Source organism: Girardinichthys multiradiatus, chromosome 1 (genome assembly GCF_021462225.1).
Source record: "Girardinichthys multiradiatus isolate DD_20200921_A chromosome 1, DD_fGirMul_XY1, whole genome shotgun sequence".
Classification (NCBI taxonomy): Eukaryota; Metazoa; Chordata; class Actinopteri; order Cyprinodontiformes; family Goodeidae; genus Girardinichthys; species Girardinichthys multiradiatus.
Genome location: NC_061794.1, coordinates 32,128,484 through 32,198,050, shown reverse-complemented (window position 1 = coordinate 32,198,050; position 69,567 = coordinate 32,128,484). Strand labels below are relative to the sequence as shown.

At 41.0% G+C, this 69,567-nt stretch overlaps 2 protein-coding genes and 1 long non-coding RNA gene across 4 annotated transcripts; 2 read left to right on the top strand and 1 right to left on the bottom strand.

Moving 5' to 3' along the window:
- Positions 1-11,560: 11,560 nt before the first annotated feature.
- Positions 11,561-31,187, bottom strand: eif2d (eukaryotic translation initiation factor 2D). Of its 2 annotated transcripts, none has more exons than XM_047381887.1 (15): positions 30,936-31,187; positions 30,394-30,584; positions 30,215-30,298; positions 30,046-30,136; positions 29,851-29,958; positions 17,066-17,343; positions 16,806-16,923; positions 16,681-16,726; positions 16,498-16,604; positions 16,240-16,395; positions 14,682-14,771; positions 14,095-14,190; positions 12,591-12,711; positions 11,825-11,999; positions 11,561-11,739 (listed from the first exon to the last, which is right to left on the bottom strand). In XM_047381887.1, exons 1-15 carry the CDS (start codon positions 30,989-30,991, stop codon positions 11,669-11,671), a joined length of 1,788 nt encoding a protein of 595 aa, XP_047237843.1. In that variant the 5' UTR covers positions 30,992-31,187; the 3' UTR covers positions 11,561-11,668. The 2 variants fall into 2 exon arrangements, with proteins under 2 accessions (XP_047237843.1, XP_047238581.1); XM_047382625.1 differs by having other exon boundaries at positions 16,863-16,923.
- Positions 31,188-40,478: 9,291 nt separating this feature from the next.
- On the top strand, positions 40,479-60,948 carry LOC124866019 (fibromodulin-like). Its single transcript, XM_047361614.1, is given in 6 exon segments — positions 40,479-40,581; positions 46,159-46,386; positions 46,982-47,079; positions 47,137-47,359; positions 47,362-47,919; positions 60,690-60,948. Coding segments are annotated over 6 exon segments (1,362 nt in total). The 3' UTR covers positions 60,842-60,948.
- Positions 54,597-55,145, top strand: LOC124875543. Its single transcript, XR_007040054.1, has 2 exons — positions 54,597-55,002; positions 55,087-55,145. It is a non-coding gene; the product is annotated as an uncharacterized LOC124875543 (long non-coding RNA).
- Positions 60,949-69,567: the final 8,619 nt, after the last annotated feature.

Sequence of the window (69,567 nt, the reverse complement as noted above, 5' to 3'; positions counted from 1 at the left end):
GTGAAAAATCCGTACCAAAATATAACACATATTTAATCTGTATGTTGCTGTCCCATATAACGGGTTGTGGTCAGGGCTGGGAATGATTGACAGACAAATAAAGTGGACACAATATTTACACAAGAATAAATACAAAAAAGTAATAATAACATTTTAAAATGTTGTTCCTTAATTTTAAAAAAACACACTCTCCTATGTTAGTAAGAGGTGACTGTGGCTCAGTAGGAAGAGTAATTGTCTTGCAATCAGAAGGTTGTGGGTTTGATTCCAGCTTCCTCCTGCCATATGTTGATGTGCCCTTTGGCAAGTAGCCTACTGATCTGCATATCAATGTGTGAGTGATTGGGTGAATGTGGCTCTAGTGTAAAGCGCTTTGAGTGGTGTGTATTCCTGGGAAAGTGCTATATAAGTTCAGTCCATTTACCATTACAAAATATCAAGAATATAATATTTGGCTACAACGGCCAGTAGGATGGCCACCAAATGAATAAGGGTGGCTGTTGCCCCCTGCTGCCCCTCTTAGAGGCATCACATCAGACAGGCAGACAGATGACAAGTAACAACTAAGATCAACACAGAGAGGCCTTGACCATCAAGATCTAAACAAAAAACTAAAGGACTAATAGGCAACATGCCAGTTGAGTTGTTAATACTGTGATAGCAACATTCTCTGTTGATGTTAATCATGTTATGTCTCTCTATTCAAATAAATCTCATCAATCCAATTTCAAGTCTTCCAAAATATTACAGATTGATCTGCTTTTGTCAAAAAGTTATTTTTTTCCCAATCAAAATTGGCCAAGCAGTTTAGCAGGGAAAAACGTCAAATAGTATAATCCTTTTTAGCAGTGAAATCCTCTCAAAATGATGACATGTTGTAGCTTTTGTGAGGGATCAGTGACTGGCGGAAGCTGAAACACTGCTGGCAAAGCTGGATAAATGAACATGAAGAGATTTATCTACAGCCATTTCAAGATCCTCTACACATTGCTGGTTTTTGATGAAAGGAAGTAAACTAATTTAACCATGTTTATCAATCAATTTACTCCTTTTTGATTAAATAAGTGGTTTCCAGTCAGGTTTGAAACCACAATGCAGCACTGACACTGCTCTGGTAAAGGTTTTAAATGACATATTCAGTTAAGCCCAAAAATGTTCATACACCCCAAGGAGATTGAGGTTTTAAGTAATTTTTATTCATCCAAAAACTTTATTTCTGATAGGAAATGTAACAGGCATCTCAGAAAGGATAATAAATACGTAAAAGAGGTAGCTTTTTTTCTTTTTTTAAACAGCATGTGTATACCCTTCTCAATAATAAATAAAAAATTCTTTATTAGCATTACAGCCATCAAGCCATTCTTATAATTGCTGATCAGCTCTTTGAATATGGAGGACCAGTCCTGCCATAATCAAGAGTAAATTCTGAAAAACAAAATAGCTTAATAAATGAATCACTGAGCCATTATTCTCGTTTTGCTTTATAAAATATTGCCATTTTTCCTTTAATTGTTAACATATATGAATTTATTAATATATTATTTTCCCCAGCCCTTTTATTAGTTTTTATATTTGTTCCAATACACGTATATTTATAAAATAAAATTCTTAGATAAATCTTTTGTCTTTTATCCTTTTAATTCTTAAACATAAATATGTTATCTCTCCTAATATATCCCTGTTGTACGTATATTTTTGTGGAAAAAATCCAACAGGGAAATGAGCCTCATCATTCCTGCCTGGTTTTGAAAAAGAGCTGCTAGCAATGGCAACTTCTGTCATGTTGTTGTTAAAGAAATTGGGCCCATTGTGGATTTGGTGGTAGATAGCGTTGTTAATCGGGATAGTTTACTGTATCCTGTAGAGAGAATACTTTAATTTGCCAGAGTACTTAGTATTAAGACATTCATGAGACAATTTCATAAGTCAATTACTGTTTTCCCAATCTAACCAGAGAAAACATATTTTAAGAATTTTAACGTTAAATTAGCATATTTGAACATTTCTAATGATACTTCCTGAAGATATACAGATATATTCAAAATAAAGCCTGATAAATATGAACAATATTAGTAATATTTATAAATTAAACTGTCATTTAAGGCGGATTTCTGTCCTGATTAAAAGTTCAGTTTTTATAAATGTCACTAAATATGTAAAATGGATGAGATTATCTGAGGCATGATCTGACTGAACAAAGATCACATGGGATATTTTTGGGCCACTATTATTCAACTTCTTCAGCTGAAACAACATATTTACTTACTCTTGACAGTCAAAATGGAAGAATAACAAGAAATATATTATAGGGATATTTTTCATCTTTTAGTTTATATTTTCAGAGCTAGTTATGAGCTGTTTTGCTAATTTATTGTTGAGATATGTCTTAGGTGTGTTTGTCTACTCAATTCGGTCATATGAAAGTTCCTTACAAAAACTAAAGAAGTCAGTGACAGAGAAACTGTGAATGAGGCAAGAACTGCATGAACTGAGAATGATGAGGAGGGAGAGACAATCACGTAGTCAAATGTACATTTCTTCTGTTGTATGAGCTTGTAGCATTAATAAAATTAGGCTTTTTTTTTTTTTGCTAAATATGGCATTTTGGTGTTTCATAAGATGAGAAAACTAGTTCCAAAATTAATAAAAATGTAAATGTTTCTAGGATTATACTATGATGACTCCAGGTTCTCATGTAAAACCTTTTCTGCTCTTATTATATCCAGACCTCCGTGGCTATCATGCCTGATAGAGGAGGCCTTGCACAAAACAGAGATGAGCTCATGTTAGCGGACTCCTTGACCATAGTTTACTCTCTCTCTCTCTCTCTCTCACACACACACACACACACACACACACACACACACACACACACACACACACACTTTGACTTTGAAGAAAGTGAGAAAGAAAAAATCTCTAAACAAAATTCAGAATTCAGCATTTAACAAATAGAGGGATCAAGTTATACATGACGTGCCAACAAATTGAGCCTGGCTGTGTGTGTGTGTGTGTGTGTGTGTGTGTGTTTGGTGTGTGTGTGTGTGCATGGTTGCATGTTACTGCAAGGATATGTGCACAGAAGTTAAGGCAGAACAAATGTTAGTCCAACAACAAAGTTTTGGGGTGGTCACAAATAGTAGGTGGGGTGGGGAAAAGAGGTTGGTGGGGATGAAGATTTAGTGGTGCTGCATGAGTCGCCCCACCGTTCCCTTCACTGCAGCCAAAGAGAAGATCCTTTCCCCCAGTCAACAACCAACAGTCCACAATGGCTACAATGGCAAGGACGTAGAAGACAGAAAACAGAAGCATGTGTTGCACCACACCAGTAAATTGTAGGCCCCCGCACCACCCATGACCTGCAGAGGAACAAAAGTAGCCCAAGTAGCCTTCCCCCGAGCACCAGACAACCCACATACACCAATGCCCCATCTGTGAGCACCGACTGGCCACTATCCATTCAAGTAACAAAGTGTGTCCATAATATCAATGAGTGGAACTTACTCCAACTTAAAACATACTAAAAGTAAAATTTCTAAATTCAATAAATGTCTTGGATAAAGTTAAAGAGTAAATTCAGATGCAATGCAAAGCATTCAGAAAACATACTCCTCCCTGTCCTAAATCATGCTTTTTGGTTACAGCAATTTCTCTGACACGAACCCAGGCCTTTATGATTTGAAGAGGTATTTTTACTGCCCGTTTCCTGGTTGGGATTCAGTTACACAATGAAAAACTCCCGCTGATATTACGAATAGCCAACAGATGGCGACACAGACTGGTTTGGTTATACTTTCTGTTCAAACTTTTTTTTATTTGCACCCTTTAATTTCAGAGTTAAGTATTTGCAATAGTAAAAAATCTTTGTTTGTTATACTGGTATATAGCATTCCATACCTCCATGACAATTATATATTAAAAAATTAAATATTCTAAGATTTTACTGAATTCTTCCAAATTTTTTTCCCTTTGGTGTCTCTTTTGAGATTTTCACTGTAATCAAGACAGCCTGCTGGAATTTAAATTTGGGTGGGGCAGTTGTAATATGAGTTACCACTGAAACTGTGAGAAACCGAGAGAGAAACCTTCTCATCTCTGTGTCCTGCTGTGCCATGACAAGTCTCAAAGATATAGCCACTTTCTGTGTGCCAGCAGGGAACCGTTTTATTACATTGTGGGAAAAATAATGTGTCACGAATAGAGATGTTACAATGTACAATGGGGCTAAAATACCTTCTTTCTGTTCTTCATCCTCCAAATTAGATTTACTTTCCTATTCTTTGGTTGGAAAGTTGACTAGTGTAGACATCTGCGAAACTTATGAATGCACACACTGACAAAGAAAGACACCCCTCTCATTGCTTACACAATATTGTATTATCTTAAGAGAAAAGAAAAACATAAATACAGTTGAATACATGAAAAAGTATCCATATTCCTAGAGTTGCTTTCACATCCTGCTAGATTACAACCATAAACTTTAATTTCCTCCATTTGGATTTTATGTGACAGACCAACACAAAGTAGTGCATACTTGAAGAAGAGGGATTAAAATGATGTTTGCACATTTTTACAAATAACAATCTGACATGGGTGATTTGCATTTATGTTTCAAAAAGTCTGACAAGGGGAATATTTATAGAGAAGCCAAGAGATCCATGGTAATTGCAGAGATCAACAGCGCAGGTGGGATAATTTGTTGTTAAAAATCTGGCCTTGATGGAACAGCAGCAAGAAGAAGACCAGAAGTAGTCCTGTATAGAGTTTGCCACAAGCCAAGAAAGCATCACAGGAAATGTGTAAAAGAAGGCTTTCTGATCAGGTAAGACACAAATTCCACTCATTGTTTTTAGATGCCAATATATGTAGTGAAAAGCTAACGTCACATGTCACTGCACGTTATTGTCAGTAGGGACGGGAAGCTGGTTACAGTGTATGGGAAGATGGATAGAGCTAAATACAGGATAGTCATGTACGAAAACATGTTAGAGGCAGCAAATGACTTGAGGCAGAGGTGAAGTTTTACCTTTCAGCAGGACAATAGAGAGGAAAACCCTAAACCCCATCTATCTGTCCATCCATCTATACCCGTTTGACTACCCACTGAGGGGCTGCTGGCTTTTGGGAGGAAGCCAGAGTTGAATCAGCCAGTCCAAATCTAAATTGGTCTAAAAATCTCTGGCAAGACTTGACAATTGCTGTTCATAAAAGCTCTCCCGCTAACATCATCAAAGGATAATCAACAGCTACATGCCTAATAATAAAAATCATGTTCATGCCTAATGGCCTTCTTGATAGCATATGTAATCTTTGGACCACCCATTAATCCCAGTCCTATTTGTGCATGGTGCTGCTGGCAAAGCATCAGTAATCTGGGATGTCTCCAGCAGGCTGCCACAGAGAAGAGCAGGAACTCTTGCTGCACTAAGTCAAACCAGCCTGCTGTGAGCAGCCGTGGAAGATGACACAAGCCGTGACTTATTAGATGACCGTAATGATTCAGCCAGACATGAAATCTGCTCCAGATGAGTCCTTCTTCTCAGCAGAGAGCAGATAATCTAGCCAAGAATGAAAAGCAACAAAGCATCTTCTCTCAAATGAAGACCGGTATGTGTTTGAAGAAGTTTTTCCACTCCCTGCATTCCACCATTTTTCTGTTTTACCAACTCAGCCAGACAGATACCTCTGCTGGGAAGTGTTCAATATTAGTTACTGGATTGCTTAAAAGTATATAAATAAATAACTTCCTTATGGACTGATGGAACATAATGTGGTTTGTATGATTTTAAACATCTGGCAGATATGCTCCTGGGCTGTTGTGTTAACAGATATACACAATTAATGGTACAGAGAGACCTCTGGATATTGAAAGTTTTCACACAACCTTTGGGCTCTTCTTTCATTGTGTTCCCAATCAACAGTAAATGCACCGCTTATACATGAGTAAAGTATACCGTAAACACTAGTAAATACAGCAAAAACAAAATTTGGGGCTAATGGTAAAAAAAGCCTTTAGTAGTAATAGCTCATACGGTTGTCTTCTAAATATTTATTCTGTATGGAGACTGTATTTGAGAAAGGAATAACAGTAACACTGTAAGTGGTTTATTAAATGTTTGGCCCAGCCATGGGAGGAACAAAAAGGATTGAACTACACAGAAAACAAAATAAATTGGTAAAAACTCCGAATCCCAGAATGCATGAATGTTTGAACCCATTTTCATGACAGGAAGGTGAAGTTTCACAGGTGGAATACCCTAGACATCATAGAGCTACATTCTCACGCAGCAGCATTTCTCTCTCTTTGACCAAAGATCTCTACAGGCTACACTGAAGAGGACACGCTTGTGGACGTCTTGATCTTGCTGGTAGAGTAGAAGACTACATCTTTGAAGAAACATTGTAAGTAAAGTACGGCCTGCTGTTTGTGTATGCAGGTGACTGTACTAAAAAATAAGACTAGCTGCCTAAACCTGGCTGTCTGAGACCCTGCTGAAAAGAATCTGAGAGAATCATAGTTTCCCCAAGAAGAGACAACTCTATTTACATTGAGAAATGCGTGCGCCAGTCCGAGCAGACGCTTACTCCAGCTGCTAGAAGGAGAGTGGCTGCCACATAACTCAATGGCCCTATTAGATGTCTTCCTGTTCATCAGAACAATTCACATATAAGGTTGTGTCTGGCTAGAGAAAATTGGTTTAGGATAAAATAATTACATATTATGTCATTGTGTTTTGCTTTGTTTGTGGTGCTTAACTGCTCGAGTGTTAACAGGCCACTCAGCCTAATGCTACAAGGTTTATATATAATACTTTAGAAATTACCCTGAACTTTCAGGGTGGAGTTTTGTGAAGGGATGGTGATAAGCATTTCAGACTGGAAAAACATCTTAGCATCATACAATATGTCAGTCATTCCAATGTAAACTTTGCTACAGTTCATATAGTTATTTTTAGTTTTTAACTGTAATAGATTTTACATCAGGGACTCATTTGTGGAAAGCAGGAAAATCCTCTTCTAAAATTAACATCTTTTTTTAAACCATTCAAACCATAATTTGAATGTTTGATAGCATTCATGCTCCAATGTTTTTCTTTTACTGTAATCAGTAAGTCATGCTCTATAATCATGTGTTAATATTTAACATTCCCACACAGTTTACAGAGTCGTTTCAGAGCAACCACTGGCAAAAAACCCCCTGAAGTTTCCTTTTTATGGCCGCAGAAGAGAGGGTTGTAGGTATTATCACAGCAGTCCTTCATTTCTCTGCTGCAACTGTGAAATACATTTAAAACTCATCTTTACATTGTGTTTGGAGTAATTGTGCATAGAGTGAAGATGTTGTGAGTAACTGGTTATAGTTTAGTGCTGAATAACAAAGGTTTTTAATATTGCAAGGGAAAACTACATAGGAGGGTAAAGGAAGAGTCAGTTGTCTCTTATCTTCAGTGAACCTAAGTGACCGTAACAGCACCTTTGGTTGCAGATGACAAACAGCCCTGGGATAATTAAGAGTTATTAAGTCCTGGGAGATAAATCTTCAGTGTAGTATAACACAAACTCGCCAATACTGTCTTTACATATGATAGATTTAAATCAACCCCTTTCCCCATTTGCAATGAACACTAAAGAAAAACAAAAATCTTTAAAGATCTGAATAATATTCATGGTAAAGAAACAATATTTCATTGCTTTTTACATATTTTGTGTTGTTATCAGTTAATTTAAAAATAAAGAGTAAACTACTATAGTACAAATTATAAATTGTTTGTTGCTGTCAAACACAACCTAGAGTTTATTGTTGGAATTTCCTCTGGAAGAAGAGACTACAGAGTGCTGCTAAAATAATGCAATGTAACGAAACGAATCCTCATGTTTTAGATTGGGCGAGTCAGAGTCCACACCTAAATCAAGTTGATGGCTTTAAAAAACAACCTAAAGATTTAATTTTCCTTCTTTTCTTATTGCTATTAAAGCAAAAGTTTCGTCCTCAAAGCGTCACAAAAGTACAGCTTATTCAGACATTGTTATGAATTTTATATGGAGGTGAGGGGGAGTGACTGTATGGTGCCTGAGCCGTATATGAATACTGATCCTTCAGATTCCACAGTACTGCAGCTTCTGGAGTGTGAGAGAACAGGAACTCAAACACTGGACGGTGACACTGCAAAAACTTTCATCCTGCTCTGGCAACTGTCAGGTAAGTTAATATTAGAGCTGTTCAGTGATTTCACTTGACGTATAGCTTCTCTTTGCGATTTAGGATCTGGACAGGGCAATGTCAGACATGTTTTTAATGATCTAATTCTTTTCCTCAGCCAACACTATCACCTTTCTGGTCATCTGGAGGAGGAACTGTATGCTCTCTTTGTCCAGCCGTTCTATCTGATGGCAGACGCTGTAGCTGACGACCTTGTACTAACCAGAGGGGGCTGTATTGGAGTTTTAAGCCGTGCTGCAGCCTGAGGGACGTTTTATCCTTATGGAGTCTACAACGCCTCCAAGTGGCTGGCGGTTCTGTTCACAGCCGATCATTTCATCAGCATCCAAGATGCCAGCATGCAGAGATGCGCTGTGTGAACAATGCTGTTCCTTACGTCTGGTCCAATGCTTCAATGCAGGAGAACAACCGCACCGCATCGACAAACAAGAGGCCCCAACACAGTTTATTCATACCCTGGTTTGGTTACAAACGCTACAGGCCTACATTTCCCCCTTTGTCATAATCTTCAGTCTTAATGGATTGATCCTGCATCTCCTTACTCTCAGCAACAGAGTTCACATCTCTGCAGATGCAGCCTTCAGGAAAGACAGACCCCTTCTTTGCTCTCAGAGAAAATCTGTGGTTCTTTTGGTGACTGGTTGGTTGAAACACAATTCTTGAAAGAGTTTTTAACTGTTGCACTTTATAGACGTCACTGAACAGAGGCCTTTTCCCATTGTGGTCATACTTGTTTTTCTCAAGACACACAAAACTTTATACCAATCCATAAACATTTTTTTTTTTTACCATTTCTGTCATTCTGCCCATTTATTTAAAAAAAGGTAATGGCTTAACCTCTATGTTACCCATGCTGGCATTGGCTTGCAGTTTTTGATCTTGGACTCTGAACATGTTGATTTAATTTCCTGCAGTTGGTTCCCAGACCCAGAGCAAACAAACAAGATCTTATGTCCAAACTGAAATTATGTCTGCAAACAGTTTTTTTTAAAGAAAGGCAACATAAAAAGACAATTTCTCTGAAAAACACAACACAGTAGGCACTAAGCTTCAAAAAGTATCTTCCTCATTGCATGCAGTAAGACAGTAAGTAAACCAGTCTTAAGAAGGGAATTTGCACTATTAATGTACAGTATTGCACAATGGTGAAGTGAAATGAAAAGATTCTTTTACAAATAAAAACTGGATTTCTACTGAGCCCTCCTGATGCAATATTTTGGAGAAACACCTTTACAATTAGTTAAAAGTCTTGACACAGTTTCACATCTAGAAATAGGTGTTTTTTTCCAGAATTGACCCATTTTAACTTGATTGACCTTCCCAGTCCCTGCTGAGAAACATGATGCGCAGAATTATGTTTTTTGTCACAGCATTTTGCATGTAGCCCAAAAAGTTACATTAGAACACCTTCATTGTTGCTGTGTCCCTTACATGCCTTGTGTTAAGCTGCAAACAGGGCTTCTTGAGACCTTCTTTCAACAATGGGTTTCTTCTTGCCACTCTTCCACAAAGGCCCAATTTGTAGAATGCATGACAAGTGTCTTGCTTACAGGTTCTCATAACTGAGCTCTGGCTCTCTGCAGCTCCACCAGAGTTACCACAGACCTCTAGACAGCTTTTCTCAAAATAATCTTCTTGTCAGGCCTGTGAGCTTAGGTAGAGGTCCATGTCTTGGCAAGTATGTAATAGTATTCTTTCCATTTTCAGATGATGGATTACAGCACTCTACTTATCTAATATGTGGTGTAACCCAAGGCTCTGTTTTGTGGCCACTTTTTTTTGCTAAATATTCACCCATTTGGACAGATAATCTATACATTTCCTAATATCTCCTATCATATATAAACATATTACATTTAGTTGTTCTTCAAAGTGTCTGAATTAAAAAAATTACAATCTAGAAAACAATGACTGAATTCTGGGAAGACCGAGTGTTTGAACATTCCTGTATTCAGGCAACAGTTTGGACTGTTGAACTTGGCCGTCAAGCCAAACTTCAGAAATATGTGTGTTGTTACGGACCAATCAATGTTTCTAAAGGTCTCACAAAACAAAAAAAATATTTATCATTTGAAAAATATTTCCAAGCTGGGTGTCAAAACAGGAAATAGAGATGGTTATTATTTGCTTGCATTATTATCATGCTTTTTATCTTCTCTCCAGACTATTGTAACATACTTTTTACATGTATCAACAACAAAGACCTTTATCGCCTTCATCGTCCAAAAGTCTGCAGCAAGACTCTTCTTTGGAATAAACATTCTTTCATTCATCTTCTATACCGCTTATTCCATAGTGTGTCGCAGGGAAGCTGGTGCCATCTCCAGCAGTATAGGGCGAGAGGCAGGGTACACCCTGGACAGGTTGCCAGTCCATCGCAGGGCAAAACAGAGACATACAGGACAAACAACCATGCACACACTCATCCATACCTAAGAGGAATTTAGAGAGAACAATTAACCTAACAGTCATGTTTTTGGACTGTGGGAGGAAGCCAGAGTACTCAGTGAGAACCCACGCATGCACGGAGAGAACATGTAAACTCCGTGCAGAAAGACCTGCAGCCGGGAGTCAAACCCAGGACCTTCTTTCAGCAAGGCAACAGTGCTACCTACCAACTGCGCCACTGTGCAGCCCTTTGCCCTGCCCTTGGAATAAACAGAAAAGCTCATATCCCTTCTGTTTTAATGTCTTTGGCCTGGTTTACTGATCATTTTAGGATTAATTTTAAAATCCTGACTTTAACTTTAAGGCCCTGCGTGGTTAAGCTCCTATATTACCGAACTGTTTAAACCACACGCTCCAATGATAATCCCCAAGTCTGTGTCCAAACCAAATTCTACTTTTAGTCCCAAGGCTGAAGTATAAGACTCGAGGGGATTGCCCTTTCCAGACTTTGGAATCTGGAGTCATTTAAAAAGTTGCTGAGGACATTCTTATTTAATTGTGCTTTTCCTTAAGATGTTTTTAAATATTGTATTTGTTTTAATAACTTATATAATTTTATTAGATTTTTGTCATTTAATTGTGTTTAAATGTTTATACTCTTTTTAAGCACTTTGTGATTTTATCATTGAATGGTGCTACATAACTATACTTACTAAATGCTTTTACATTTACAAATCTAACAGCTGAATTTAGGGCAACAAATGTTCCAAAGTAGGTTAAAAAACAAACAAGAGTTTTAGAAAGATTTCCACCAATGTTCCTTTATTTGCCATCAGTAACTAATAATCTTGCAATGATAACAAAATCTGGGCCGGAACCTATCAATAACTTAAAACTTGGATATTAAACTCTGAGCTGCAGGAAGATAATATAAACACATTTAACCTCATGTCAGGAAGTGATAGTGTATGCAATTTATTAAAAGAATGGACAACAATGCACTTAAAATGATAATGCAGCTTTGAATACAATAAAAAGCTGGCACAGCAGAGCTTAATGTTACTTCTTTTTCCCACTTTTGGGAGCTTTGTCCAGTCCCTGGATGTACTTGCGAGGAATCTGAAATTGATCTGAAATTTGATTACAGAGGAGAAATCATAATTCTGTTTGCGCAAATAAATAATGTTATATCCCTAATGTTAGAATGTTTCTTACCAAGCAACAAACTTCCAACCTGATGAACCTGGTTACCTTGGATTTGGACCAGGACTCTGTCTTTAGCTCCAGGGAGGAGCTGTAATACTGTGCTGGCCTGAACCCTGTGCTGCAGAGCAGTGGCAACTGCTGCAGGATCCAAGCCGTATACTTCCAAATTCTTTATTAGAGTCACCTACAGACATAAACAAGAAATTTACATTCATAAAACAACTCAGATCGTTCTGAATTATTTGAAACGTTTATTTTATTTAATAAAGACTCTGAAAAGTTTGACTTTTTAAACCTAAATGATCCACAAAGCAAAAATATCTTCCAGTTTCAGATGTTTTATGTCAGACATGCAAGTGATGTAGGTCCAGGACACCAAAGTGACATGAAGTGACATTACATGATAAACATATTATTATATATGTGTAATTCCTAGAATTCAGATGACTACAGTTGTCCTTTAAGTTGAGACAACCTTTATTAAAAAAATAAATAATCTTAGAGAAAAAAAAATCTTAACTATCTATGTCATTTCCTTTCCACTTTCATCACCAATCCAAATTTTTGAGCGTTTTGCTTGTTTATGTTTCTATTCCTAAAAAACTCACCCTAGGCCTACTTTGATTAGGAGAGGTGGTCATTTTTTCCCTTACGTTACAATTTAAAACTCTCAAAATCTGTACTGAAACACACACAAAAAAAAAGAAATGTAATCTGGAAATATCTACTTGGACTGACAGCTATCAGTTTATGAAAATGTTTTAAAACTTGTCACCTTCTTGTTGGAACCCCGAGAAGCTACAGAGATGTCTATTGGCTCAATGTGACCCTTCTTTACAATTGGTGCCTGTCCAGGGAACACAACCTGATAGCACTCTTGCATTCTTCCCAATGTCCTGTGAAGAAGATGATGATGGTACTGAATAAAAACTTCAGACACAAATATAATTTTTTTTTAAATCCATCCATCCATCCGCCCATGAGTCTATCTGTCATCCTCCAGCTCATTATGGGAGATCCCAAGGCATTCCCAGGCCAGGCGGAACCTCCAGTGAATTTTGGGTCTTCTTCCAGTGGGTCATGCCTGGAAAACCTCCTGATCAGATGCCCGAACCACCTTAACTGACTCTTTTTTCAATGCGGAGAAGCAACGGCTCTACTTTGAGCGCTACCCAGGTTGATGGAGCTTGTCACCCTACCTCTAAGGCCGAGTACAGCCACCCTACGAAAAAAAGCTTATTTCGGCCACTTGTATCCAGTATCATGTTGTTCCGGTAATAACTCAAATGTCTGATACAGTTAACAAAAAATTCTAAATAAAATTGTTTTTTAAAATTAGACTATTAAAAGGAACTATAAAAGGGGAATTTTAAGATGCCCTTCATGATCAAGGGGAAGACTGCTAACGTGACATTCACTAACACCATTTACAAGGAGAATGAGTCACAAAATGGCATTGTAAACAGCCTACCTTTTTTAGCAGAGATCTCTATCTAAGCATATTAATCGAAAGTTCAGTGGAAGGAGAAATTATGGAAAGAAAACGCACAAGTAACAGGGATAAATGTTAGTATGAAGTTTCCACAGTCCGTGACTGGGGAGCCATGTGATCTGCTGGTGTTGGTCCACTGTGTTGCATCAAGTCCAAAGTCAGTGCAGTTGTCAACCAGGAGATTTGAGACCACTTCATCCATCGTTCTGTTGACAAACTTTATGGAGATGCTGATTCCACTTTCCAGAAGAACTTGGCACCTGCTCACACTGCTAAAATGTACCACTACCTGGTTTAATGACCATGGTATCACTGTGCCCAATTGGTCACAGTGATACCCAATTGTGTGTATCACTGACTTAAATGGTATTGTGAAGAGGAAGATGAGAGACACCAGAACCAACAATGCGTATTAAAGGATGCTATTAAAGCAACCTGGGCTTCCTTTCCATCTCAGCAAAGCCACAGGCTGATTACCTCCATGCCACGCTGCAGTACATCAAGCAAAAGGAGCCTCAACCTAGTACTGAGTGCATATACTTTACAGAACATTGACATATTTCTATTTATGAACTGAATTATAGAAGAAAACGTTTTTTTAAATATTTCAATTTATTGAGATGTAACCTGGAAGTCAAATTCCCTTTAGTATTTCATCTGCACAATTCACCACATTAACAACCACTGGTGCATGTGGTTACAAGTTACTAACAGCTAGAAAATGTACAAAACAAGTAAATATTAACAGTACCCCCTATATTCTATAATAATAACAATATTTATTTACCTGCTAAAAAGGTCATCCCACTTGAGAGACTCTACCTCCTGGTATTCTGATTTTTCCAGTAAGCAGTCACACAGAGTTGGGTTTATAGTCACGTAACTGGTGAAAAAGAAAGAGGAGCTTTGGTTAGATGGTTGGACCTTAACAAGGAGCATGTGGCCTTGTTACACTCCATCGGATGCCTAACAGGTTTGATCCAATTTCTTTCATTTCCAATTATAGACTCCTTTCAAGAAATCTTGAGAATAACTTACTTTTACACATGAAAAGAAGTATTTCAGATGTCTTAAATGTGACATTTTAACCTTTTAAATGATTGTAATGACATTACATGGTCAAGGGTTGAGAACTATATTTACTTAGCAGTGAAGATAGAATTGCTAACTATACATGTCTGAGAAACCCAGAATGACATTTTATTTTAAAGCTACTTATTCTCTTGAATCCACAGACAGGCAAAGAGAAACAAGATGTAAACTGGTATTAATACAAATTACAATACAGATACTGAAGCTAAAACGTGACCTTAACTAAAGTTTACTGCAATAATTGATGTAGTTTGCAAATCAAAACCTTAGTCATCCACTTACTTCTTATTATTTTCATCCACCAGCTCATTCTTCTTCACATAGTCAGTGACTATACTTCTGATTTCAGCAGGATGCATTGTTGTTCCTTTCCTAAACAGGGGCCAAATCACGTCAGTCCCTCAATCGGTGTGAGAATGTCACAAATCTTCCAGCACATCAATAATCCTAACCCTAACCCTCTTTTTAGATTTTAAGCTTCCAAACGTCAGGAAGGTAATGGTTTTCAAATTATTTTTTAAATTTTGATAGCCATATGTTTATTTAGAGTCAAAGGATAACACAACATACATATTTGGTTATTTTAAAAATAATAATTTTTACTTATTTATTCAAGTTGGAGTTTATTGTGAATTTTCTCAAGCCCAGCTCAAACATGCCTAAAAAATAGCAAAAAATCACACATTTTTTGTAGCCATCAACAACCTACCAGTATTGTGGCAGATTTTTGAAATAGTACAGATCAATGACATTGTCTAATCCTCTGGCAAAGGCCCAGCTTTTAAGCACAGTTTAAACATTTTTAATAGAGTTGAAGTCAAGGCAGGTCCACGACCAATTCAATGTGTATTTAGGATCATTGTCCTGCTGAAACACACCATTGTGTCCAAATGTCAGCCATTTAGGAACTGATTTGGGTGGAAGTGAAAGATTTTAGAGGTTGTCTTCCATCTGGTTATTCTATCCATCTTGTGCAAATCACCAGCACCACTGACAGTGACACAGCCCCAGAGAATGATGCTGCTACCACCATGCTTAGAAGTTGGTGCAGTGTTCAATAGGTTTAAAAACCTAATATTGATTCCTTCTTTTTTGTCTTCATGGCCAAATAGATGATAAAGCAGGCTAACATTAAGCTTCTAAAATGGTCCTGAGATCAACCCTACTGAAAATATGCATCCAAATCTTTATTTGTATATGTGTTGTACAAAAGGAACAGTTCAAATGTATCTTTAAAAGCCAAAATTATTTGGCTTTTAGGTTCAAGTTCATAATTACATCATGCAAACATCTGTCCAAAACTATTATATATTTTTTTCCTAAACCATAAAGACGTTTGAGAAAGTTAATATAAACAGACCAAACCATTAACACAAACTATTCCAATGGTCCTCATAAACTCAAGAGTGTTTCATCTGCTTTACTATGCACTACCCCTATATAACAGTTCATGTTCCAAGAATAAGAAAAAAGTCAATTTGTCAGGTTTCTTAGAGGATTTACAGCTTTATATTTCCTTAAAAATGGAAGTAAAGAGGTATATGGTACCACACTAAGAAAAGCAAAACAGAAAGGGTGATCCTGAACACTACAGAACACTAATATTTATTTGACTTTTACCTAGGGAATATTAACTTATCAATTCACAAGAGAGATGAGAGTTTAAGGTTAGGTTAAGCAAACCCCAGACCCCATTCCTCCTGAGGTGCTGGAGTATCTCCTCAAAGTAAACACCAGCTCTCGCTCTCGCTGTGATGGCCACCTGCTGCCTGAACCATTAAAACATGAGCCTGCATGAGGAGCCGGGGGTGAGAAAACATCAAAGTGGACAGACACACACCTCTTGTTTGTGTCCAAAAACAGTGGCTCCAACCGAGCAGAGACAGAGTATAGAGTAGTGATCTCTGGAGGGTGGTACGGGGCTTCTCCTTCTCCTCCACCCTGCAGCACCTTATTTTCAACACCTGCCTCCTCTGGAACGCTGAAGGACCGCAGTCTGTCAAATGTTTAGTGGCCAAGGAGAGAAAGTAAATGTGTGAAGGTTGCAGAAATAAATTAAAATTAAAAATAAGCTTAAATTGTGGCAGGGTTAACTCACTGTGGATTTTTCCAGTCCACCTCCACAATGCTCTCCACACCCTTGGTGAGTTCTTTCACTTGAACAAGACAATACTGCTGTTGCATGACTTGTAGAAACTTGGACAGCTGTTGGAAGGGTGAAAAATATGCATATTGACAAGTGTCCCATATGACTTGGTCCTACTCTGGGGATATTTGGTACCTTTTTATATCTGGATTTCTTGATATCCAGTTGCTTTCCACTTGGGCTGGAAAACAGAGGATGGTCTCAGGAGGACTGATTTCAGTTTGTTCACATCAGGTTTGAATAGACTGGGAATACGTTACCAGCAGGTGAACATGTGGTTGCGGAGAAATGTACTAGTCAGCAGAGGGAGCTCTGACCTCTTAACCTTGCTCTTTAGAGCATGCAGGAAGCACTGCAGCAGCAGGGCATCCATTTCCTCTGGAAAAACAGGGTTTAAAACCTTTTTCACTCTGTTATCTTTCAAACATCAGCAATAAAAAAAAACAACTTTATAATCATTGACAATTGACAGCATTTAATTGTAATCCAAAATAATTATAACTAGGACCATGTTTGCTACCTTGTGGAGTTTTCTGCTCGTCCTGGGTCTCCTCGGATTTTTCGTTGCTGCTTTCCACTTTGTCTTCCTCCTTCTCTGTGAGACTCAGTTCCTCAAAACCACAACAGGCTTGATCTTCGACAGTGTCACCAGAGCTTTGCTGCTCCTCCACACACTTCCCAACATCATCATCTTTATATTCTTCTTTCTGACTGACTTCACATGGCTCTCCGTTTGCATCTTCTACGTCATCATCATCATCTTGTAAAGAGGGAGGATTTGATTTATCACCAAATGCCCTGTAAAATTAAAACAATGTTGAAATTTGTCATTTGTGTTGGTACATGAGTCAAAACAAATGGGCATATTAATCAACCTGAAACAGCAACAATATCAGTGTGCCTTGAAAAGCAGTTCACCTCCTATGGTATCTCTGTGCTTTTCTTGTCTTCTTGCTTGCAGAGTTCCTCCCAGACTTTGACATACATTGCATAAATGTCATGTTAATTTTGGGTTTTTTGAAGATTTAGCCGAATCATTTTGAAAATATATACGTTTTCACAGTTGCAGCTCAATAAATTATAACATCACAGTTAATTTATTTCAGTTATTTAATTCTGAACAGAAAACTCACGTTAGAGCAATTCAGTACACGCCGAGTGTTATATTTCAGTTTCTTTTATCTCATTTAAATTTTCATGATTATGGTTTACAGCTAATCAAAACTCAAAGTTCAGTTTCTTCGGAAATTAGAATATTGCTTAAGACAAATAAAACACATTTTTAATGTAGCAATGTTAAGTTATGGCCCTATAACGGCCTACACAATCATCGGGAAAAATATTAAATTGACAGTTAGCCAAGACAACTAATGACACCCTCTACATGGATGACCAGCCACAAAATGGTATCACTAAAGAGGCTGAATTTTCACAGAGGGCTTTATCCAAGCTTATCAATGGGAAATTCAGAGGAAGGAAAAAGTGTGGTAGAAAATGGTGCATAAGCAACAGAAATAATCACAGCCTTGACAGGATTATAATCACAACCCATTCAAGTGTTTGTGGGAGATTCACAGAATGCGGACTGGATCCGGAGACAGCGCTTCAAGAGCCACTGCACACAGATGTATCCAGGACATGGGCTGCAAACATCACATTTCTTGTGTTAAACCATGTCAAGCCTTTATTTCTTTTAGTTTTGAATATTATGGCTTACATATAATCTTAAGTGTCTCAGGAAATTAGAATATTGTGAAAAGGTTATAGCATGCTCATAGAAAGTTAAGTGGAAGGAAAAATTGTGATAGAAAAAGGTCCGCCAGCAACAGAGACAACTGCAACCTTTAAGAGGATTGTCGAGAAAAATCAATTTAAAAGTTTGAGAGAGTTTCACAGGGAGTAGACTGAGGCTAGAGCTAGCACATTAAGAGCCACGATGCACAGACAAATCCTACGCATGGGCTACAAATATCGCATTCCTGGTGTTACGCCACTCTGGAACCAGAGACAACGTCAGAAGCGTCTTACCTGGGCTAAGGAGAAGAAAGAACTGGACTAATGCTCAGTGGTTTGGGCTGCCATTTGACCTGTCGGTGTTGGTTTACTTTTATTAAGTCCAAAGTTAGCACAGCAATCTAAGTCTGATTTTAGGGATTCATTCTGCTGGCAAACTTTGCCCTATTGTCCATGGTATCGATGTGCTTTGGCAGGTAAAGACCTGGCCTGAACTTAATGGAGAATCCATGTGTGTAGTTAATCAATATGAGATTCACATTTTGAATTAAATTGCTGAAATAATTTACTTTCTGAGGATATTTTGAGTTGCAAATGTACAGAGTCAAATACGTTTCCTTTCAGTGAAGGTCTGGCTCTTTTACACCTTGGCCAAGTGATGATACATCCAAATAACTTTTATGGTCTTGTACATCTCTAAAAAACTGTTATAACCTATAAATCTAGACATTTCTTTTGAAGATTTTCACTGAGCTGCTAGGCGAGTTTCTCACTGTTCTTGGTATCAGTTAGTTCCAGTGAGTGCTGTCCAACACATTTTGTACTTTGGCAAAGAGAAAATAATAAAAACAGTGAATCCGGATCCCCAAAGAGAAATTCACAGGCCTGGTCAGGACAAAACCTTCTAGAACATTCAGCAAAACTTCAGCACAACCTCAGTGAATGCATGTACACATTTGAGCCTGAATGTACAAATAAAACTTGTAACTCACATGATCATTAAGCCATATGAACAGTTTTAAAAAAATTATTTCAGCCAAATATTTATGAGATTTATGACCATGCTGGTGTATATAAACTTGAGACAGAAATTTTAAATTAATTTCTGGAGTATGCAGAGGATTTCTGCCAGTTACCTTCAAATCAAAGTCTGCGTGAGAACAAATTCTGGTTGAGTTAAAAAAACAAAAAAATGAAACTGCCTCTTTATTAGCATCAAAAAATAAATATTCAATAAATTAGATTGAAATGTTCATTTATTTCTGTAAGTCAATTTACTAAATGAAGTTCATTATATAGACTAATTACACACAGACTAATGTTTTTAAGCCTTTCTGTCTGTTAGTTATGATGATTTTCCGCTCAGACCCATAAAGGCAATCTTACAAAGAAAAATAAAAAACTCATACTGAATTTTCTCAAACTGCAGTACAAGAACATCACAATTCCTTCCATCTTATAGAACCAATTGACACCAAACTCTGTTTTTGTCCTATAACTTCAGCTACAACATACAAGATGAAAACACTTCTCAGTTGGCCGAAGAGCTGTGAAGCAGTCACCCTTGGATAATAAAATAAAAATTTTTTATTAACTGCTTACAGGTCATTTTCAAAATGTACTTTTAATACGACAAATGAGCCCGAGAGGAACACATATTTCTTTCTTTCTTCCTTCCTTCCTTTCTTCCTTCCATCCATCCTTCCTTCCTTCCATCCTTCCATCCATCCATCCATCCATCCATCTATCCAATCATCCGTCCATCCATCCATCCGTCCATCCATCCCCGCTTCTTCTGCCGTACTGGGTCACGGGGGAGGTGGTGACTATCTCCAGCAATTCCTGCGAAAGGCAGGGTACACCCTGGACAGGTCGCCAGTCCATCGCATGGCAACACAGAGACACACAGGACAGACAACCATGCACACACCTATTCATACCTAAGGGGAAATGTAAAGAAACCAATTAACCAAACAGTCTTGTTTTTGGCCTGTGGGAGGAAGCCGGAGTACCTGGAGAGAACCCACGCATGTAAGGGGAGAACATGCAAACTCCACGCAGAAAGACCTGCAGCCGGGAGTCGAACACAGGATGTTGGATGGGTGCAAAAACTTGTTATCACTCATGTAAAAACTTTGGGTTGCAAGGCACCTGCACTATGCCTTCCTCCCTGTGTGTGTGAGATCATTGTTATCTCTGTGTGAACCAGCCTCCTTTCTGTCTCACACACATACACCCTGTCTGAACTGTCTGTTGAATTGTGTATATAAATAAAGAGATAGGGTGTCAAAACTTTGTAGTTTCACTGCAAAGTGGGCTACCCCTGTCACAAGTAACTCTGACTGTATCGTTCTTACCTCTGAGTTGACTAAATAATACCCAACATTTATTGGTCCTTCGTAGCCGGATTAATTCAATAACCTTATTTCTCTTTGCTTTAACAGTGACTCTGGGATCCGTGGGGGAAGCCTGACGTCGAGCGAAGCACCGCTGCACAGCCTCCATTAGCCGGAGTGGCTGAAAGTCCCGGTGTGTGTGAATTCACACCTGTCCAGTGGGTTATCGCCTTCCTCGGCGCGGGGTGACTCTCACAGGGTCCAGAGAGTCACTAAGAAGTCAACTCCGAGGTGAGACAGTTTTAAAATACAGTTCATAGGAAAAGTACTTAACAGTCGTTGGTAGTGCGTCGCCGGTAAGGACGCTGCATTCGGATGGTTTTATTCCACCGTGAAAGGAATAGTGACAAATTTGGTACAATCCCGCCGTGAAGGGGATTAAAGAAAACGATTGAGGATTATTCTCCTGTGAGGGAATAGAGTAAGCGCTATATAAATAAAAGAAGAAAAGTACTTAACAGTCGTTGGTAGTGCGTCGCCGGTAAGGACGCTGCATTGGGATGGTTTTATTCCACCGTGAAAGGAATAGTGACAAATTAAGGTAGGGCCCCGCCAAGAAGGGGGCCAAATAAAACGACTAAGGGTTATTCCCCTGCGTGGGAATAGAATAAGCGCTATAAAAGTAAAAAGAACGGAGTAAATTGAGCTCATAAAATAACACCAAGTTAACTTAGAAAAAATTACAAGGTACCTGAAACTAACTGTGTGACTGTGTTGTGTGTGTATGGAGGACTAAGCATTTTAATAGAATCATAGCAGGATTCTGCTAGTCCTGTGTTTTCTTTTGCCCAGATTAAAACTACGTACTGGTGACTTTGGAGATTAAGGTCGGATTTCATTCCAGAAAATTAACACCGCTGCGAATTAGTCGCAGTAGAAGGCCGTGTTAATGTCCTCTCCTTAAAGTCTCATGCCAGTGACCTTTTATCTGGGACATTCATACTACAATTAAACTAACATAAAACATAATGGGGAAACAACATAGTAAACTGAAAAATACTTTGGAGGGAGATGTAAAATTTATGGAGAATTATGTGGAAGGAGCAGGCATGATCTGCCATAAGTGGAATAAAAAACATGGGTTTTTGGGCAAATTAGAAACAAAGGCTGTCTTAAAATTACAAGGGGATCTAAAATTAGAAATAATGAAAACTAAAAAGAGACAAAAGACAGGACAAAGGAAGGTTGAATATAAACTGTCAGAAAAATGGTTGGAACAGAGCAAGCTGAGAGACATACAGAGGCAGGATAAGAGGGAGAAGCGAAAAGAAAAGTTAACAGCCGCAGTTATGGTGCGGCAAGAGGAGGAGACTACAGCTGTTTTCAGACAGCAAAGGCGGCAGCCTCCAGGAGCGCAGCCGCCTGCTACACAGGCAGTGGTACAGCGTGAGGAGGAGAAAGAAGGCGCAGCAGCAGCACCTCCTCAAACCCCCGACCAAAAGCCAGATAAATCAAGCAACCCTTTTAAAACAGAAGAACAGAGCTCCTGGTCTCCTAATCTCTGGGGGAGCACAGGCGTACAAACTAGGAGTAAAAAAAAAACCACTACTGACCCCGGCTTATACCCAAATGAAGCCTTAAAGGCTCATGAACAGGAATTTCATCCATCTGAAAAAAATAAAAAAATAATAGAGGAAGACACATTTCCTCTTGTAGAAGTGGCCAATCCAAACATAGGTAACGCTGATAATCCACAGCCGCCAACCATTCTAGTATATAGGCCATGGACGCAGGAAGACAGAACTGCCGCTTTAAAAGGTACCCCAAACATACAGGAAGGTGTACCGGAATTTTTAGCAGCTATCACAGAACTCAGAGGAAGTTTCCATCTTAATGGCAGAGAAATGCACCAGTGTCTTTCTCAGCTCTTTGGCCATCGCTGGTGTAGAGTAGCCGGAGATTTCACTGGAAATAATGCCCAGGGAAATTCAATGGCGCACAATTCAGCGGATTTAAGAGATGCCTTACGCATCCTTTATGACCGAATCAGAACAGAATACACACAGACAGCAGATTACGGCAAAATCTCACAATGTAAACAGAAAGATGAGGAAGACCCACAAGATTTTTTGGATAGAATGAGACGTGTTTTCAGAGCAAACTCTGCTATACCATACAATGAGGTAGAAGGCGGGGCATATCAACAGCAGCTGAAGAGAGCGTTTTTGCAAGGATTAAAACCTGAGCTCAGACGATACATAGATAAACATTGGGTACACCAGAATACAGGCACTGTCACCCAGGCGTTGGAATATGCCGACCATGCACACAAAACGCAACAACACAGGAAAACAGACACATTCACAATGCAAGATGGTTTAATAACATTGCAACAAGTGTCAGCACACTCATCAAGGGGGAGGGGAAGATTTAGAGGCGGGGGGAGCAGAGGAGGAGGAGAATTCAGAAACACACAAAGCATTGTGTGTCGGAGGTGTGGCAAAACAGGGCATTACGCCAGAGGATGCAAAGTAAACTTACAAAGCTCCAGAGCAAGAGATGAGAACTGTTGGCTTTGCAACAAGCAAGGACATTTTGCAAGAGATTGTCAGGAGAAATCGGTATACAACCCCAACTCCAACCAAAATTGACAATTACCGCCTCAGCCCTCTGCAGGGGAAGAAGATAACTCTGATATGGAGGAAGTTGACATACAAGCAGCCTTAGAACTGATAGCGTTAAGCAAATCACAAGATTTACCCTACAAGAACTTAATAATAAATAATGAAAAAGTGTACAACTGCTTGTGTGACACGGGGGCATGTAGGACAGTATTAACTGAACCCCCACCTGGAGTAAAATATTCTAACACTGCAGTACATGTTAGATCTGCAGCCGGTACATCAGAGGTCCATTATCTAAGCACACCGGTGATCATAAAAGAGCCTGAAACAGGATCCACATGCCAGGCTCCCGTTCTAATTAGTCAGAAATGTCCAGTAAATCTGCTAGGGAGAGACATTATGCAGAAGTTACACATAAACATCGTGTCTACAGAAACAGGCATGAAAGCTATTGTTGAGGAGGGAGCCCTAGTTGTACACGGGTCCTCACAACCACACTATTACTGGTCTCTAGATCTAGGACCATCCCCAACAGCTAGAGAGCTGCTAAGAAAAACAAGAGAAAAACAAATTTTTCAACAAACTCAGAACATGCCAGACACTGAACTCCATGTGACTATGAGATACAAAAACACTCCAGGGCCAGATTATCAATATGACACTGTTTTTCATAGAGAGAATAATCAAACCATTACCATACAGCATCTGTATGTTGACCCCAAAACAGGGAAATCCTCTGCCTCAGTCCTACTGTCGGAAAAACAACTACAACTGTTTAAAGACCACACCCCTCATCTATCACTGACTAAACCTGTAGGGGGTCAATGGAAGAATTCAGAACATTTTCTACAAAGAGCTGAGAGAGGGAGATATGAGGCATCAACAAGCTCTGACTGGAAAATAGATCATAATACAGGGATCTGGAAACTCACTCTAGGGTGGGTGATCAAAGTCCATCCAAAAACGCATATGGATGAAGCTGACTGAAAGCTACAGTGTCTGGCTGAAGAAAAACAAAATCTAAAACACTCTGCCTTGAAAGCTGTCCCACCTGAACTGTGGTCCCAATCATCAACTGATGTAGGACTAATAAAGGGGTTCCCACCATACAAGGTTAAACTAATATCTGAAAAAAGGCCATTAGTCCGTCAATACCCCTTAAAGCCAGAAGCCGAGGAAGGTATTAAGCCAGTAATACAGGACATGTTAAAATCAGGAATATTAAGAGAAGCCCCTGAAGCTACGTGTAACACACCTATTTTTCCAGTGCAGAAAGCCAGCACAGGAAAGTGGAGAATGGTTCAAGATCTCCGACAAATAAATGATATTGTACAGCATGCAGCTCCAGATGTTTCAAATCCACACACATTGCTGCATTCACTGACCCCAGATAAAAAGTATTTCTCAGTAATAGATCTTAGTAATGCTTTCTTCACAGTACCACTGCATGAAGAATCACAGCATTTGTTTGGTTTTCAGTTTAAAGGAAAGAAATACACCTATACTAGGCTTCCACAAGGTTTCAGTGAAAGCCCACATGTATATACACAAGCATTAAGGTACTCAATGAGCACCTGCATAATACCAGAACACAGTCAAGTTCTGCTATATGTGGATGACATTTTAGTAGCATCAGACACAGAAAAACACTGTGAAGAGGCCACAATTACTGTGTTAAAGCACCTACACCAAACAGGCCACAAGGCGTCAAGAGATAAGCTGCAGTTTTGTAAAAATGAAGTGGTTTATTTAGGGCACACACTGTCACAGAATGGACGCTCCCTGCTGAATAGCAGAAAAACAGCCATACAGGAAGCCCCAAAACCAATAACAAAGCAGCAAATGATGTCCTTTTTAGGACTTTGTAATTTCTGCAGAGAGTGGCTGCCCGACTATGCAGCCATAGTGCAACCATTACAATCTATGATTTATGGAACAAACATGACATTAAGGGACAAAATTATTTGGATAGAAGAGGGGGAAAAAGCATTTATTAACTTAAAGAACTTACTGCAAACCACAGTTACATTAGCCTTACCAGACTACAGCCAACCATTCACGCTGTGCGTGGACTCATGTCAGGGCTATATGGGCTATAAGATGGGCTTTTAAAAGGGATTTTAAATCCCTTTTATTGGCTGATCTTACAGTAAGAAGAGGAGTACTCCAGAGTTTTTGGAGCGACAACAGAAAAAGGCTCTGTCTCCTCAGGTCACAATCCGCCTCCTATGAATACCTTAAAGCAACAGAAGTTCTGACCTCAAACTTCTTCTGAGAACAATAATGATAAAAGCTAGGCTGGACTACTGCACTGACCTGATCATCGAATTTAAAACTATTATCACCACTAGATCAATAGTACTGCTTCATCCTAAAAGCAAGTACGTTTTTACAAAAATCAACCACTAATTTTGGTCATTGGTTCATTCATAAGAAGTTTATCTACATCCAAATTTAAATGTCATTTAAACAGTTTACCAGATTCTGTATTGACTGGCTTCCATTTGCTTTCAACAGGAGATACATTTACAGATCATCTGTAAAACAACGAAAAGACATAGGATGTCTCCTAAGAATCAACCTCAAAGGAAGCATTTACAGTGAGAAAAGTATAGGTCCGAAGATGGAGCCATGAGGTACTCCACAATTCAAAGGGGCCTCAGAGAAGGAAAACTGACCCGACTGGACAGAAAACATTCTGGCAGACAGGTAGGAGTGAAATGAGTAAAGAACTGCCCATAAAACCGACAAACTCGTCCAGACGTGATAATAAAACATCATGTCCCACCGTGTCGAAAGCAGCAGTCAAATCAAGCAAGATTACAACACCAGAATGTCCCGAGCCAGCAGGTAAAAGCAGGTTGTAAAAACTCTAAGTACTGTTTCTGTGCTGTGACAATTTCAAACAAGGCTGACATTTGTCAGTAATCCCATCATGCTGTAGATGCTCCTAAGGTTGGAAATAAACCACCTTTCTAAGATTTCAGAAAGAAATGGGAACTTAGAAATAGGCCTAAAGTTTGACAGAATATTAGGATTTAAGTTGCTTCTTTTAATAAGAAGTTGGACAATAACATGTTTAAAGCAGCTGGGACACAGAAACGAGGATGAGGCAGGATCAGAGGTGGAATGAGAGGGTGAGGACCTGACAGTGCTTCATAACAAAAAAAAAAACATGTAAAAGCTTTCACAAGTAATCCAGAAAGAACCAGGTAAGATGAATCACGAAGATTCAGGAAAGATTTCAGTGAGTTAAAAAGAGCTTGAGGTTTGTCGCTATCATCAGAAAAGCTTTATTGCCAAGTACGGTTTTGGACATACAAGGAATTTGTTTTGGCGTAGTCGGTGCAATACAATACAAATTAAACAGTATAAACATATCTACAATATAATATAAATATAAACTTGAAATAAACTGAATGTTAGCACTTTTGACTGCAGCCTGATACTCAGCAAAATAGTTTCCCAGAATCTAAAAAGAAATGTACAGCTTGTCTGACTTCCAGCTCCTTTTGGTGCACTGGCAGGTGCGTCTAAGCACTTGTGTTTGATCAATAAGCCAAAAATAATAGTACGATTAGTGTTAAACTCATTTAGGATTAAATCAACATCTCCATCCTGGTGAAACTCCACAGGGGGAAGCTCAGAGTCTGTAACAGGAAGTCAAAAACTGGGGCTCCATCTGTGGATTGATCAGACGAGGGGCGCATGCAGGTGCGCACGGCCAAGGGCACAAGTAGAAAGATTGAACTCAAAACAAACTGGCAGATGATCAGAAATACCTGAGTCACACTTACCATTTACATGTTCATCCAAGCCAAAGATAAGAACTAAGTCTAAGATGTGTCCCGTTTCATGAGTGGGACCACACACTAACTGAGTCGAAATAAAAGAGCCGATCAAGTTTTAAAAGTCTTTAGTTAACGGCTTATCTCACAGACATCAATATTAAAGTCACCAGCAATTAAAATATGATCATAAGTCAACATAATGCCAGACAAAAAGTCTGGAAAGTCTGAAGAAAATTTTTGTTAAATTTTGGGGCAAAGAAAGATAACCAAGCAGCACCAGGGATTCACATTTTATCTCCATGAGCTGGACCTTGAAGCTGGAAAAGCAGTCCGCTGGGACCTGTTGACACAGGAATCTGGAGAATAGGAGAGCTGATGAAACCACAGTCCGGTGGAAGACGTTCAGAGAAGGGGGTGACCTCATTGGCCCAGAGCCATGTCTCCGTCAGATACATAAAATCCAGCTCCCGCAAAGTGAAAAATTTGTTTTCTAGAGATCTAGCATTCATAAGAGGTCTGACTCAGGTTGCAGAACTCCACGTCCCGATGGAAGTCACCTTGAGGTGACCCTGGCATACTGCCAATCCAGGAACAATGAGTAAAATCCAATGCAGAGAGGAGCGATGACAACAGGAACGGAAATTCCTTTCAGAGAATTTCAGAATGGCCTTAATCCGCACCATCACGGCACCTGTTTTTCCCTGTCTCCTTGGAAGCTTTGTCTGCTATAAAAATGACAGGTGTGCGATGCAGGAAAGCTGGTATGCTAAAAATGGATGGTAGTGGGCTTCAGGGATCATCATTGGATTTTCAGTTCAAAATAGACTTATGAGAATGTCCAATATGTAAAACAGTTTGCCCATCACAAATCCACGTGGCAGAAAATTCTGACTTTGTCCTTAGTCATTAAAATCATCAACAATGACAACTACAACCGTTTTAAACCTACTCACAGAATGCAGTTTGATGCACTTCTGAGTTTAAATAAAATCAGATCGAGGTTATAGACATACAGGTCCTTCTCAAAAAATTAGCATATTGTGATAAAGTTCATTATTTTCCATAATGTCATGATGAAAATTTAACATTCATATATTTTAGATTCATTGCACACTAACTGAAATATTTCAAGTCTTTTATTGTCTTAATACGGATGATTTTGGCATACAGCTCATGAAAACCCAAAATTCCTATCTTACAAAATTAGCATATCATTAAAAGGGTCTCTAAACGAGCTATGAACCTAATCATCTGAATCAACGAGTTAACTCTAAACACCTGCAAAAGATTCCTGAGGCCTTTAAAACTCCCAGCCTGGTTCATCACTCAAAACCCCAATCATGGGTAAGACTGCCGACCTGACTGCTGTCCAGAAGGCCACTATTGACACCCTCAAGCAAGAGGGTAAGACACAGAAAGAAATTTCTGAACGAATAGGCTGTTCCCAGAGTGCTGTATCAAGGCACCTCAGTGGGAAGTCTGTGGGAAGGAAAAAGTGTGGCAGAAAACGCTGCACAACGAGAAGAGGTGACCGGACCCTGAGGAAGATGTCTGGAGTAGAAACATCCAGAGCCACCGTGCACAGGCGTGTGCAGGAAATGGGCTACAGGTGCCGCATTCCCCAGGTCAAGCCACTTTTGAACCAGAAACAGCGGCAGAAGATCCTGACCTGGGCTACAGAGAAGCAGCACTGGACTGTTGCTCAGTGGTCCAAAGTACTTTTTTTGGATGAAAGCAAATTCTGCATGTCATTCAGAAATCAAGGTGCCAGAGTCTGGAGGAAGACTGGGGAGAAGGAAATGCCAAAATGCCAGAAGTCCAGTGTCAAGTACCCACAGTCAGTGATGGTCTGAGGTGCCGTGTCAGCTGCTGGTGTTGGTCCACTGTGTTTTATCAAGGGCAGGGTCAATGCAGCTAGCTATCAGGAGATTTTGGAGCACTTCATGCTTCCATCTGCTGAAAAGCTTTATGGAGATGAAGATTTCATTTTTCAGCACGACCTGGCACCTGCTCACAGTGCCAAAACCACTGGTAAATGGTTTACTGACCATGGTATCACTGTGCTCAATTGGCCTGCCAACTCTCCTGACCTGAACCCCATAGAGAATCTGTGGGATATTGTGAAGAGAACATTGAGAAACTCAAGACCCAACACTCTGGATGAGCTAAAGGCCACTATCGAAGCCTCCTGGGCCTCCATAAGACCTCAGCAGTGCCACAGGCTGATTGCCTCCATGCCACGCCGCATTGAAGCAGTCATTTCTGCAAAAGGATTCCCGACCAAGTATTGAGTGCATAACTGTACATGATTATTTGAAGGTTGACGTTTTTTGTATTAAAAACACTTTTCTTTTATTGGTCGGATGAAATATGCTAATTTTGTGAGATAGGAATTTTGGGTTTTCATGAGCTGTATGCCAAAATCATCCGTATTAAGACAATAAAAGACCTGAAATATTTCAGTTAATGTGCAATGAATCTAAAATATATGAATATTAAATTTTCATCATTACATTATAGAAAATAATGAACTTTATCACAATATGCTAATATTTTGAGAAGGACCTGTATGCTTAGGTGAAAAATGTGGACAATCTTGTTATCCTTTCATTTTCTGCTGGTTGAAATATATCTCTATCAAAGAACCTGCAGCACATATTCCCTCTTTAAAGTATTAAAGTACTTTGAAAAAAAATAAAAATCTTTATCGTTTAATAGCAGAATTAGTCGGTCCAGATATTCAAATAAAACCCGAAGTCGATATTCACCAGTAAAAGCCTGATTGGTGCATGTCTCATACAACAGTTAAAGGACACTCACCAGAGGTAATCCATGTATGTGTGGAGAATAGACACTCCTCTCCCTTTCATACCCGAACTGTGCATCTCTGCGCTTGACATTGCAGCTTGGCCAATAGCAACAGGTGCCCTGCCAACAGCAGGGAGAGCATGGTTATCCTCATATCTTTGAGGAAGGTGAAACAAAGCATCTGCAAATTTTTAATCTGTCCCACACCTATTATTCACAATCGCAACAGCACAGCAGGAACCTTGTTTCACATCTGGGAGTCCACATGAAGGCATCAACACACCTGGCAGCATGAGATCTTTGGAGAAGCACATCGTTTTCATCACAATTGAGACACGCACATAAACAACACGTCATGCTGAAAAGGGAAACTTACCGGCCCCTCCAATCAACTTCTGAAGCACAGGAGCCCATGTTCTGAATACTGGTAGGAGAGCAGGGTAGCACCAAAGCACATACACTGAAAGATGAGAGAGAAAACAACAATATTCTGGGCAGATTTATTACCCATTAGTCCCCATTTACATAAAGCCATTTTCCTTTTTTTTTTATTACCTGTAGGATAAAGTCGTTTCTCTAGTTCAAAGAAAAGAGGGTTTTTATGAAGAACATAAAGAGTCACAGCTTCTCCTTTGTGCGCATAAATCTTCACAACATTAATTTCTTCTTTGTTGGGGGCGAGCTCTGACAGATCATCAGCAGAGAGTGACGGAAATGCTGCTGAAAGGTCAGCTTTCAGCTTCCTCCTGCATGTAGTTAAACACATTTTACTGTTGGTTTCAAGTTTTTCATTTTCATTGAATAACTTTAACTGCTAATAACTAGGATAATTTAAAATTGTGACATAACTTATACTTTAAGCGGTTGATTTATTAAGAGAAGAAACTAGAATCTTAGAATAACCGTCAACACAATATTTTCCTAGTAAAAATGTCAATTAATCCTATCGTTTTAGGGAATATTTGAGGATTTATTTTAAAAACATAATTCAGATTAATGACCGACTGCTATGTGCCATTTATCCCAAAGCTTCAGCACAAGCAGACGGAGAATAATCTCTATGTATCGTATCTGTGGTGTCAGCAGCACTGACTCACCTGTCTGATCCTTTGAGTACAGTGTTGGATTTGACACGAAACGGTTTGGCAAACATCTTTCCACAAATCAAACCTTTACGGCGACTACTTCACCGCGTCCACCATAAAACACCAGTGGTTTAACGCGTCAACAAAGCTTCATTACCGCAGCACATTTCTCCCACAGTAACATGCTTCCATTGTTTCCAAATAGCTTTACAGCGATCAAGGGTTTCTCGGTCCGACGCTTATTTGTTTCCGTATGGAACATGTACCGCGGAATTTCCGGAGTAACATTAGTTCCGCGCATCCAGACAATCACTTCGAGGGAAGTTCATGTTTCCCTGTTCAGTTATAGGTGCTCGTCGACCTTTTGAAGAACTATCTTACTTTTAATTAAAGTCGCTTCTTTAAATTGTATATATTTACAGAGTACACTGCAATTGCTGAACTAATATTTTTAAAAACAGTACCATACATTACCCACTTTGACTTTTCACTTTATTTTGGTTGACAAGGGAAAATGTGTTTGATCAGATTTTGCACTAATTGTCTTTCCATGCGTAATGCAAAGCTGTGAATTTTTCTGTTGTACATTAGGCCATTGTAATTTTTTTTTTTTGGCACCTTATTCACGTTATTTCATTTCAGGTGACTACATCACGAAGTTCATATTGCCAAAAGAATTGGGTCACACCACCAAATCAATTGTCCAGCAGGACAAATATACAACTGAGAATCTGAGGCAGTTTTTGAAACTGCCTCTGACCAACAAACTCTATGCAGTCTGATTGAACTCAACTGATTTTGCAAAGAAGAGTGGGCACAAATTTTACTGTGTAGATGTGCAAACCTGGTAGACACATAGGCCAAAAGATTTGCATCTGTAAGTGCAGCGAAAATTGGTTATACAGTGGATTTACTGGAGCAGCTGAATCTAGCCAACATGTTTTATTTGTAAAAGATTCGGAGAACCACTTATCATTACCCTTACACTTCACCATTATGCAGTAACTTGTTTTGATAAAAATCCCCTATAAAATACTGTACATTGTTCTGCAAGGCGCTGTTCCTGTCTGAAAAAGACTTATTACAGACAGTGTAGCGTCTTTGGAGGACCAGCTACAACAGAACATCATTGTGGTTCGGTAGAGTCTGAAAACTATTTCAGGTCACAAACCAAACTCCCAGGCTCTGTAGGAGATTTAAGGTGAATGAATGATCTGAATCAGAACTTCATCAGGTTTGATCAGACACATACCTCTCACCCAGTACAGTCTTCCATGGTGCAACCCCCGTTGTCTTCAATGCCTGCTTGCTATTCTTCACAGAACCTCACAGCTCTCAGCCATCACCCACCCCCTCCGTTTCAGAGAACTCAATCCCACAGTCCCCCTACCCCACCACATCCTTCCCTTTCAACACTTCAGGTGATGAAGGAGCTGTGAAAGATCAAGGTGCAAAAGGCTGCAAGTCCAGATGGTAACTGCTCCAGGCTGTTGATGTGTTGCGCAGATCAACTGTGTGGCAACACAGGATAGATGTTCAACATGAGTCTGAGGCTGGGGAAAGTACCACAGCTGTGGAATACCTCCTGTGTGGTACCAGGGATAAGACAACACATCCAAAGAACTCAGCAGCCACAGGCCGGTAGTACTGACCAGCCCGATGCCAGCCTAGTTTCAGGGTAGATGTGGTGATTCTGTGGTGGCATCAGCCATCTTCTATGGAGTAGCATGCCTACAACTGAGAGGAAGCAGTTGGATGAGCTCATCAAGAAGGCTAGCTTAGTTCTAGGTTGCCCCCAGGACATACTGCAGGTGGTGGGAGGCAGAAAAACTAGCAAAAATAACATGACTTTTGGGCAATGTCTACCACCGCATGCATAAGGTGTTGCAGAACTGGAGAGACCCTTCAGTGAAAGACAACTGCATCTTAGGTGCACAAAGCAATGTTATCGCAGATCCTTCGTCCCAGCAGCTGTTAGACTTTATAACCATCACTGCTCCCAACAAACCCAAAGTGTCGAGATCCCTGCTGTTATTTACACAGTTTTTGCCTTTTTTGTAAATAGTCTGTTGTTGTTTTCCAAAACCAAATCCAAAACCTCTGTGTGCTGATTGTTTAGCCACCTCGTTGTCAATCATTTAATGTGTCATGTTGTTATCTCATGCTACAGATAAACATCAAACTGTTCCTGAATTGTTGGAAGAAGTTCCATTTTAAACATTTTGATGACACTTTTTATTCATCAAGCAATGTTTCCAGGTAGAATAATGAGTGAGTGCACTCCCTTGGATGAAAAACAACCCCAAACATGGATTGTAACAGGTTGCTTCAAGATGTCTCTCAGTAGTCATGATTTCATAGATATCATAATTAATCAGAAGGAGGATCAATCAGTGATAACTACTTTATACCTGTCCATCTACAAAGTTCAATAATTGTGGTAATAATTGTTTCTGAATGTAGGACAATGAATCATAATCCAATAGTAGAGTCCAGCGAAAATTGTCCAGCTGATATTTCTTTGATTAAACTGCAGATTTATGCCTTTTAAACACTGTTCTTCAGGACTTTGGAATAAATATTTATCTTGCAACCAAAGCAAATAAATAATTAATTGTATCTGATTATTATTTATCATCTATTACTTTAACAGTAGCATCAATATATTTCTTGAAAGTGGAGAAATGTCTTAAAAGGGTTTTAAGAATAAAAATATATTTAAATGAATGTGTACAATAAATAATGACTTGTTTACACAGGTGCAAGAAAGAAACTTGATGACACAAAAGCTTAAAAAGATTGCCTTGAAATGCTGAAGGCTCTGGACATTATTGGTCTGTCGTGGTTCACACGACTCTCTGACGTCACATGCAGGACTGGAACAAAGCTAAGTTAAATCTAACAACGTAGCCAGTGAGTGTATTTACAATTCCAAAAACAGTCTGAGCTTGGAAGATAAGGAGGACCAGTCTTTTCTTTTACTAAGGTGACAGTGCTCTAAAGCTAATTTCAGATTAATATGCTTGCTTCCCTGTAAAAAGAGGAACAGCAAAAAGTTATGGTAAATGCACTGACCTATGTAACATTTTTCTAGCCATAGTGACCACCCAAAAGTGTTTCGATTGGATGATGTCTACCTTTCTGACACAGCCACAGCAGCCACACTTATCCGACTTATTCCTGGGCCTGCCACTGTAGGATTGATCATGTTAACTACTTCTCATATTGTTTCTCTTATAATATCAGTAGCTGTAGTGATGCAGTTCTTTTTGGTACATTTGATTATTTGTGATGTGTAGTGAGTTTTATTTTTGAAGTAACTGCTTTGCAAATTAGCTGAATTTTGTTGTTTTTGTCTGCTATGGTAATCACACACCTATGAACTTTTCCTTTAGAAGCTCAAATATGTCCAGACATGACTACATGTGCTGCAGATAAAGCTGTCACCAAGGTGTGAGGTTGGCGAGGTGCCCAGTCCTTGGCATGTTGTGGTGGCCTTCTTCTAATGCTTCCTTCTGTGGTTCTGGTCCCTGGCCTGGAGCTGGGCTGCGATTGGTGGTTGGGTGGGTGTGACGGTGGAGAATGTCTTGTGCCTGCACTGGGGCTGCTTGCGGGTTGTGCTTGGCCTGGAGCGGTCAGATTGCATGCACCGGCCAGATTTCCTGGCTGGTGCATGTTTCTCTCTCATGGACTGGCGGGCTGGGGCTGCTAGCGCTGGCCTTATGGTTGGGTGGGCTTAGCGGTGTGCTGCTATGCTGGCTGTCATGTCCAGGGGGGGATTGGGGCAGTGGGCTAGAAGGTGGCGTGGAGGGGCTGCAGCATGTGGGGTGGGGGGGTTGTGTCCTCTTCTTGGATGAGGGGTTACCGGCATTTGGATCGGCTAAGCAATGATGGTAGAGCTGAGCTGGATAATGTTTCTGCCTGGGCTATTGTTGCAGTGATGTGGTGTGTTTGTGTGGATGCGGGGGCGTGGTAGGGGACTCCGGCACTGGGTGCTTGTGACTGGCCGGGGACCTCTTGCCGGGTGAGTTTGTCCTGTCTTGTTGAGGGGTCGGGGATTCTGTTGTGGGCGCGGTGCTAGGTGGTGTCTGCCCTGTTGCTCCTGTGGGTGGAGGCTGGAGTGATGTTATGCAGGGCCCTTGCCTTGCCGTCGGGGCGAGCTGTGTGGTGGGGGGCAGGATGCGGCAGGGGTGCCTGGAGCGGGGCTGTGTGTGGAGCTTGTGCTTTATGGGTGTGGCTTCGTCGGCTTTTTGGGGATGGAGCTCACCTGAGGGGGTGTGCCCCTGTAGGGAGGGGATTCATGGTGTTTGGGTTCAGTGGTATGTGTTCGATATCTGTGTCCTGGCACTTTTTGGTAAAAAGCTGTGATTACGTATGTTTCTGCTGCTACAGAAGCAAGCAGGGTGTTAAATCGTGATCTCTTCATTCTTTTTTCTCTCATCCATTATTTTCTCCTTCTCTCCCATTTTCCTTTTTGCCTCATCTCTCTCTCTATGGTGCTTCTTATTTTTCCCTTTACATTTCTGTCTCCGTGTCTGTAACAGTTGAAATAATCCCAAAGCAGTTTCTAATAAAGTTTATTTTAGAAATCTCACGCAGAGCATTAAAGCGTTAGCTCTAATGCACCACTTGTGAAAGTAAATCTGTTGGGCTTCTTCTTGGCACTCAGACAACAGTTCTGAGCACTACTCTGCCGGACAGGACACGGTAAAAAAAAAAAATATATACTTTTCAAATTTCTGCAGATGAGGTATGACCTGTTTTTGTTTAGGCAGAGCTTAATAGTACATGTGTGTGGTGTTACAGAACAGCCATTAATTCCTTGTTTTGACATGGAAGACAGACAGTAATGTCTTTTCTGCAGTGAGACTTTATTCCCTTCCCGCATGAGGGAACAATAAAGCTGGTATGGTTGGTGGAGTTTGAATGTGTGTAGTCCATTACCTACTGCTTCTCATCTAACAGCAAGCAGAGGCCTCTCCTTATTTTTTAAAATTCTATGTTCAAAACTAAAAGAAAAACTCTTGCATTTTAACTAATGGAAGATTTGCTGATGGAAAAAAGCTGCTTCAGTAGTTATTGGAGGGAAAATAAATGTCTGCCACATAGCAGAAATCTTCTAATACATTTTATGAAAGCCATTAAAACTTACCTTCGCATGATACAAATACCTTTTTGTGATCATATATGTTGGAATATGGAATAGAATAGAAATTTCCATTACAGGCCCACAGTGGGGAAAAAATAGCATACTCATGTTAAATGAAATGTGCAACAGATTAGGGTAATTTTGAAAATGTACAAAATACACATTTATTACTGTGCATAAACAACAACAACAAACTATTTACAAAAAAATAGATAAACTGTGCAAATAACAGCAGGGATGTAACGCTTATTGAGTATGTTGGTAGCAGTGAAGGCTATAAGGTCTAACAGCTACTGGCAGGAAGAATCTGCAGCAGTCTTTCACTGAAAAATCCAAATACAGTTAAAAACAAAACAACAGGACTTGTTTTTTACCAAAGTGGTAAAGCTCACCAGGTTGAAATGCCTTTAAAAGTTAACAATGCCCAATAAAAGTAACTGATCTAACACCTTTGTCACACTATTGCCACACTGATGTCAACAGAAATGAATTCTTAACAAAAGAAAAAAGATGTAATGGACGAAGTCTGATCTACTTGTGCTCTTACTCGTCGTCTTCCGCTTATCCGGGACCGGGTCGCGGGGGCAGCAGACTCAGCAGAGACACCCAGACATCCCTCTCCCCAGACACCTCCTTCAGCTCCGCCGGGGGGAGCCCAAGGCATTCCCAGGCCAGCTGAGAGACATAGTCCCTCCAGCGTGTCCTGGGCCATCCCCTGGGCCTCCTCCCGGTGGGACGTTCCTGGAATACCTCCCGAGGAAGGTGTCCAGGAGGCATCCGGTATAGATGCCCGAGCCACCTCAACTGGCTCCTCCCGATTTGGAGGAGCAGCGGCTCTACTCCGAGCCCCTCCCAGATCGCCGACCTCCTTACCCTATCTCTAAGGGAGTGCCCGGCCACCCTACGGAGGAAGCTCATTTCAGCCGCTTGTATCAGGGATCTCGTTCTTTCGGTCATGACCCAAAGTTCATGGCCATAGGTGAGGGTAGGAACGTAGACCGACCGGTAAATCGAGAGCTTCGCTTTTCCACTCAGCTCTCTCTTCACCACAACGGACCGGCACAGTGCCCCCATTACTGCGGCAGCTGCACTGATCTGTCTGTCGATCTCCCGCTCCATTCTTCCCTCACTTATGAACAAGACCCCAAGATACTTAAACTCCTCCACTTGAGGCAGGAACTCCCCTCCAACCTGAAGAGGACAAGCCACCCTTTTCTGGTCGAGAACCATGGCCTCGGACTTGGAGGAGCTGATCCTCATCCCAGCCGCTTCACACTCAGCTGTGAACCGCCCCAGTGCATGCTGTAGGTCTTGGCTAGAGGGGGCCGGCAGGATCACGTCAAAAAGAAGAGACAAAATCCTCTGGTCCCAAAACCAGACCCCCTCCGGCCCTTGGCTGTGCCTACAAATCCTGTCCATAAAAGTTATGAACAGGATTAGTGACAAAGGGCAGCCCTGCCGGAGTCCAACATGCACCGGGAACAAGTCCGACTTAGTGCCGGCAATGCAAACCAAACTCCTGCTCCGCTTGTACAGAGACCGGATGGCCCCTAATAAAGGGCCCCTGACTCCATACTCCTGGAGCAACCCCACAGGGCATCACAAGGGGCACAGACGAATGCTTTCTCCAGGTCCACAAAACACATGTAGACCGGTTGGGCAAACTCCCATGAACCCTCAAGTACCCTGTAGAGGGTATAGAGCTGGTCCAGTGTTCCACGGCTGGGACGAAAACCACACTACTCCTCCTGAAGCCGCGGTTCGACTATCGGCTGGACTCTCCTCTCCAATACCCTGTCGTAGGCCTTACCAGGGAGGCTGAGGGCTGAGGAGTGTGATCCCCCTGTAGTTGGAACACACTGTAATGGAATTTTCTTATCTAAGTGTGAGAGAAGTTGACTCACCGCAAGAGAAAATCCGGACTTTGTCTTTATAAGTTTTATTCAAAGGCATTCAGCGTTTGAATGACTCTGTCACCGAGCAAGTCAGTTAAGCAGAGCCACGAACACCGTTTACACACAGTATTTATACCAAACATGACAGTGTTATCTCAACTTCAAAGAGTCTGTGTTTTATGACCCTAGACCCTCCTCGGGTTCAGAGGTGACAAAGTTATCTAGGAACAGACCCATCTGCTCTTCCTGAGACATCACCCTAAATGATGGGTTTTAACCATTAAACTTCTGATAATGGCTTTTACAGCCTCCTCCTCTAACACAGATGTTCTGAGGAGTGAGGTAACCTAAAGGTCATACACTTTGGAACACTTACTGCAAGAATTTCCATCACACTCTCCCCTTGTGATTACAAGACTATCATATAAAAAATTCTAGCAAACCATCACCCAGAAAAATAATCAAAAGAAAAGGAAAAAAGAAAAGGAAGGAATACATATATCAAACGTCGTAAAGTCATGGCCCCCACGAAAATTGAAGGTATGCACATCACTAGGAAAACAAAACTGAAATAACAAGGACAGCAACACTGCAAAAAAATGAACCACCAAAACTCTATGTACACCACTAAAATGCTGAACATCAGTAGTAACTCCCCAAACAATTTAGAACCATCACATCATTAAAGCATCTTAAGCAACATAAAATCCATCGCTATCCATACCATCTGTCATCTCAAATGCAGAATCATCACAATCAGTACAAACAGAAATTAAGTCTACATCCTTATCAACTTTCAACATGGAAAGATTTATCAGTCTCATAACCATTCCCTTAACCAGTGGAATAATGCAACATGAAAGAAACATCAAAATCAAAAATAAAAATAAAAAAATCACTCCAATCTTTATTAACCAAGAAGTCCATCCACCAGTAAAGAACCAAGACCAAGGATTCCAAAAGGAACTCATATTTTCCTTCTGCTGGGTTGTCAGCAATTCCTCAAACTTATCATGGATACTTGTCATGTTACTAGACACATCAGGAATAAAAGTGCAACATTGTTCCCCAATTAAATGACAAACACCACCCCTCTCAGCTAACAGATAATCCAAAGCCATTCTATTTTGCAAACTCATCGTTCTAATAGCCTGCTGCTCCTTAATCAGAACAGTAAAACCTCCCTCAGATAAAGCAGTAAGATTTTCTAACTCAACTGACAACTCATTAATCATATGGGCGGCGTTAGCAGCACCATAACTAGGAATAAGTAAACCCAAAATCCCTTTCCAATGTGGAATCCTAGCTCTCTTTTGCCGTTTGAGCATTGCCTTCCTCTCTAATAATGGGCTGATTGAATTATAAGTTGTGACTGTAGGTAGTAAGTGAGCTAAATAACATACTCCAGACCAATTAGCAGGCAGATACAGATATGATCTATTTCCACACATCCAAACCATGTTCTTAGGACACGAGTACCCATCTCTACTAGGAAAAGTAACAAGAACCCTGGTTAATTTACCTGCCATGCCATACAATTGACTTCCATTCGGTAAGTCTGTAAGATTGAGAGTTAACACAAAAGGATCTGGAGCCAAAGATTCTGAAATAGTATAAGGATCAGTTCTGACAGGACATGGTCCAGATGTATTACTGTGGGTCAAGGCACATGCAACTGGTATAATAGCTTTGCAACCCTCTGTCTTTCCAAGGAAATAAGGTGTGCTTTCATCCTGAGCAATACAAATATCTGGATTTTTAATCGGATTTCTATTACCCCGAATTCTATAAAGAGTTCCTGTAGAAGCACATGTTAAATTAGTCTCACTAGAAAATCTACTAACATTTTTGTTTTCCCTTACAGTATAATTCCTCACCCAAGGAAAAATAACCTCCACCAACCGGTTATCTGGGAAGAAAGTAGCTAGAGTATAAGCAGTATCAATAGGAACAGGTACCAAAAATGGTTGATCATTAATAGCATGTGGAATTAAACAACAAACATAGCAACTATCATTTCTTATCTTCCTTACAGTTTGATGCATCAGTTGCCACCAGATATTATCAGTATGATCATGGTAGTCAGGAAAGTGATGAATCTCCCTTCGAATCCACTGATGAGTATTATTAGCATAATTCCTCAGATTAGCCATACATTGTCTTTGCTGTACCTTTTCCCAAATGAACACAGGAGTAATAAAAATACTTGCAATACCAATCATTAGCATCAGAACAGAACATCTTCCATTTAACTGCATCGTAACCTTGAAGTGGAATGTCCTTTCTTCTGGTACTGAAAACAAACAGTTTTTTCCAAAGAAAACAAATTATAAACACAACTTAAAAAAAAAAAAAAATCCTGCTGCCTCTCCTGAGTGGCTTCTGCGCTTCAAACTGCTCTGTTACCATGCTGATACAGGTGGGCGGTCGTTGGAAGCTCCTCTAGGTAGGAGGTTCAGAACCAGGATGCTGCTCAGGTGGTGTTCCAGTGAACACCTTGCAGTGCGTAAAATGGACCCAGGTGTCACGTTCCTGGACCTTTATGGCAGTGTGAGTCACCAGCAGAATTTGAAACGGACCTCTCCACCGTTTGTCTCTCCAGTGATGTCTCCTGGTATCTCTAATCAGCACCCACTGTCCTGGCTGGAACTGGTGCAGGGGTTTGTCAGCTACTGGGGGTAAGGCAGCTTTAACCGTCTGATGGGAGAGAGAAAGAGAACGTGACAGAACCTTACAATATTCCAACATGGAATGTTCAAAATGAGCAGTTGTTAGTGTGCTTAGGTTAGTACTCGGTCTTCCCCCTGTATTTGCAGGTCTCCCAAAAAGGATTTCAAAAGGACTCAAATTAGCTCTGGATCTATTTCTCATCCGCATATACAGGTCCTTCTCAATAAATTAGCATATTGTGATAAAGTTAATTATTTTCCATAATGTCATGATGAAAATTTAACATTCATATATTTTAGATTCATTGCACATTAACTGAAATATTTCAGGTCTTTTATTGTCTTAATACAGATGATTTTGGCATACAGCTCATGAAAACCCAAAATTCCTATCTCACAAAATTAGCATATCATTAAAAGGGTCTCTAAACGAGCTATGAACCTAATCATCTGAATCAACGAGTTAACTCTAAACACCTGCAAAAGATTCCTGAGGCCTTTAAAACTCCCAGCCTGGTTCATCACTCAAAACCCCAATCATGGGTAAGACTGCCGACCTGACTGCTGTCCAGAAGGCCACTATTGACACCCTCAAGCAAGAGGGTAAGACACAGAAAGAAATTTCTGAACGAATAGGCTGTTCCCAGAGTGCTGTATCAAGGCACCTCAGTGGGAAGTCTGTGGGAAGGAAAAAGTGTGGCAGAAAACACTGCACAACGAGAAGAGGTGACCGGACCCTGAGGAAGATTGTGGAGAAGGGTCAATTCCAGACCTTGGGGGACCTGCGGAAGCAGTGGACTGAGTTTGGAGTAGAAACATCCAGAGCCACTGTGCACAGGCGTGTGCAGGAAATGGGCTACAGGTGCCGCATTCCCCAGACCTGGGCTACAGAGAAGCAGCACTGGACTGTTGCTCAGTGGTCCAAAGTACTTTTTTCGGATGAAAGCAAATTCTGCATGTCATTCGGAAATCAAGGTGCCGGAGTCTGGAGGAAGACTGGGGAGAAGGAAATGCCAAAATTCCAGAAGTCCAGTGTCAAGTACCCACAGTCAGTGATGGTCTGGGGTGCCGTGTCAGCTGCTGGTGTTGGTCCACTGTGTTTTATCAAGGGCAGGGTCAATGCAGCTAGCTATCAGGAGATTTTGGAGCACTTCATGCTTCCATCTGCTGAAAAGCTTTATGGAGATGAAGATTTCATTTTTCAGCACGACCTGGCACCTGCTCACAGTGCCAAAACCACTGGTAAATGGTTTACTGACCATGGTATCACTGTGCTCAATAGGCCTGCCAACTCTCCTGACCTGAACCCCATACAGAATCTGTGGGATATTGTGAAGAGAACGTTGAGAGTCTCAAGACCCAACACTCTGGATGAGCTAAAGGCCGCTATCGAAGCATCCTGGGCCTCCATAAGACCTCAGCAGTGCCACAGGCTGATTGCCTCCATGCCACGCCGCATTGAAGCAGTCATTTCTGCAAAAGGATTCCCGACCAAGTATTGAGTGCATAACTGTACATGATTATTTGAAGGTTGACGTTTTTTGTATTAAAAACACTTTTCTTTTATTGGTCGGATGAAATATGCTAATTTTGTGAGGTAGGAATTTTGGGTTTTCATGAGCTGTATGCCAAAATCATCCGTATTAAGACAATAAAAGACCTGAAATATTTCAGTTAGTGTGCAATGAATCTAAAATATATGAATGTTAAATTTTCATCATTACATTATGGAAAATAATGAACTTTATCACAATATGCTAATTTTTTGAGAAGGACCTGTACATAAGAACCAGAGGGAGAGCTTTTGGCCAGGACAACCCTGTTTCTTCACAGCATTTAGCCAACTTATTCTTTATTCCATTTTCTCATTCTACTGCTCCACCTGATTGTGGGTGGTAAGCACAATGTGTCTTCAACTGAAACCCTAAAAGCTTACTAATTTCCTACAAAGCTTTGTTAACAAAATGTGTCCCGTTATCACTGGAAATCACCTCTGGGACCCCCCAATGGGGAAGAATCTCTGTCAAGAAAGACTTCGCAACAGCACTGCTGTCTGCGTGTTTTGTTGGAAATGCTTCAACATATTTAGAAAACATGTCCATGACCACCAAACAATATTTCTTCCCTTCGGCAGGTGTTAACTCAATGAAATCCATCATCAAATGCTGAAATGGAAACTGTGGAGGTGGATGTGCCACTTGTGATTGCACAGGAACCCTTGAGGGGTAGTGAGAAGCACAGATCAAACATCTTTTACAATAATTTTCAGCTACCACTGAAAACCCATTTGTATTCCAATATTTTTTAACCATATCCAGCATTCCCCCTTTGGACACATGATCCAATCCGTGCGTCCATTTAGCAAACCAGGGAAAAAAATGTTTAGGCAGGCATGGTCTACCATCAGAGACATGCCAGCCAGAACTGCTGTTAAAGATACACCCAGCTCTTCACCATTTTTCCTTTTCCTGTGGAGTAGCAAAGATTGCATTTCTGAAACAGTGACAGCTTGCGGATCAGTCAGAGAAAGAAAAGTGTCGTTTGAGGAGAAAGGCCTCAAAGCCGCGGTTTTTGCTGCCGAGTCCGCGGCTGCATTACCCCTAGAAACAGAATCAGACTGTGCGCAGCACACTTAACCACAGCCAAACGTGCGGGTAACAAAATAGCATCCAAAAGATCAGACACTTGTCTAGCATTCAAAATAGGTTTTACATCTGATTTCAAAAAGGAGCAATGTTTCCACAAGGCCCCAAAATCATGCACTACTCCAAAACAATATCTGGAATCTGTGTAAATAGTCACAGTCTTTCCTTCTGCCAACTTGCAAGCTTCAGTCAAAGCAATTAATTCAGCTGTTTGAGCTGAGTAGTGCGCTGGCAAAGGACCTGAGCGCAAAACGGCTGAGTCAGAGCACACTGCAAAACCTACTTAGTTCAGACCCACGGCAGAACGGGAGTAAGACCCATCTACATACAAAACAGGATCAGGGTTAGTCAAAGGGGTGTCTTGCAAGTCAGGACGAGGGGTACAAACAACATTTAAGACAGCTGCGCAGTCATGACTTTCACCATCCTCCTCAGTAGGCAGAAGTGTGGCTGGGTTTAAAGTGTTACAACGTTTAATCGTAATGTTGGGCATGTCCAATAATATTGAGGAATACCTCAGCCACCTTGCTGCTGATAGATGAGACGTCTTTTGTTCCAGGAGGATGATGGAAACAGAATGTGGAACAAAAACTGTAAAAGGATTATATCCAACAATGTCACGTGATGCTAACACTGCTTTCTCAGCTGCAGCAATAGCTCACAAACAACCAGGCAACCCAGCTGCAACTGGATCAAGCTTACTGGAATAATAAGCCACAGGTTGCAATTTATCACCATGGGATTGCAACAACACAGATGACATGAAACCAGATTTTTCATCCACCATTTGAATAAATGGCTTGTCAGAGTTTGGTAAAGCCAATGCATGCGCAGAAGACAGGGCTGTTTTTAAATAATTGAAAGCCAATTCTGTCTCATCTGTCCATTTAATTTTGTCTGCAGCTGCCAAGCTCCTCCCATATATTGAACTGGCCAAAGGCGCTTCCAGCTCAGAGTAATTCAGAATGTGAGCTCTGCAATAGCCTGTCCTACCCAAAAATGACATAATTTGTTTCTTGGTGACAGGTTTTGGGATTTTTAGAACTGCTTCAATGCACTGAGGGGACAGTTTTCTGCTTTTATGTGAGAGAACATGACGAAGAAATGTCACTTCTTCCTGTACAAACTGCATTTTAGATTTTGAAACTTTGTGACCCTCTTTATGAAGATGTTGAAGCAGTTTTAAGGTGTCTTTCCTGCACTGATCCGATGATCTTGCTGATAATAATAAATCATCAACATACTGTGTAAGGACAGTTCCAGGAGACAGAGTCAGATCAGCCAGAGAGTCCTTCAGAGCTGTGTTAAAAATAGTTGGACTCTCTGTGTAGCCCTGACAAAGACGAGTAAAACAATATGGCTTCCCATCAAACTCAAAAGCAAACCAATACTGACTGTCCTTGTGTACAGGGACAGAAAAAAACGCATTTGCCAGGTCTATTACTGAAAAATATTTAGCTTCTGGGGGAATTTGTGACAGAATCGTAGAAGGGTTCGGAACTGATGGTGCACGGGCCACAACAGACTGGTTGACAGCCTGAAGGTCCATGACAAACCTCCATTCGTCAGGCTCTCCAGGGGGCCTAATGTTTTTTACAGGGAACAACGGTGTTCTCACAGGTGAATTTGGACAGGGTACAATTACCCCAGCTCTAAGGAGGGAATCAAAAACAGGACGAATTCCCTCCAAAGCTTCCTTTTTCAATAAGTATTGTTTCTGACATGGCCTGTAATTTGATTTAGGAGTAACAACAACTGGCTCACAATATGTAATAAGACCAACATCATATTTGTGAGCAGCCCACAATGAATCAGGCAGCTCTGCAAGATCTGCATCCGCAGAAGAAGCAGTAGCTAAAAACCGATGTGAATGTGAAATCAGTTGCACTGTACGATTACAGGAAACAACAGTGGGACAATGTCTTTTAAAAGCATTTTGAGAAGGAGATGCAAACACATATGGGACATCTGTCTCCCTCCAATCCGTGGCAAGGAGACAACGTCTAACAAAAAACCCCACATCCTTCCATTCCATATTTTCAGACTTGGCCAACAATACATGCGGCACCGAACCAGAAACTTGAAAAAAATGCAGCTGTTCAGAGGTCAAAGTCACAGATAAAGCTGTCGATCATTCCAGTACATGTCAGAGAGGTGCACTCTCTCATTTGTAATTTTGTACCAATTGTCCTCATAATCAAAATCAGGTCCTTCAGATACATGTGAAGTACAATGCAGATCATCTGCACTCATTAAATCACAATCAGGTGCCACAGCATTTACTGCCAATGTGACAACATGTTGAGGTACAGGACCAACTGGAAGCTTCCACTGATATGCATATAAGGGTTGATCTGGGGTCCAATGTACTGCAGTGTAGTCATAGTCAAAGTCCTTCTGAGTGTGAACTGTCAGTCCATTAGGGTTTGAAATAATAGTAATATTTAATCTGCACATCAAATCTCTACCCATCAAATTTAAAGGATACAAAGGAGACACCACAAAAGAATGTTTTAACTGCACTCCCTGTGGAGTGGAACACTTTAGAGGAACCGAAAAACTTTCCCTAACACTTTCACCCGAAGCAGAGACAGAATGAACATAACGACCACTCAGTTTTGGCTGCTCTTTAATACATTTAGCTGATAAAACAGAATGTGTCGCTCCTGAATCTACAACAAAAGAAATTTCTTCATCCATCACCATCATAGAAAACATAGGCATTCTTTTAAAAGCAGGGTTCTGTGTATGAAGATACGTGCCTGGTAAAACTACGGAGGCACCTTCTAAGTATAATATGGCCTCTGTAAGCAACCTATGTGAATCAGTATCATCATGCAACTGTGTGTGTGTTTGTGAAACCTCACGCTCCTTAAGAGACCCCTCCTCAATGCGAGTGGCAGCCAGATCCAGGGTCCCGTCCTCCCCCCGTCAGTTACCGCCGTCAGTCCGCTGCAGTTTCTCAGGACATTAATTCCTCCAGTGTCCCAACTTTCCACAGTTATGGCAAACATCGGAGCGGGCCCACTGTCCCCTTCCCCGACCTCTGCCCCGGCGTCCCCGGCCTCGTCCTCAAGGAAATGAACCACGTTGATTTGTACAGCAGTACAGGGTCAAGGCAGCGTTATGCAAATCAGTCTCTCTTTTGTCCACTTTTTTCTTCACCCTGTCGTTGATGACATCATCGCTGTGTAAAGCATGTCTTTTCAGCTTCTCAAACTGCACCCCATGTCTCCAACTAACATAAAGAGTCTTAGTTTGTGCTGCGATCTCAGGGAGAAGTCCTTCCATAATATATCCACACAGCATCTTTTCCCAGGGGCCCAAAACAGTAAAATCAGCTCCATACCTGAATGTTTATTGAATGCTTCTTCCATCCGGTAAAGAAAATCTGCGACAGTCTCATCAGGACGTTGTTTGACTCACTTAAAACTGTGCACATATATTTATATTATATTGTAGATATGTTTATACTGTTTAATTTGTACTGTATTGCACCGACTACGCCAAAACAAATTCCTTGTATGTCCAAAAACGTACTTGGCAATAAAGCTTTTCTGATTCTGATTCTGATTCTGATTCTGTAGCACTGCACAATCACTCCTCTGTGGAAATTTTGTGATCAAGTCAGTGAACAAATGTTCTATGGTATTATACCATGGTCCATTACGATGATTTAAATCACCATTTTCACCTCCAGTTGTCACGCCAAGGCGCACTGCAGGATCTGGCAATCTCAGACCAACCAAATCTCCAGGTTTGATTTTTGCTGCAAGGAGCCGGCGAATTTCTGTGCCTGTAGGTCTTATTTCATGGCATAAAGCTTTAAATTTCCACCTACGAGTCTGGAGGTAGAATGCAGGCTGGCAGTGTGAGGTTGTAGATTGCCCCCTGGAGTGTGACTGCCCCACAGCCTACCCCATAGCTATGTATTGTCACAGCCGCAACCTGCAGCATGTTCCCTATGTTCCTTCACACATACAGTATGTCTACCTGCAGCGTAACCAAATAACGGGCATTCAGGACGGGGTGTTTGACAATGCTACTAACCTGATGTGGGTGATTTTATCACACAACCAGTCAGCTCAGACAAAATCAGTGACCATATCTTTGTTAAGCTGAAAAGCCTGGATCGGCTCTACCTGTATCACAATGAGTTGACCCGTGTGCCTCGCAACATGCCAAGGTCCATCACTGACCTGCAACTGTCCTACAACAAAATCACAAAAATCTCCTCCAAATCGTTTGAGGGAATGTCCAACCTTACCACCCTCAAACTCCAGGCCAATGTCATAGACGAGGTAGAAGGTGGGTTTAAGGACCTAAAATCTCTTAATATGCTTGATATGACGAAAAACAAGCTGAGGAGAATCCCCGACAGCCTTCCTGAGAGGCTGCAGCAGCTCTACCTGGAGTATAATAACATAGAAAGCGTGCCAGCTGGTTTTCTTACCATGCATCCCGACCTACAGTTTGTCCGCTTGGCTCACAACACTCTCACAGATAAAGGACTTCCTTCCAGTGTCTTCAATACCAACACACTTGTTGAGCTTGACCTATCTTTCAACAACCTGGAAAAGATCCCTCTTGTCAATAGGAACCTGGAAAACCTGTACCTACATGCCAATAAGATCAAAGGTACGCAAAATTCCATGTTCCCTAACGTAACAATTTACAACTAAAGTTAAAAAAGAGCATTTTAAATAGTTCAATGTTATTATTATTTTAATGCTACTATTTTTTTAAAAATTTAATCAAACCAGGCACAATGCCCTATAGATGATTTGATCATTTCAGTAAAATGTTTGCCATATAATAGTGTACTTGTAAAGCCTTTGTTGACACAAGTCATGCCATTTCACAAATTATTATTATGGTAGCACCACTTGAGTATGGAGCACCAGACCTGCCCTAATCATGAACAAACTGTAATACCTGTAATATAATATTGAATAACTTTTGTACATCTATTATACCAACAGATGGTACAAAATTTTAAAACACATTTAAATATTTTTATTTATTTATGCGGCAATTAAAGAAAATGTAGCATAAATTGATATTATTGTTTTGGTTTTTCACTATAACAATTTATTTAAGTGTTATTTATCCTGCTATTTTGGGTTATACCTATTGAAAACGTTGTGTCCACTTCTAGGGCGTGGGGTCACTGGTGTTTGGATCGGCTGGGCGGCGATGGTGGAGCTGAGCTGGATAGTGTTTTTCCCTGGGCGGTCGTTGCAGTGGCAGTGATGTAGTGTTTTTTGTTGCTGAGGGGGGCGTGGCGGGGTCACTGGCCCTGGGTGCCTGCCGCTGGCCAGGGACCTCTTGGTGGATGAGTTTGTCCCATCATGGTGTGTGGTCGGGGGTCCGGTTGTGGGTGCGGTGCTGGGTGGGGTCTGCCCTGTTGTGCCGGTGGGCGGGGTTGGCATTGTGCGAGGCCCTTGCCTTGCCGTTGTGGCGCGCTGTGTGGTGGGGGAGTGGGGTGTGGCGGGGGTTCTTAGAGCGGGGCTGTGGGTGGAGCTTGCGCTGTGTGGGTGTGGCTTCATCGGCTTCTCGGCCACGGAGTTCACCTGTGGGGGTGTGCCCCTGTGGGGGTGGGGATTTGTGCCGTTTGGGTTTGGGGGGATGTGTTCGATATCGGTGTCCTTGTTGGGGGTGGCCCTGTGGGGAGGTTCTTGTTGGGGTTCACTGGGGGTGGGTGACTCATGGGGTTGGGATCGGAGCTTCTTGGGGGGTCGGGACTGCTCCGTCCTGGGGCGGCTCTGGTTAGCGGGTTGCTTTGGGCCATGTGGACCCCTCTTTTGTACATAGCCCCCTCTCTGGAGGTGGATGGGGGTTGTTGGGGACTGGGTTCGGGGCAGGGGGGCGGGAGCTGGGCCGTGGTCAACCGGGTCTGGGCAGTACCGGCGCTGTCTGCCTGTCTCTGCCCCAGGAGGGAAGGGGACCACCTCCTGGGTCCAGGGGCTGGTTGCCCCGAGGAGGTACCGGCGCCTGGACCTGGGAGTATAGAGTATGCGTGGGGAGTGTGAGTGAGTGTATGTTGTCCATTGTTGTTAATCCTTACGTTGGGTGTGAGGGATTTTATGTGTATGCATGAGGGTGGGAGTGGGTGATTGTGACTGTGTGTGTGTGTTTTTTTTTTGCGATAGGTTGGGTCTTGAACTGCTCCCTCTCCTGGATCAGCTTCCTCCCTGCCACACCGCCCACCGGTGGTTGGAGTCTCTGCCCGCTGGTGTACTTGTGGTTCTCGGTGTCCGCGGCCGGGTGCTTTGGTGTAGGCCGGCTCACTCCCGGTGGCTGCTTGCCGGGCCCTGGTCCCCTGGGCTCTGTCGGGCCTCTGCTTGGGGGGTGGTGTGTCCCGGGGTCTTGGGCCTCTGGGTCCATGGCTGGATCTGCTCGGGCGTGGACGGCTGCCAGCGGGGCCTGTGGACTTGTCGCTGCGGCTCCCTGGGGCTTCTGCACTGTCGCTGCTGGGTGGTTCCCCTGGGACTCTCCACTGCTTTTCTCTGGGGGGGTTGCGGTAGTCCTGGCGGTGGTTCTCCTGGGGTTCCTGTGCTTTGGGGGGCCTTTAGATGTCTGTGACTCAGATCTCCTCAGTGTCCGTCCAGGGACCATGGGGCAGGCCTATGGGTCCTCACACTCGCTATTGCATATTTTTGTGGAGAAACCTTGTATACAAAAGCGCTTCCACACCCATACTCACGGATGTTAAGCTTCAGGTGTTGACAGATACACAGATGTTATATTTTGGGCTGCACCTCTCACTAAGTACATTTTACATTCAGAATTACCGTGTACTATTTTGTTAAAAAAACAGCTGCAGGTGTATTAGCAAGCAGGGTGTAATCTTGTATTCTCTTTATCCTTCTTTCTCTCCTCCACTCTTTCCTCCTTTTCTCCCCTTTTTCCCAATCTCTCTCTTTTTTGAGCTTCTTTTTTCCTTTTCATTTCAGTCTCCGTGTCCGTAACAATTGAAATATTCCCAAAGAAGTTTATAATAAAGTTTCTTCTATAAATATCAAGCAGAGCTTTAAAGCATTAGCTGTGATGCTCTGCTTGTGAAAGTAAATCTGTTGGGCAATTTCTTGGCACTCAGACAACAATTCTGAGCGATACTCTGCCGGACAGGACATGGTAAAAAAAAAAAAAGAAAACGTGATTACATTTGGGTTTCTTTGTTTGTTCTTTTTACCCCCTTTTTATTTCCATATGTGCTTCATTTTGCATCTTTAAGGAGCCTGGCAAGTGTCAGCGGGTAAAAAGCCGTCATTTTAAATGTTTTATTTCAGTGTAACAAAAATAATGTCATATTCAAAGCTGTGAAGTTGATTAAAACTGATTAAAACATGGCAGTGCTTTAAGTTTACATGTGACAACAGATCCATTGAACTTACCTTGCAAGTGTGGGCCATGCGTCCAAACTCTCGACAGATGTCAGTGAGTCTTCTGTGAGCATGGATTGCAAACTGAGCGCACAGTTTAGTGAAGCGTGAGCACGGATTTCCAACGGCTTTGTTTTTTTTATACCCACTGACACCTGCCTAGATCCGTACATTTTTTACTTTTTTACATTTCAGTCTCTCGATTTTACATTCCTGTGTCTGGTGGACCTAACAAAAGATATAAATGGAGCAGGGAGGGGAGGGGGAGTGAGGATGTAAGCCTTCATGCTTGTCATTGGCTCAGCTTCCTCCATACTGGTCAACATGAAGCAGCTGATCCTGATAAGGAGAATGTTTCCTTGTTTTCCTGCTTACACAGGGTAGCACATAGCAAAAAAGGCCAGATGACAGACAGGACCGAACTGAATCTCATTTCCAAGGGTTATCGCCACCACCAGAATTTCAGCCTCACCTCATTTTAAATGCAGTTACTTTAAAGAGAAAAGGGAAACTTCATTAACGACCCATAATTAGTTCTCACAAATTTCTATTGTGTGAACAGATGTGTCTTAATATGTCAATATGTGTGGACATAAACGTAAAGCACACATTGTTTCTCATGCTTTTTGAGGATGAACAAAAATATAAAGCAACAAACAAATAACACAAACAATTCTAATTTATATACATTTTCGAAAATGCAAGCTGAGGAGAATCCCCGACAGCCTTCTTGAGAGGCTACAGCAGCTCTACCTGGAGTATAATATAGAAAGCATGGCAACTAGTTTTCTTACCATTTATGCCAACCTGTGGTTTCTCCACTTGGCTCACAACACAACAGATAAAGGACTTCCCTCCACTGTCTTCAATACCAGCACTCGTTGAGCTTGACCTGTCTTTAAACAAACTGGAAAAAGATCCCTCTTGTCAAACCTGTAAAACCTGTACCTACATGCCAGTAAGATCAAAGATACATATTGACTTAATACTATGGTATTATATTGACTTAATATTACGGTAGAAAATGACTGACTGACTGACTATATATATATATATATATATATATATATATATATATATATATATATGGTCAGATGAGAAAACAGCTAATGCCACTGCGAAACATTTACAAACACTGTTTGCTTGATAAAACATTGTTTTTAAAGCTTGTGATTGCAGGGTTACTGAGATATGTTATATGAGTGGTGTGGTTAAACTGTAGCCCTTCCCTTCAATCTACCACAATAAATAAAGAGTAAAACAAAGGAAAACAAACGTTAAGTGGACGAGATGTTAAAGCTGGGTGGCTCTAAGTTGGTGCTCAACTTGTGGAAAACCAAACCAGTTCTTTTATAAAACCAGTGAAGAACTGCTCTGGCTAGACACTCGAACAAAAGACTTAAATTTGCAGGTGTCTTTTGCTTTATTAACTGAAAGGTGACTCCTTCTTAGCTGCACACATGGACACAGAGGCTGACATGTTTGTTAGAGCTCCACTCGGCTGCTAGCTGGACCACATTGTGACTGTAGGCAGGCTGTGTAATACCATGCCGGTTGCTTATCCTTTCAAAGTTGTATTTCTTATAAATAGCTTCTTACTGCTACGCATGTATACAGTGATAGGAAACGTATGGTGCATTCAAGTACACTTTGTAAATCAAACAATCCACTTTGAAGTAATTATACAATAATCACATAACATGCTCACAACACATTATGGCAGCTTTGGTGCTCCATATTGGAGGTTCTGAGTCAAAGACCTCGATGATAAAATTTCCCAACTGTAGAGCAAAAATAAACATGCTTAGCAGGCAACTGCTAAACAGTTTTATATGAAGGTATAACTGCAGCTACAGCTTACAAATATGTAGTAAAACTTTAAGTAGTAAATATTCAAAACATTTTTGTTTAATGGCAAACATCTCACTGGTATAGTAGGAACAGACAGACAAGAAAAGGCACTTACAGAAAGATTTTATTGCTACAAGCATTACACACTGCCAAATCTCCTAAGAATGACTGGCATAAATGCAGACTAGAAACCACAGCACCTTCCCATATGAAATGAATCACAGTTAACACATGGTAATAGCCTGTATGTGTTTTCTCTTAATTTTATTTTTTAACTTGTGAATATAGCTGATAAATGAGACTCAGTGTATTTTATTGTGGAACAGTGGAGTCACACATTAAGCTTTACTAACCTTTTGTTTTAAACGTTTCTAACATTTACAATCGCATGATTTAAGATTAAGATTATTTTTGTAGCTCATTGTTTTTTGCTTTTTATAAAGAAAAATGCAGTAGATATGTTGAAAATTGTATGTGCAAACGGAAGAATGAACCATTTCATTCACCTCTGAAGGCATGGCAAGAAAACTTAGTGGTAATATAAAAACGTGCAACACGTTCGTCAGAGTGTGGTTTTGGATCGGACCAAAGTGCAGACAAGAGCTCGGCAGGATCATCTTTGTAATTCAAAGATTTATTTTACAAGGTCAAAAACGTAGCAAAATCACTGCAGGTTTCCCAAGTCAAGACGTGGCAAAAAACAGCATAATCATGGACGAGAACGAGGTGTGACGAACACAAGGAACCAGCAACCAACAATGACAAAAAACCAACTAATATACTGAGGGATAACAAAGGGCAGGTAATCAGAGAAAACAGGGAACAGGTGTGACAAGGAGGCAGGGAAGCAGAAGGAACACGTGAAACAAATACAAAGGCTGAGGATGGGCAAAGTAACTAATAAACAATAAACAGAAAGATAGACCAAGCACACCTAAAGACAAAGATAAATAATCAAATGGGGAATAAGAAAATTAGAATAATCATGACTAAAGTAAACAGAGAAACTAGAGGGAACATAGGAACAATAACAACCTAAGAACAAACAAAGAACCCAGAAAGAAAACCTGAATACAAAAGAAAACAAACCTAACCACACTGACTGAATTAACTAGAAAGGAAACAGAAAATAAACTAGTAAACAAGAAGAGTGCAAAGGAACAAATAAAACACAATTAACCACAAAGATACTAAAGAGAAATAAAACTAGAGAATCCAGGGAAGACCAAGAACTATAATAATTACAATAATAATAATAATAATAATAATCCATACAAAATAATAAGAAAACAACCATAAAAGAACTTAAGTAGTAAACACTAGGAGGCGGAAGAGGGAGAAAAGAAAACATGATACAAAAACCAAAATAGAAAAAAATCTAAGCAAAAGGTAAACAAACACCAAAGCCACAGAGTCCAAAAATGTCACTCCGTGACAATGTTGTGGCATCTTTGCTATTATTTCACTACTACATGTAACAAATATTGCATGTGGTCAGGAAGTTGATAAAAGTTTTGCATCCAGACATTTTATTACTTTATCCCAAACCTGGGAATTTTCATATTGGAGACTCTGAAAACAGACAAATCATGTGACATTATAATTGGTTTTACTAGTAGGTTAAGTGGTATATTTTGAGGCACGAGACAGTTTGCCTGTTAACAAAAATGATCTTAGAGAATTTCTTAGGGCCTTACGATCCATAAATGCACCTCAATAGAAAGAACGGATTTGTTATCTGAGCTCACTGCAGGTGTTGAGCTTGGTAAGCCAGACTGAAAAGTTATTTGTAAAATGTATGTTTTGCTGTTTGACAAATGAAGCTTTAAGTATTGGAACAAACCACACATATACGTGTCAGAGTCTGAGAGTATATGTGTGTGTGTGTGTGTGTGTGGGTGTGTGTTTTATGTACTTGTTTAAATAACCACTCAGTGTTCCAGTTGGTGTTGGAGTTCTCAGGTGCGCTGGACAACAGGTGTTTCCTATCTGCTGATTGCTTTGAGGAGTACTTAAGCAGGAGGCTGCCAGCACTTCGATGCCAGAGTGTTTGCCTTAGTGGTAACAAGCTCAGCCACTTTTAATTTTGTGCTTTGTTTTTAAACTCAAGTAATCTTGCATTTTTGTTCCCTAGCAAGTTTCTACCTGAGGCTTTGTTTACCTTGCTGAGTTCTGGCTTCGTTTAAAGAGAATCTCTTTGCTCCTGGATTATTAACTACTGAGTTAAGGAACTACCTTCTTGTGGATTTCTCTCACCTCCGTCTGAACCTTTCGGACACGGACCAAGCTGGCGGCTTCCCGTTTCCTTCGACTCCAAGACCCTGGCATCAGCACACCCTGCTTCTTCCTCCTTCTCAAACATTGGCACCTGCGCTCCCTTTTGCTGGCACCAAGCTCACAACAGAAAATACAACAAGACAATTCCCCTTCGCAGGTTAAGACTCTGAATCTCTCTACCCCTGGCGGTTCTTGCTACAACAATTTAGTAAGTCATTTCTCAGATCTAAGTTATCAGTTGCCTCATATCATTCGCTTGTTTACCAATCCATTCTGCTTCCTTCCCTTACAGTTGGTGTTCCCAGTTCCCGTCCTAGATTACCTTATTGACAATAAAACCATAAACGTTTCCTTCTGAGTGTTCTCTGTATGTGGGTCAAATCTATACCAAAATTGACAATACAAAGCTATACCTAAAGCTGTGGAAGCTAATAATTACTTATCGGGACTTAATTTTTGCTGAAAAACTGGTCAATTTAAAAATGAGCTTACTCGATATTTTTGTACCTTATTTAACCTGTTAACATACATTCCATGTGTCCCCAACCAATGCTCCATTTTAAGAAAGGTGAGGGTTCAATGAGCAGGCGAGATGAGAAGAAGCCGCAGACTGTCACATATAGATGTGATGTAATGGGTGCTGCAAATAAAATGTAAACTGATTATGACAGTAAACAAATAAAAATAGACCTGTGGTAAAAAGTAGACGGCATGCTATTGCAATCTCAAGACTGCTGTGTCCCTGATGTCTCTGTGCAGATTGGTTCTCTACCAGTGCAATGTTTGCGGACCATTTTGTAGATGATGAACCCCCTAGACTCAGCTTACCAGCAACTGTCATGGTTAACCAACAAACCCTGACTATGTCTGCTTTGGTCGACTCTGGAAGTGAACAGAATTTAATTGATTCAGGGTTAGTAAGCGAAGCAGAAATTGAGGTTGAACCACTTCCTTCCCCATGGTCTGTATTATCCCTTGATGGTCAGGCTTTACAGCAAATACACATCAGACCAAACCCATTGATCTTTTGTTATCAGGGAACCATAGAGAAAAGATTTCTTTCTTTGTATTTCCAGTATCCCAGGGTCCTTTGGTCTTAGGTTACCCCTGGTTACAAAAACACAATCAGTCAGCATTTTCCCAGAGCTTTTCTGAACAGAGTAGTGAGGAGAATGAGGAGATAGATCTCTCATATGTACCCTTAGAATGTCATGACCTCAAGGGAGTCTTTAGTAAAAACAAGGCTTTGTCCTTACCACCCCATAGGCCTTACGACTGCGCTATCGACCTTCTCCCTGGCGCCCCCTTACCATCTAGTAGACTATATAATATCTCCCACCCAGAACAGAAATCCATGGAGAAATATATTAGTGAGCCTTTATCAGCAGGGATAATCCGACCATCTTCTTCGCCTCTTGGGGCCGGATTCTTTTTTGTAGGCAAAAAGGATGGTTCTTTAAGACCATGGATTGACTATAGAGGTCTTAATCAAATCACCGTCAAAAATATGTATCGTCTTCCAAAACTTTCCTCAGCTTTTGAACCGGTTCATGGTGCTACAGTATTCTCTAGACTAGATCTGAGAAATGCTTACCATCTTGTTAGGATCCGCCAGGGGGATGAGTGGAAGACAGCCTTCAAGACTCCTCTCGGTCATTTTGAATACCTGGTCATGCCTTTTGGACAATGCAATGCTCCTGCTGTTTTTCAGACACTTGTTAACAATATGCTTAGAGACTTTTTGAACATTTTTGTTTTTGTATATCTTGATGACTTGATTTATTCTAAGGACATTGAGGAGCATTGTCGCCATGTACGCCAAGTACTACAACGTCTTTTGGAAAACCGTCTCTTTGTGAAAAGTGAAAAGTGCGAGTTTCATCAAACCTCTGTCACTTTCTTAGGATATATTCTCAAGAGTGGACAGGTTTGATCTGATCCCGAGAAGATTAAGGCGGTCCTGGAGTGGCCTGTACCAGACACCCGCAAAGCACTACAAAGACTCCTCGAGTTTGCAAACTTTTACAGACGCTTCATTAGAAACTACAGTCAGAAGGCCTCACCACTTACTGCTTTAACCTCTTCCAAGGTCCCATTTTCATGGTCACCTGAGGCTGAAGAAACATTTCAGGCTCTAAAAAGGAAGTTCTCTCAAGCTTCCATCCTAATTCACCCTGACTCTTCGAAACAGTTTATGTTAGAGGTTGATGCCTCTGACATTGGGGTAGGAGCAGTCTTATCACAGAACTCTGAAGATGGGAGATTACATCCTTGTGCCTTTTTTTTTCACGCAGACTGAACAATGCAAAAAGAAACTATGACGTCGGAGATAGGGAATTACTGGCTATTAAGCTAGATCTTGAGGAATGGCGCCACTGTCTTGAGGGCGCGGAACATCCAGTCAAAGTCTGGACGGACCATAAGAACTTGGCTTACATACAATCTGCAAAAAGATTGAACCCACGTCAGTCCCGGTGGTCTTTGTTCTTTTCTCGTTTTGACCTTTGTATTTCTTTCAGACCAGGAACTAAGAACCCTAAACCTGATGCACTCTCCAGACAGTTTGCAGATGACTAATCTGTAAAGGAGCCAGCGCCCATCTTACCGCCAAATTGGACGGTCGGGGCGCTCAGGTGGGAGATGGAAGACGTAACCCGCAGATCACAACAACAAGAACCTGACCCTGGCACAGGACTACCCAATCGTACCTACGTCCCACTTCAGGTTCATCATAGACTCATTGATTGGTTACACACAGCTACGTTTTCTGCCCATCCCGGAGTTAGCAGGACAATAGCACTAATACAGAGAAGGTTTTGGTGGCCTTCAGTCCATAAAGATGTTAAAGACTTTGTTCAGGCTTGTTCCACATGTGCCAGAAATAAGACCAGCAATCAACCCCCCGCTGGTCTCCTCCAACCGCTCAGTATACCTGGTCATCCCTGGTCACATATTGCTTTGGACTTTGTTACCGGTATACCCTCATCTTCAGGTATGACCACTATTCTCACAATTGTTGACCAATTCTCTAAGACTTGCCATCTCATCCCACTCAGGAAACTTCTCTCTCCTCTGCAAACCGCCAAACTTCTCACCAAACATGTTTTTCGTTTACATGGCATACCACATGACATCCTGTCTGACCGAGATCCACAATTCATCTCTCAGGTCTGGAAGCAATTTTGTTTAACTTTGGGAGCTAGAGTTTCACTAACCTCCGGCTACCACCCCCAATCCAACGGACAAACTGAAAGACTCAATCAACAACTTGAATCCACCTTACGCTGTCTCACTTCTACTAATCCTACAGACTATGGTGCTCATACCTACCATGGGTCGAATATGCTCTGAACTCTCACGTTTTCTCTGCTACAGGATGTTCCCCTTTTGAAGCATCGCTAGGTTACCAGCCACCTTTGTTTTCTGCAGATGAGACAGACATCACGGTCCCTTCAGTCCACCAACACATCCGTCGCTGCAAGACCAAATGGAACTCCATCATTCAAACCCACCAACAAACTATAGAACAGAATAAACGGTTCGCTGATCGTCGACGCCCACCTGCCCCGGACTATCAGCCTGGCCATAAGGTTTGGTTATCTGCAAGTGACGTACCATTGATGTCCCAAAAACCTTCACCTCGTTTCATCGGACCCTATAAGATTGAGACAGTGATCAGCCCCTCAGCAGTCCGTCTCCATCTACCTGCAAGCTTTCGCATACACCCTACATTTTATATTTCACAGATAAAGCCTTGGATCCCTAGTGCTTTGTGCCCTCCGGCCAAAACCCCACCACTCACCCTGGACCATCAGGGGCACCCTGTCTACACGGTCCGAAGGGTCGTGGACTCTTGTCGGCGGGGCCGTGGTTGGCAGTTCCTTGTCGACTGGGAGGGTTACGGTCCGGCGGACCGCTCTTGGGTGCCCCGGTCATTCATCTGTGACCAAACTCTCATTGATGACTACCGTGCTTCTTTGCCTTCCACTTCCTCTGGGCCACCAGGTGGCGGCCGTTGAGGGGGAGATGATGTCAGAGTCTGAGAGTGTGTGTGTGCATGCATGTGTGTGTGTTTTGTGTACTTGTTTAAATAACCACTCAGTGTTCCAATTGGTGCTGGAGTTCTCAGGTGCGCTGGACGACAGGTGTTTCCTATCTGCTGATTGCTTGGAGGAGTACTTAAGTAGGAGGCTGCCAGCACTTCGATGCCAGAGTGTTTGCCTTAGTGGTAACAAGCTCAGCCACTTCTAATTTTGTGCTTCGTTTTTGAACTCAAGTAATCTTGCATTTTTGTTCCCTCGCAGGTTTCTACCTGAGGCTTTGTTTACCTTGCTGAGTTCTGGCTTCGTTTAAAGAGAATCTCTGAGCTTCTGGATTATTAACTACTGAGTTAAGGAACTACCTTCTTGTGGATTTCTCTCACTTCTGTCTGAACCTTTCGGACACGGACCAAGCTGGCGGCTTCCCGTTTCCTTCGACTCCAAGACCCTGGCATCAGCACACCCTGCTTCTTCCTCCTTCTCAAACTTTGGCACCTGCGCTCCCTTTTGCTGGCACCAAGCTCACAACAGAAAATACAACAAGACAATTCCCCTTCGCAGGTTAAGACTCTGAATCTCTCTACCCCTGGCGGTTCTTGCTACAACAATTTAGTAAGTCATTTCTCAGATCTAAGTTATCAGTTGCCTCATATCATTCGCTTGTTTACCAATCCATTCTGCTTCCTTCCCTTACAGTTGGTGTTCCCAGTTCCCGTCCTAGATTACCTTATTGACAATAAAACCATAAACGTTTCCTTCTGAGTGTTCTCTGTATGTGGGTCAAATCTATACCAAAATTGACAATACAAAGCTATACCTAAAGCTGTGGAAGCTAATAATTACTTATCGGGACTTAATTTTTGCTGAAAAACTGGTCAATTTAAAAATGAGCTTACTCGATATTTTTGTACCTTATTTAACCTGTTAACATACATTCCATGTGTCCCCAACCAATGCTCCATTTTAAGAAAGGTGAGGGTTCAATGAGCAGGCGAGATGAGAAGAAGCCGCAGACTGTCACATATAGATGTGATGTAATGGGTGCTGCAAATAAAATGTAAACTGATTATGACAGTAAACAAATAAAAATAGACCTGTGGTAAAAAGTAGACGGCATGCTATTGCAATCTCAAGACTGCTGTGTCCCTGATGTCTCTGTGCAGATTGGTTCTCTACCAGTGCAATGTTTGCATTTTTTTTTTCTTTAGGAAATAAACAAATGACTTCTTAATAAGGGCTGCATGCTCGTGCACTTATTAGTTCTGGTGTATTGCAGCAACAAGATTCTAGGTTCAAATTCTGCCTGGGGCCTATCTGCATGAAGTTTTCATGTTCTCCCTGTCACTCACACTCTATAAACATAAAAAGGCAAGGTTAATTAGCCACTCCAAATAGTCCAGTCATACTACTTTAAAAAATGTCTGTCAGTATAGTAATATTTTAGAATAGTAGTTTTATAATAGCATTTAATGCAGTGGTTCTTGTTATTGAAAGGGATACTGCATGTTGAAAAACGTCATTTCTAGTATTTTATCACTTTTTGTCTGATGCTTTGCCTTCACTAAATAAGCTACCTGGAGCATGCACAATAAATAACAATGTAGAGACAACTAAACCAAACCAGTGTGAATCTGATTTTGTCTAATTAACCTATTGTAAATTAATACGGTGATTTTAATCATATGCCAGCCCAGTTTGGCTGGATTTTCAGAATGTGAAACCCAAACACTGTCTATGAGGAGTGTCATAAAGTGTCATTTTTAGGTATTAATTCTTATTAGAGTTGCTTTAACAGTTTTTTTTTTTTTAAGTGGTCATGTTTGTAACCTGTTTCCACATTTCTCTCCCCTTTCAGAGTTCTCCCTGAGCAGTTTCTGCAACACAGTTGATGGGACAAACTTCTCCAAGCTGAAAGTGCTCCGTTTGGATGCTAACAAGATCAGTGCCAGAGACATTCCTGTGGAGGCTGCCTACTGTTTGCGGCTGGTTTCTTTTATTGATGTGTAGAGCTTCCTGTTCTTTCATGATTTCTTTTCGTCCTCTCCAACTCATATTCCCTTACTGCTACTTTATTGGTCCAGAAAATGTTTTATTAAATAGTTATGCTATTAACATTCCAATGATGTCATAATTCCAGTGTTAGTCAACAGGAAATACCAGCGTTTTTCAACGTAATGTCTAGATGGTAGTCAAATGGACATCAGAGAGATGCTAAATGTGCTTTAAAAACATCAGAATTGTGGTTTCTTGATTATGGCTAAATAATAGCATTACATATAAATAGATAATAGCTGATAATGAAAATTTTAATTACCATAAATTTGTCAATCATCTGTATAAGATTTAATTTTGATCTTTGCCTCCACCATGTGGAACGCCATAAAACGTCACGACCGACAATGCGTTGATGTACTTTTTACAGGTCTGTCTCACTTAATCATTAATATTCCAATGAAAAATTACTTAAAATGACATATAATATTTTATTCCGAAATGCATGTACAGAGCCACTATAATATCTTGAGATAACTTCAGTTAAACGGGATTCAAATACTTACTTTTTCTAGAACCGGTTCTTAGCAGAAACAAAATCCATTAAGAACTGTTTTGTTTTTCCACACATCCTCCCACGGTGTCTAAGCTGTGCCCTGACCTGGGGAAACCAGTTTATGACTGGAAGTATTCCATTGCTTGTTTTTATATCAAGCTGTGCAGTGAGAGTGTGGTTTCAGGCATTAGTTTCCTGTTACTTAACCAGAAAAATTGCATCACAAATGAATGCTATTACGTTTAAAAATATTACTTATAAATTGCCTTATCCATCTGGGAACTTTGGTTACGATTATACAGCAGATCTTGATGCTCAATTCCGACTTTTTTGTTGAAATCCATCAGATTTCAGTCTGAACTGTTCCCGACCCAAAAGCGACATCGCATGCACAAAAGGAGAATGTTGACGTCACACAACAGCACACTGTTTACTGAAGTCTGAACGGTCATGTCACATTTATTGAAGTAAACAGTGTAAAAATGGATGTCTGTATCTGTGTTTTACTTTTTTTACGTTGAGCAATTGGAGGTGACAATATTGCCACCACGTCATAACAAGATAAAGAAAGATAAGAAAACAGAGAGTTATTACAACTATTAACAATGGCCTTTTGTGGCACATTGACAGCTTCTTCTGTAGAGAAGTCTGTGTGGTTGTATAGAGAGAGCCAGAACAATGAGGTAAAAGTCGGACAAAATGTGACATGACCATTCAGACTGCGGACGCTGTGAAAATCATTGGATACGTATCTGATTTAGTACCACATTTGAAAATGGCACAATTCGGATTGCTTTGAAATGAAAAAATAAGAGTTGGGCCATCCAGGTACTACATGTCTCCAGGACCCAGAGACTTGCAGCCAGGATTGCACCTGACCCCTCTCGCACTGGGCACATAATGTTTCAGTCCCTTCCCTCTTGCAAAAGACTCCGGTCCATCGGGACCACGTTTTTACGCCACCAGTTTTTTCCTTGCTGCAGTCAATCTGCTGAACAGTGTCCCAACTCCCCCAAGCTGACACTTTTGTGATGGTACCTGGTCATTAGGTGTTTCTGATTCTGAGATTCTGACTTGCATGAAACAGTTGGATATAGGTCGTGTATGTTTAAAAAAAATAGGATCTGCACTGCATTTGCCTGCTGTGTGAATGTAGCCTTTGTGTTTGGACAGTGTCTTTTAGCTATTCCCAGGACTGTGCTCCTCTGGGCCGAGGCTTCAGATGTTGTTCCTGGAATGTGCTGCAGTCACTCCTCCAGGTTCAGGGTCACAACCCAAGTGCACTGATGACCACTAAAGCATTGACTCTCTTCAACTCCTCCATTTCCTCTTTGAGCCCTTGGCCTGTCTGGAGCTTCTCATGTTCCTTCTTCTTAATGTTGTTGTCCAATGAGATCACCGTGTCTATCAATACTGCTCTTTGTTCTTCCACAATGTCCAATTGGTTATTCTGTGTTGAACTGTTTAGGGGCATCTTTGCACAGCCTGCACTTTGGATCCTGTTTGATGTGATAAACCTCTATTGCTGTTGTGCTTAGAGCCTGTTTCTGTGCTGTCTTTCAGTCCTCATGGTACTTGCCATTCAGAGACTTGTCTCTTCACAATTGTTCCTCCTGGTCCTCTTCTTTCACTCTGGGTTCCTGCTGCCCGAGACATTTATTAAGCAGTCTGTTATTGTTGGCCATCTTCCTAATATAATCCAGGATCTTTGTTGTTTTGTCCTGGATAGTGACTCGGTCACTTTTGAAAATAACTTTTTTGCAGGTATTAAACATACTTTTCATTGAGTCCACATTTCTGTATTAAAATGGGTTTTTTATTGGTGTTATGTAATATTCTGTAAATGTTATGTTTTCATTACCTGTAAGTGTAAAATCCTCATAAGTAACAGAACGATAGGCTTGAAAACTGTGTGTGGTCCTTCGTTTTGAAGCTTGCCCCACAAAAATCTTAGTTGTTAAGGCCAAAAAGGGTGTCATTTTACTGTCCCTCATCAGTGGAACAATTGCAATGTTCTAGCCCCCAGGGTGAATGTGCAAAACAAAGGGATTGGGTTAAACATGAATAAAAGAAGAGGCAAATGGGATTCAGACTTAATTTCCAGCCAAATCATGTTGCATGTTGAAGATGAACATAGTGATAGCGCTCTGTTTCATGTGGTGTGGATATTGTTCTAGTTTATCAGTTTGTTGTTTTTGCTGGTTCAGTATGCCTTCAACTTTGAATAAATCCCCAACAGTGTCACCAGCAAAGCACCCCCACACCATCACACCTCCTCCTCCATGCTTCACAGTGGGTACCAGGCATGTAGGGTCCATCCGTTCACCTCTTCTGCGCCGCACAAAGACACGGTGGTTGGAACCAAAGATCTCAAACTTGGACTCATCAGATGAAAGCACAGATTTCCACTGGTCTAATGTCCATTCCTTGTGTTCTTTAGCCCAAACAAGTCTCTTCTGTTTGTTGCCTGTCCTCAGCAGTAGTTTCCTAGCAGCTATTTTACCATGAAGGCCTGATTCACACAGTCTCCTCTTAACAGTTGTTCTAGAGATGTGTCTGCTGCTAGAACTCTGTGTGGCATTGACCTGTTCTCTAATCTGAGCTGCTGTTAACCTGTGATTTCTGAGGCTGGTGACTCGGATGAACTTATCGTCCGCAGCAGAGGTGACTCTTGGTCTTCCTTTCCTGGGGCGGTCCTCATGTGAGCCAGTTTCTTTGTAGCGCTTGATGGTTTTTGCGACTGCACTTGGGGACACTGTCAAGGTTTTCCCAATTGTTCGGACTGACTGACCTTCATTTCTTAAAGTAATGATGGCCACTCGTTTTTCTTTACTTAGCTGCTTTTTTCTTGCCATAATACAAATTCTAACAGTCTATTCAGCAGGACTATCAGCTGTGTACTGTATCCACCTCCTGCACAACACAACTGATGGTCCCAACCCCATTTATAAGGCTTGAAATTCCAACTTATTAAACCTAACAGGGCACACCTGTGAAGTGAAAACCATTTCAAGTGACTACCTCTTGAAGCTCATCAACAGAATGTCAAGAGTGTGCGGAGCAGTAATCAAAGCAAAAGGTGACTACTTTGAAGAACCTAGAATATAAGACATATTTTCAGTTATTTCACTCTTTTTTGTTCAGTATATAATTCCACATGTGTTAATTCATAGTTTTGATGCCTTCAGTGTGAAGCTACAATATTCATAGTCATGAAAATAAAGACAACTCTTTGAATGAGAAGGTGTGTCCAAACTTTTGGTCTGTACTGTATGTTATTGTAATGCTCCAATCCCCTCATCTAATTTCTATTTACTGGTCAGCTGCACCACAGTGTTTGTCTCTTATAGCCTTTTGTGTCAGTTATATGGATATTTGACAACTCTTCTAAGCAAAAATGGTTGTGCTTATTTATTGTGGTTGGCTTCCAGCCACAAACCTGGTTTTCAGGCACAGTGTAAAAAGTCAGTTTGATGTGTGTTTGGAATTATTGCACATATATCTATATATATATATATATATATATATATATATATATATATATATATATATATATATATATATATATATATATATATATATATATATAGATATATGTGTATATACAGGGCTTGAAATGAACTTTTTTGCTCACCGGCCATTGTGGCTAGTGGCTTTCCAAAGTTACTAGCCACTCAGCATTTTCACCAGCCACAATGTTGTTGTTGAGAATTTATGATTATGATTATGAATAAAGCTGACTAAAGCGTGCTAAAGTTTACTTGAACTAGATTTACAAAATTTTTAAATGTAAATTACCCTTTTACACAATCATATCAAGACTACATAAAATATTTACCACTTCAGGTCATTATCAAGCATTCAGCTCCGATAAGGTTCTGTGCAGGGGCGTTTTTAGGGTCTAAAAACATTGGGGGCTTTAGTCCAAACCCAAAATATATATATATTTCCATAAGGCCGTTTATTAGTAATATAAACTTAAAATAACATATCACATATTGTACCAGTTCTCTGTCTCGGCTGCTTTTAGACTGAATGTAAGTTATTGTGAATCAAACAAAAAAAGGTTTACAATAATTTTACTTGTTTTTTATTTTTGTTAGAAGCTGAATGAAGGATAAGAAGAAACATAGTTTGGGACTGATGAAAAACCATTTTGCTGAAGCAAATAATGACACATTTTGAGGTATTTAGAAAAAAACCTAATCTGAATTTTTGATGACAAAACTTTTTCTTAAACTCAGATGTTTATTATGGGCCAATAAAATGTCCTTCTTTTGTCATCTACATCTACATAAATTACCTTTTTAAACATTACATTCTCATCAAAGTGTTCCACTCCTGAGGCTCCATTGTCTTAATTTCTTACATTTCAAAAAAGGAAACTGGTATAAAGTAGATTTTTATTAAATCTTAGTCAAATGGTAAAATCCTAAAACACATTTATTTATCCACTGTGGATTTCGTCTCTTCTTTTTGCAAATGACGTGGTCCTGCTGGCCCCCTCTAGCCAAGGTTTGCAGCCGAGTGTGAAGCGGCTGGAATGAGGATCAGCTCCTCCAAGTCCGAGGCCATGGTACTCGACCGGAAAAGGGTGGCTTGTCCTCTTCAGGTTGGAGGGGAGTTCCTGCCTCAAGTGGAGGAGTTTAAGTATCTCGGGGTCTTGTTCACGAGTGAGGGAAGAATGGAGCCGGAGATCGACAGACGGATCGGTGCGGCTGCCGCAGTAATGGGGGTGCTGTGCCGGTCCGTTGTGGTGAAGAGAGAGCTGAGCCGAAAAGCAAAGCTCTCAATTTACTGGTCGGTCTACGTTCCTACCCTCACCTATGGCCATGATTTTTGGGTCATGACCGAAAGAACGAGATCCCGGATACAAGCGGCTGAAATGAGCTTCCTCCGTAGGGTGGCCGGGCACTCCCTTAGAGATAGGGTGAGGAGCTCGGCCATCCAGGAGGGGCTCGGAGTAGAGCCGCTGCTCCTCCACATCGAGAGGTGCCAGTTGAGGTGGCTCGGGCATCTATACCGGATGCCTCCTGGACGCCTTCCTCGGGAAATGTTGTAGGCACGTCCCACCGGGAGGAGGCCCAGGGGATGGCCCAGGACATGCTGGAGGGACTATGTCTCTCGGCTGGCCTGGGAGCGCCTTGGGCTCCCCCTGGAGGGACTGGAGTAGGTGTCTGGAGAGAGGGACGTCTGGGCGTCTCTGCTGAGTCTGCTGCACCCGGTCCCGGATAAGCGGAAGACGACAAGTACGAGTACGAGTACATTTATTTATTTTAATAATGCCAAGAGCTTTCGAAACATTTAATTAAAATTGTTCCTTCTTTTATGAACCTGTTCTCTTTTACAGCCATATTTTTAGCCCTTCATTCCACTTCTGGAGAAATTTGGCCTGCCAAAAATAATAAATAAAAGATTTTACAACATAGTCTGTTGTTCTGCACTGAGCATGTGAGACATTAGTGCAGTTCTTACTATTAAAGACTTTCTGAGAGAAAAGGGTGTTAAGTTGTGGTGTTTAAAATATAACATAGAGCCTCAAACTGGACCTTATCAGTACTAATATTACAGTTATTAACAACTGTATACATATGGTATCATTGTTTAATTAGTTTAGTTTATATAATATTACATGTGTAATTCGGAAAAATAAAATAGTTGACTAATTAATGGTCCACCTGTGATTAATTGCTATTATTTATTTCTTAATTATACTGTATCTTTAAACCCAGAGCTGTATGTTTAGAATCAGAAAAGAATATATGAAAGAGAGGAGGGAGGCTTACTTTTGCTCTGTCTACTATGTCTTACTGGCACCAGGAGATATTTTCCTGGTTTATTGAGCAACACTTTTTCTGTCTACATGTAGAAGTGGACTATAAGGCTGGCTGCAGTAATGAGATGTAATGTGTTGATCTGAAGGACTTTTATTGTGTTTAGCTACGTTAGGATTAAATGCTTTTATTATGACTGAAGTAAAGGACCTGATATTTTCACATCATGATGCAAATCCAGCATGTGTAGATCTACCGCTGTCTTCAGCCTGGGTTATACCGCTCTGCTATCACCTGTTCCTGTACACACACACGCACCAGCCTCCCACTCTTCCGAGGTTGCTCTAAAATGATCCTTCTTTGAGGCGCTCAGTGTAACTTTTCAGGTAAAGAAAGAGGCAGGTCGACCTGGAGCAAACTACTGTTCTGGACTTCTCCAGAATGGAGTCCGTCTCTGCCTGTGCACGTAGTTGCGCGTTCGCGGTGCCGCGAGTGCGGAAATAAGTATTTTTTGTTTCTCCTTTTAACTCATCGTCAGATTAGGTGGAGTGGGAGGTGACTATGTGGAACACAATTGGAAAAAAAAACGGATTGTTTTTAAATAAAACTGTGAAGTCCAATACCATTTTGTGGTTGCAACATTTTAATACTTCTAAATATCTTCTATCAAGAAATCCGGGGCTATTCAGAGAACCTCCGGGTCTAACGACGCGCCTGGTTCTGTGTAAAGCTCCCTATACAGGTCCTTCTCAAAATATTAGCATATTGTGATAAAGTTAATTATTTTCCATAATGTCATGATGAAAATTTAACATTCATATATTTTAGATTAATTGCACACTAACTGAAATATTTCAGGTCTTTTATTGTCTTAATACGGATGATTTTGGCATACAGCTCATGAAAACCCAAAATTCCTATCTCACAAAATTAGCATATCATTAAAAGGGTCTCTAAACGAGCTATGAACCTAATCATCTGAATCAACGAGTTAACTCTAAACACCTGCAAAAGATTCCTGAGGCCTTTAAAACTCCCAGCCTGGTTCATCACTCAAAACCCCAATCATGGGTAAGTCTGCCGACCTGACTGCTGTCCAGAAGGCCACTATTGACACCCTCAAGCAAGAGGGTAAGACACAGAAAGAAATTTCTGAACGAATAGGCTGTTCCCAGAGTGCTGTATCAAGGCACCTCAGTGGGAAGTCTGTGGGAAGAAAAAAGTGTGGCAGAAAACGCTGCACAACGAGAAGAGGTGACCGGACCCTGAGGAAGATTGTGGAGAAGGGCCGATTCCAGACCTTGGGGGACCTGCGGAAGCAGTGGACTGAGTCTGGAGTAGAAACATCCAGAGCCACCGTGCACAGGCGTGTGCAGGAAATGGGCTACATGTGCCGCATTCCCCAGGTCAAGCCACTTTTGAACCAGAAACAGCGGCCGGAGCGCCTGACTTGGGCTACAGAGAAGCAGCACTGGACTGTTGCTCAGTGGTCCAAAGTACTTTTTTCGGATGAAAGCAAATTCTGCATGTCATTCGGAAATCAAGGTGCCAGAGTCTGGAGGAAGACTGGGGAGAAGGAAATGCCAGACGTCCAGTGTCAAGTACCCACAGTCAGTGATGGTCTGGGGTGCCGTGTCAGCTGCTGGTGTTGGTCCACTGTGTTTTATCAAGGGCAGGGTCAATGCAGCTAGCTACGAGGAGATTTTGGAGCACTTCATGCTTCCATCTGCTGAAAAGCTTTATGGAGATGAAGATTTCATTTTTCAGCACGACCTGGCACCTGCTCACAGTGCCAAAACCACTGGTAAATGGTTTACTGACCATGGTATCACTGTGCTCAATTGGCCTGCCAACTCTCCTGACCTGAACCCCATAGAGAATCTGTGGGATATTGTGAAGAGAACGTTGAGAGACTCAAGACCCAACACTCTGGATGAGCTAAAGGCTGCTATCGAAGCATCCTGGGCCTCCATAAGACCTCAGCAGTGCCACAGGCTGATTGCCTCCATGCCACGCCGCATTGAAGCAGTCATTTCTGCAAAAGGATTCCCGACCAAGTATTGAGTGCATAACTGTACATGATTATTTGAAGGTTGACGTTTCTTGTATTAAAAACACTTTTCTTTTATTGGTCGGACGAAATATGCTAATTTTGTGAGATAGGAATTTTGGGTTTTCATGAGCTGTATGCCAAAATCATCCGTATTAAGACAATAAAAGACCTGAAATATTTCAGTTAGTGTGCAATGAATCTAAAATATATGAATGTTAAATTTTCATCATGACATTATGGAAAATAATGAACTTCATCACAATATGCTAATATTTTGAGAAGGACCTGTATATGAAAATGTGCAGTGTACAAAGTAGAAACACAATGTTTCTACTTTGTTTCAAATATTACCGCCCCC

Excerpts from the sequence above, each read along its gene's own strand:
- eif2d (XM_047381887.1), bottom strand. The coding sequence starts at position 30,991 with ATGTTTGCCAAACCGTTTCGTGTCAAATCCAACACTGTACTCAAAGGA. Across the intron at positions 16,727-16,805 it reads AACCACATGTTCACCTGCTG|CCCAAGTGGAAAGCAACTGG; the intron begins GTAACGTATTCC and ends TCTGTTTTCCAG. Across the intron at positions 14,772-16,239 it reads TTTTTGGACACAAACAAGAG|GAAAGGAACAACAATGCATC; the intron begins GTGTGTGTCTGT and ends GCCCCTGTTTAG.